Source organism: Terrapene carolina, unplaced genomic scaffold, assembly GCF_002925995.2.
Source record: "Terrapene carolina triunguis isolate 2854851 unplaced genomic scaffold, T_m_triunguis-2.0 Scaffold194, whole genome shotgun sequence".
In the NCBI taxonomy this organism is placed as follows: domain Eukaryota; kingdom Metazoa; phylum Chordata; order Testudines; family Emydidae; genus Terrapene; species Terrapene triunguis.
Window position 1 is genome coordinate 288,728 of NW_020664545.1, and position 71,759 is coordinate 360,486.

The 71,759-nt window shown below is 43.3% G+C and overlaps 3 protein-coding genes and 1 long non-coding RNA gene across 6 annotated transcripts in view; 1 reads left to right on the forward strand and 3 right to left on the reverse strand.

Annotated features, from left to right (window-relative positions):
• CHERP (calcium homeostasis endoplasmic reticulum protein) overlaps positions 1–13,521 on the reverse strand; it is a 19,447-nt gene extending 5,926 nt beyond the window's left edge. For all 3 annotated transcript variants that reach the window (XM_026654896.1, XM_026654894.1, XM_026654895.1), the window contains exons 1-16: positions 13,408–13,521; positions 12,981–13,154; positions 12,008–12,189; positions 11,135–11,272; positions 10,191–10,342; positions 9,467–9,578; positions 9,213–9,302; positions 8,306–8,540; positions 6,420–6,598; positions 5,472–5,868; positions 3,683–3,921; positions 2,733–2,866; positions 2,381–2,467; positions 1,914–2,063; positions 1,169–1,285; positions 525–619 (exon numbers count right to left, since the gene is read on the reverse strand). In XM_026654896.1, coding sequence (XP_026510681.1) covers positions 525–619; positions 1,169–1,285; positions 1,914–2,063; positions 2,381–2,467; positions 2,733–2,866; positions 3,683–3,921; positions 5,472–5,868; positions 6,420–6,598; positions 8,306–8,540; positions 9,213–9,302; positions 9,467–9,578; positions 10,191–10,342; positions 11,135–11,272; positions 12,008–12,189; positions 12,981–13,154; positions 13,408–13,432 — 2,506 coding nt within the window. In that variant the 5' untranslated portion in view covers positions 13,433–13,521. The remainder of the gene's footprint in view (positions 1–524; positions 620–1,168; positions 1,286–1,913; positions 2,064–2,380; positions 2,468–2,732; positions 2,867–3,682; positions 3,922–5,471; positions 5,869–6,419; positions 6,599–8,305; positions 8,541–9,212; positions 9,303–9,466; positions 9,579–10,190; positions 10,343–11,134; positions 11,273–12,007; positions 12,190–12,980; positions 13,155–13,407) is intronic.
• Positions 13,522–21,091: 7,570 nt separating this feature from the next.
• SLC35E1 (solute carrier family 35 member E1) lies at positions 21,092–28,512 on the reverse strand. The gene is made up of 6 exons (XM_024194266.2): positions 28,125–28,512; positions 27,204–27,274; positions 26,673–26,810; positions 25,801–25,926; positions 24,504–24,749; positions 21,092–23,608 (listed from the first exon to the last, which is right to left on the reverse strand). Exons 1-6 carry the CDS (start codon positions 28,510–28,512, stop codon positions 23,375–23,377), a joined length of 1,203 nt encoding a protein of 400 aa, XP_024050034.1. The 3' UTR covers positions 21,092–23,374.
• A 4,673-nt stretch (positions 28,513–33,185) lies between these two features.
• Positions 33,186–38,461, reverse strand: MED26 (mediator complex subunit 26). The gene is made up of 2 exons (XM_024194262.3): positions 37,920–38,461; positions 33,186–36,682 (listed from the first exon to the last, which is right to left on the reverse strand). Exons 1-2 carry the CDS (start codon positions 38,016–38,018, stop codon positions 34,994–34,996), a joined length of 1,788 nt encoding a protein of 595 aa, XP_024050030.1. The 5' UTR covers positions 38,019–38,461; the 3' UTR covers positions 33,186–34,993.
• A 25,326-nt stretch (positions 38,462–63,787) lies between these two features.
• Positions 63,788–67,362, forward strand: LOC112102809. Its single transcript, XR_003899861.1, has 3 exons — positions 63,788–64,391; positions 64,918–65,123; positions 66,382–67,362. It is a non-coding gene; the product is annotated as an uncharacterized LOC112102809 (long non-coding RNA).
• The last annotated feature ends 4,397 nt before the right edge of the window (positions 67,363–71,759 follow it).

The following is a 71,759-nucleotide window of genomic DNA, read 5'->3' on the forward strand; positions in this document are numbered from 1 at the left end:
TGCCACCACACAACAGTCTGCTCAGAACACACATCTAGTAGACCCGTGTCTTGGTGTTCAGTGTTAGTTTCCTGTCATCTCACATTTATCTGTTGTCTGAATGTGGTAGCTGCCTTTCTAATGTGACAATTAAGCTTGTCATCTAGAGAAGTTATCCAATACAGTTGATCCTAGACAGCAGAATGTGTGCACAACTTTAACAGGGGGATCAGAACCAGTTTGGCCCACGTATTTATGAATGCAACATGGCTTTATCTCTGAAGTCTACACTCTTTAGGAGCATGACTTAAATTATCTTTAGGCAGAAGAGTCCAAGCCAAGGATCACCATAAAAATTACATCATAGCCTCTCACCCATACAGTACGTGAAACCCTGGAGAGCAAGGACCTTCTGGAGTAAGGTGTAAAACACACAGTGTCCTAAAGTCAGAAGGCTGATTTTTTCCCCCCTCTCTGCTTTGTGAAAGGTTCTATCTGGGGGAGGAACCAGGATGATTGTTTCAATCAAAGACAATAAATCTTACCCATTTTCACTAACATTTGATGCCCTTTATTTTCTTCTCCAAGTCTTGAATCAGGTATAGGAGGCCCAGAGTTAGAGCCCAAACCAGCAGCAGAGCTAAGAGAAAATACAAGTTATAATTTAGCATTAGAATGTTAACATATTCAATATGTTTTAACACAGTGAAATAAGTTATTTTTTATGCATATGTATTGTTTAAACTTCTATAACCAACATAACTAGCCAGACAAACCTTTGGAAAGGCAAGACACAAGGAGTCCTGTTGCAGCACATTCTATGTATCTCTGCCACCCCAACAGCGGATATCAAGGATATCAGATACCAAGGTTTTCCCAAGAGTAAAGTGCAAACATGGCCAGAGAACTCCTTTTCCTTTCCACGTTATGTACCTAAGGTTTTTTTATGCAATGTTTTAAAACACAAGATTTAGTCATCACCAGGAACTACGAAGTAATTTTATCCTCTCTCCATGTATATATGACATGACTGTGCAGTTTGTTCAAGTTATGGTTTGATCAGCTTAGAATCCTGCCCTTTTCTACCCAATTAAGTGTTTAATATACAGAAACTATCAGAAACGTCCTAGGCCAACCTCAGCAAGCTCAGAGAGTACATCACCAAACTCAATCCAATGGAAAGTCTTACGGAGGAGTGGGACTGCGAGATCGGGACCGGTGCCGCCTTCCCGGGGAATAAGATTTAGATCTTGATCTTGACCTTGACCGTGACCGACTACGGGAAGAGTGGGACCTGCTTCTGCTTCTGGAAAGTAAGAGTGTGTGAAGTCAGTTACCTTTCTCTATTGCACAGGATTATAGCAATATATAGCTTTTCATTGGTTCCCTAGCTTGTGTAATTCACCTCTGACATTAATAAAATAGTATTTTTAAAAAGGTATCTAAGATCTGGAGAATTTATGGACAGAAATGCTGATATACCATTTCATGTACACAGCTTCCAGTGTGGTGCATTCTGTATATTCATCTCCCTGAACAAAACCTTGTGACCTTTGGTGCCTTAAACTAATTAAGGTTTCATGAAGAAAGCAAAAAACCTAGAGCTAAGTTTCAGAATCTTCCATTTTCTGGAAGAAAAAACCATGCATTCTCAACCTACGAAAGATTTGTTGAATATGCAAAGGGAGCACGGTCTAAAGTAACAGGGTCAGGAGTCAGGAACTTCTGAGTTCAACTAACACCTCTGCCACTAACTCATTGCATTGCCTTGGACAACTCATTTCACCACTCTCTCATTTTCCTCATCAGTAATATTGGGAATATTTACTGCCCTACCACCAAAGGGCTGTTGTGAAGGATCATATTGGCACACCTCCAGCATTTTAGGCGATATAGCTAGCCATAATCCCTAATGAGCTCTTGCTTCACCCTACCTGGACTGCGATCGTGAATAGGATCGTGATCGGGAGCAGGATCGTGATCGGGATCTTGAATAGGAGCCAGATGACTTTGAAGATCTTGAATTGGATCGTGAGGAGGAGCGACCTCTGCTTTTTGACCTACTGCGAGATCGAGATGGCCCACTGCATAGGGATAACAAAATACCAAGAAACCCGAGTAAGATTCATGTGAGCCGCATGAAAAGCAAACATGTATTTTCTTTTAAACTACAATTTAAACATGCTGAAATTTTGCTGACAACCAAGTGAAGCTAAAGCCTGCCAGGGTGGCAAGTATGCCGTCTTCTATATGTTAAATAAATCAAGCTCCAGAAAGTTAAGACATAATTATTGCCCCAGCACATTGTCAACAAGATTTTCACTATATGTCTATTTAAGGCAGCAGTAGCACAGTCTAAATGAATGGCAAATGTCAGAAGGCACTGCAAGGGAACTCTTACCTATTTCTCTTCTCCTGACCTTTCCTCCGTCTAGCTCTCATTTTAGCTCTGAAGAACTCGTACAGCCCATTCTGCTCCCAGCCTTCACTGCAAGATATCAACCACACACAGAATTTATATATGGGAAGAGCTCACTTTTGTCAAATAGATGAGTTCAGGATTTTTAGAAAATAGGAGGCTTGGGGAAAGCGGTCTCATGTGCTCTCAGTAAGAGACCAGACATCACACTGGAGTGGATGAAGTTCAAAATGTAACTTCGAGTACTTATTTCAGCATTAGCAGAACCAAGTTAAAGGCCCTGAGAGCTTCTCAGGGCACGGCATTTTCCTTACCATATTGCTAGCATTCTTACCTGTTTCTAGGCCTGTCATGAGATGGTGGACTATAAAATGCTTCAACTGCAGCCAACAATCTCTCACTCGGGGGCATTGGAGGTGGAAGACGTATATCTTTAGGATCCAAAGGCTTATATTCATGATCTTCAAGCTGTCAGAAACAAAACAGATGGCTTTCAAGTCACGGGGTGACTACCTAAAGAGATAAATATGCCTAGAAAGTCTAACTGCTTAGAGACCTTGAACTTCATTACTGAGTTTAAAATGGTCTAAAAATAAGGCTTTGGCAGGTACCACAAACAAGCACTGGGTCATCTAGTATAAAACAAAACTCTAGTGACATTTGCAGCATTAAACTTGGCAGAAAGTTAACTGGGATTCCTAGGTGTATAAGATGTAGTTGTAGTCTATACAGCCCCATGATATCCAAGCTTCTGGCACAAGACTTGGGAAACAGTGATGAGCACTGGGAATAACAGAATTTAGACACAGAATAGACCTATTAATTCATCTAGAATACTATATAAATTATACCAATTTAACCCATCCCACAGCAGCCAATATATTCCCTACAGTCTATTTTCTGGTGTTTTGTTCACTTGTATTAGATCAGAATTACAAAAGTCTTCACAGAAAAGAGTTTAAGACCAGCTAACAAACATGGCTGGCCAGCAACTGGGACTCTCTCCACACTACTATAAATCACTATGTGCTACTGATTTTAAAATTATGGGTAAAATTTAAAATCGATGGGACTTAACATTTTGACAAGTATCTTCTGTCTTCATAGTCTAGCTAGCTGCTTTTCTAAAATGTCCCCTGTGCCAATCCTGATTGATGGGTACGATGTGGAAAGCACACTACTTTGAAGTAATAAATAACTCATTAATTTTAAACTATCCCTAAAATTGATTATGGGAGTTTGATCTTTTAACCCTTCTGCTCAGCTTCCATTTCAGCAACTTACTTTCACAAGTGGAGCCATAAGTCCAGCAGGAAGATCAAAGTAGGGGACATTTGGCACCAGGCTGGGATCATCATGGTTTACGTGAGGGGGGCCTTGTCTCCGCATGTGAGGAGGCTGCCCATTAAATCCATGTGGAGGAGGCCCAAAATCAGGGTGCTGTGGCCCACCCCAAGGAGGATGCTCACCAATTCCAGGATGAGGCAATCTATGCCCAGGATGATGATGAGGTGGTCCAATTTCTGCAGAGAAGGACAAGAAAGCCTTATTTGGTTTTAGAGAGGGGAAGACAGGAAGGAGGACAACTAATTGAGACGCCTCCAACCACATACATTTATTCTAAGAGAAAAAAATATCCTACTACAAGGAAAGCTCATTAACCACTACAGGGAAGAGAAGGCACTGGGTACAGGTCTGTGCTCATGAAGCACCTACAGTCTCTCTCCCTCCCTAGCATAACATCCACCCACATCTTCAATAGCAAATTTCAAAAACTAAGCCCCTGTTGCTTTGTGGTACCTTGAGTTTGGAAAGTGCTACAATTAAAGTTTCTATTCTCAAAACCAATTTACCTTGCATTCAACAAAGGAGGCACCCATGTGATATACTTCTAAAGACTCAAAATACAATTGCAGTCCATCTCCAAAGCAGTAGACTTGCAAGTTCTATCAACATGCATAGACAAACAGATGGGAGTGGTTTCACAGAAGGACATGACATGCAAGTGCTTTGTTAGAAGGGCATTCCGAAAGGTAGGAGAGAAAATGTTTCTGTTAAAATAAGGCAATGAATGATCTCAGCATGACCCCTAGTGGGCAAAAATACTGGCTGTGTGTACCAGGATTGATACAGCACACAACTGGGCCATTGTGAAATACGCTGACAGTGCTGCATGGGAGATCCAGCCTGGAACAGAAGAGGATGCTGCAGGGCAAAAATGAGCAGACAGACAGACGCAGGAGGGAGAAGCCTGCACTATGACTAACCCAACTCTAGCCAGTGCTGGTAGTCTCTCACTTTCATTAGAAGCAGAATACTATTAAACATGAAGTAAAAAAATGTGTGTCTACCATATCCAGGCTCTCTCCCCTGTTTACATTTAATAAGAAAAGTCTCTCCAGTTCCCTGCTAAAATCCAGAAGATGGAGCAACTTGTCTGGGTTTAGCTCTCTATTCTCTCCTATTGCTTGGGCTACTCTCCCTACTCACACATGATGTTGGCTCCATCCAATACATTTCAAAGAAATTTTAGCATTGTGGTGAATTCTCAATCACTGGAAGTTTTTAAATCAACAATGAATGTTTTTCTAAAAGATATGCTCTCATTCAATCACAGCAATTTGACTTGAAGCAAGCGTTAATTCAAGGCAATCCTGAGTTATGTAGGTGGTCAGACTAGATGATCACAGTGGACCCTTGCAAGTCTATCCTGCTGTCAACTGAATTGTCGTTAGACTGATCTTACACTTGGTAAGGCAACTCACATCTTTTCATGTATTTATACCTGCTCCTGTATTTTCCACTCCATGCATCTGATGAAGTGGGTTCTAGCCCACGAAAGCTTATGCCCAAATAAATTTGTTAGTCTCTAAGGTGCCACAAGGACTCCTTGTTGTTCCTTCTGGCTTTGGAAATCTACAACTCTAAAACTAAGGTGTATAGCAGCAGGTGGTGAGGGGTGCGAGCTTTCCAGGAAGGGCTACCCCATTCCTTTGATGTTGAGCTCTCATCACAAGGATGTAATTAATTTTAAAACAACAATCAGCATCAGCATCCTCAGTACCCACTTTACCTTGAGGAAAGTCCCCTTGGGGGTAGTCAAAACGATGAGGATAAGGCGGCCTTTCAAAGGGATGGCGAGGTGGGAAGTCATCCTGCATGAAGCGAGGTGGGAAGCGGTTGAAATTATGTGGATGTGGGGGCTGATTGAACTGGGGATGTTGCTGATGTGGAGGGAACGGGCCTCTGAAGTGAGGTGGCCGCTGCATTCGAAATGGAGGTTCCCTTTGGCCCCCTCCCCATGGAGGCTGCTCGTGCTGGTTGTTCCATGGTGCTTCAAATTGGTTGTTCCAAGAAGGATCTGGCTGGTTATTCCAAGGGGTCTCCCGCTGGTTATTCCATCCTGAGTCTCTCTGTTCATTCCACATTCCTTCATGGTTGTTATTCCATGGAGGACAGTGTGGAGGTCCCTGGTGGTGAGGGTAAGGAGGTTGGTCATAAGGCTATAAAAATGAAGAATGTAATAAAAACAGTCTATTTCTAAATTATTACCTAGAGTGCTACATGTGCACAGAGGAGGGGGAAACAAACATCTGTGTACAGAGTCTGCTTTGCAAGCAAAAGTTAGGACAAACTGAAAAGGAGAATTTTGGAGGAAAAGCTAAACTGTTCTTCTCAATCCTGTCATTAACTGTAAGAAAAGATCTGTCATTGATCAGCATATCTACACCAGGATTTCTGTCCTTAACACAACAAAAGAGTAATGGCCCAAACAGCTTTGTGCCCCAGAGGGAGCCCCAGCGTGCTCATAAAGGAAAAGCAGTAGAAGGACAACTGTGAAATATGATTAATGATTTGCTATTTCGCTTTCTTTTGACTAAGAAAACTCCAGATATTTTAAAATCTGGACTTTAACATTTCCAGCTTTTCACCAAGGTCCTACTTGTGTGATGATTTTTACAATCTGACAATTATTGGACTCCCCAGTGCTTTACCATAGCTACATTTACATGTTTGATACCTGTTGTTGACCCCAAGGTGCAACAGGATGAGGCTGGTCAAACCAGGGTGGTTTATTTGGAGGAATCTGATCATGAGGCCCAGGGCCACGCGGTCCAGCAGCTGCAGGATCTTGCACCCCAGCCCCTGTTGCATCATACTCTGCAGAACCAGCCAGAGGAAGTTGAGATTTGCCATCATCTGAAATAAATTGGAGACTCTTGTAAGAACTGCCCTTTGTTGCACGTGACTACTTCCAAACATTGGTTTGCTCTACAAACCTAGTCCATTTCAATTCCACTGGGTTCAATGAGAATTCTGTGGGAGTCTCCTGACCTCAACTTAAACCACATCATTCAGTTTCCTATTTAAATTTATACCAGTTTCTGAAGAGACAATTAATACTTCATATAGTACTGGAAGTTCCTCTGTTATAAAACAATTTGATTATTATTTTTTCCTCCTTCAGTCCCCCTAAATCTTCCCCTTGCTCAAAACAGCCACCATGTTCTAGACCAAGAGCCTGCTCAATCCCTACTAATTAGGATCCTAAATAAGGGAGCAGGAAGCAAAAAACTCCAGAATCACCTAGTCCCCAATTCCCTACAGCAAGAAGAATTTAATAAAAATTTTCCAATGACCGGTCTGATCTCAACTTGACCTACTTGCCAGTGTTCTGGAATTACCCTAACAGAAAAATTTGTCCCCTGGGCCCAGGTCCTCCAATTATTGGTTTCTTAATTTCAATACAGTTGAAAGCACTTACCACATGTGTAACAACTTCAGTATCTCAAAACAGTTTTAAAGTGACACCAACTTCAAATCTAATCCTTTTTAATAAAGGAATTTCAGGCCCTATGTCCACCCCCGAGACCCTTACCAATTTTTTTTCCATCTTTCTCTGTTGTTGTTTTTTAAACAAACAGTTCTCTCTATACACATAGTGCTGTCAAATGCACAGGGGAAACAAGCTTTAAAAACAGTTTTCTCCAATATCTTTCAGTTATAGTGATCTTAGGTTTTGCTCAAAACTGGTCAAAATATTCAAATAAATGCAATTCAAGTTAACTGTATCCTTTTAAAAAGGTCTTATTTGATATGCTTTACTTTGGCAAAATTCTGAGGTTAAAAATGTAAAACCTGTGTTCCTAAAGTTAGGTCTTTAAGTAGGCGCTTCAGCATCCTAATGTACGTGTCCTTATTTTCAAAGGTGCTGAACGCCTGCAACTTCAATGCATTTAATGGTATTTGTGAATGCCCAGCTCCTCTAAGAAGAATCAGGCTGCACATTTGACAAAAGACAAACAAGAATCACATACTACCAAGTACAGCCCCATGAACATTTTTACAGCCACACTGTAAACTCCTGAATAGAAATGGTTTTAGTTATAGAATGACATAACACCACAAGACTAAAGAAGATGGAGAAAATCGCTTCAGGTCAATAATAAGGTATTCAGCCTAATTAAAAAAAAAAGTTATTCAAATTTTATATTGCAGTAGTGCCTAAAAGCCACAACCAGAATGAGCCCTGTGATGTTAAGCACCGTAAAAACAAAAACAGACAGTATTTGCCCAAACAACTTATAAGTGGATGGGCAAGTCAGTCTAAATACACCTCTACCCCGATATAACGCGACCCGATATAACACGAATTCGGATATAACGTGGTAAAGCAGCGCTCCGGGGGGGGGGGGAAGAGGGGGGGGTGCGCACTCTGGTGGATCAAAGCAAGTTCGATATAACGCGGTTTCACTTATAACGCGGTAATATTTTTTTTTGGCTCCCGAGGACAGCGTTATATCGGGGTAGAGGTGTAGCAGCCCATTATCAAGACCAGTGGTAAACTCTCAGGAGAGCTGCCAGTCATTAGCCTGTAACACACAAGTCCTGAGAACGCAACCATACCTGCTTGACTGACTGGAGCAGCAGGCGGTGCTGCAGCAGGTGTCGGAGCCGGAGCCGGGGGTGTCGATTTTACCTCACTCTCCAGTGGTGGTATTTGTATTTGTTGCTGCTGCTGTGGCTGCTGTGTTAAACTATTGACAAACTCTTCATGTTGTGTTTTCAAGTTTTGTATCTGCTGCTGGAAGGCCACTTGCACAGGCTGCACTACTGATGCATATTCTGTGATCAAAGTTGCCTGACGGGACGAGACACAAATTAAGATCAGCATTTTCAAGAAGTTACTGTGCAGCCATAATAGACACCATCCCTGCTCATACAAGCTTCCCCAGATAATGAATCCACCTCTTCCTAGAGGGATTCAGAGATTGAAGCTACTCAGAGGACAAACCCTCATTACGATTTACTAGATGCTATATGGAAAATCCCTCCTGTATTTCCCTTTACCTTATTTAAAAGCTGGCAATTAGCAGCATTCATTTTGGGTGACTGAAAGGGTTAACCACAGATGCATACGGTACTATAAAAAACTTTAACAATAGCCAGAGAAAGAAGAAAATGAGAAGAGGAAGAAGTAAGCAAAGAGCCAGGGTGGGCGTAAAGACAAACAGACACGCCAAGAGAGCAGAATCAGGGCCAGAGATGAGGAAGCTGATGGGGTGAAGGGATGAAGAAACTAGGCCTAATCAGAACAGTATAATTATATGCTATATTTTAAATGGCCCCCAGTATTTAACTTTAGAACAATGTATTACATTATTTTTGTACTCCGGCAGAATATAAGTTTATAACAAAGAGACAGCTACTATTTACATCTCACAAAAGAGGAGTTACTGCATTCAGCACTTAAAATATGTCCGCAATCTATTATGCAATTATAAAGAGGGGCCAACTTTCTCTCATGGCTAACCTGGTACTGGCCAAGTCCAAGAGCCGGGCTCTGTAACTGCTGAATAATTGATTCATCAAAGTAGCCATTTTTCTCCCACAGCTGAAGGAGCTGTATAAACCCAGGGGAAAAAAAAATACTGTTAAGCGCATGACAGCAGTGACAGAATAAAATTAGGGTACAGTAAGCTACATCTTTATAAACTAGTCACAAGGGCTTCTCCAGCATTGAAAATAGAAACATAAGGCTCAAGCTAACCTAAAACAGGTACTCACTCTGGCAATTTTCTGTTGCTTATCCTCTTCCACAGCTAAAAAGCTAGTACAATATATAGGGACAACCACCTTCTGTAAAGCGGCCAGAAGATCTCGTGCTTGCTTCCGCTGGCTATAAAAGGGAAGGGGGGAAAAAAGTATCAGCCTTTTACTATAATGTTACATGAGCTGCAATACCCACCCACGTGTCTCATCCAAATACAGACATATATGGTTAGTAACTCATTTGTATATAATGAATAGGATACTTTATATTTTTTAACCACACAGTGTCAGCTGGAAACAATGTATAACAATGACAAAGTTAATTCAGTTCTTACTCTATCACCACTTTGCTTGCACCAATTATACACATCATGCTACAGTCACTAAACATGATGAGAATATGTAGATTAAAAATATAAAAAAACCTGTGCCAAATCAAAGTACAAATTTTCTAGCAGGGAGACCCCTGACTATCAATTAAACCAGGGGTTCTCAAACTGGGGGTTGGGACCCCTCAGGGGGTCACAAGGCTATTACATTCTGATAGCCTCTACCCCAAACCCCACTTTGCCTCCAGCATTTATAATGGTGTTAAATATATTAAAACGTGTTTTTAATTTATAAGGCGGGTTGCACTCAGAGGCTTGCTATGTGAAAGAGGTCACCAGTAAAAAAGTTTGAGTACCACTGAATTAAACTCATGGGAATAACAAGTTGAAGAACGCATTTTAATCCTTACCAGTGATGCAATACATCATTGATTAGATAGATTAAGTGTAACCGAAGCTCAAAGTGTGCCCCTTCTGCCGTTATGCGATTTCGCAGATGTCCAGCCATCAGCTCACAGTGTTGAGGAGACTTTGCATTACTAAACATCCAGTTTTTGCCAGCCTTTGAAAACCAATTTAAAATATTTTAAATTAATCTGACTTGTTCACATTGCATGGATTTCATAAAGCAATAGATCACTAGTCTGCAAGTAACTACAAGGAAGGGAATTCCCATGTAACAGCTGTTATTGAGTATACTGTACAACTAAGCAAAGAAGCAGCTAACTAAAACTGTATACAATACAATTAGAGGTCACAAACCATGTTCAGACTAGCAATGACATTTAACAGCTGTTTTGGGTTAAGAAGATGTTGGTCACTGAATTTTGTCCAGCAGACTTAATTCCTCTCACCCAACTTTTTGGGCTTTGTCCATCCCATTTTGCTTTTGCTCACTGACTAAGACCAAATGATTTGTTACTTTTGGCTTCTCTCTTCCCTCTGTGGAGATCTTTATCAGACTTCCAAACCATTAGAGTTATAAATGAGCTGCCCCAATGGTACTGTGAATTGGGAACTGATCTAGTCTCCCTGTGTAGGGTGGTTCAGCCCCCATCTCTTGCACCAACACCCCAAGCAGAGTCCCACTCGCTCCTGACTGTGAACTGCCTTCATGTACTGAACAGCAGTCAACAAACTCTGATGAGTTGTTCATAAGCAGACAGGAAACATATGGAATCACTCGCAACTAACAGAGAGGATGACATTCACAGCTGGAACAGCACCTGTCTGATCTATTTACATGCAATCACACCCTCCTAAAACTGCATGTCACTGCACATGTTACACACACAAGTATATTACCTGCAAAGGCAGGAACAGAACATATGGGTGAGCTGAGACATTTACTTACTGAGATTGCATCTTTTGTACATGTGTCAATTATCGGCTGCAGCAAGTTATCAAATTCATTCATGTCTAGCTGGGTTTCCTCCAAGACTTTCTGCATTTGTTGTTCAACTGCAAGGGCTACCGCTGATGTAACTTGTTCCTAAAAAAGACTGTTTTAGTATAGGCAATATCCTTTTGATACAAAACTCAGCAAATAAGTCTGAGGTGCTGCTAGTCATAGGAAGCCCTCTACAGAGACCAAGATTCTCTACTCCTACTGACACAGGCACAGCTATGTTTCAGCTGGCTGTCACTAACCCCTTGTCTACCTGCTTCCCTATGACAAATCCTGTATCTGTCAGTATCTAGCAGAAACCAAGCAAGGACCTCAAAGAACTAAAACTCAGCACATAATCCAGGTCCACACCCAGAGAACTCTACAATGTGATGCAACACATATTTAATACTATCCTGTGGCCCATGAAAACCACTGTTTCCAGCATGCAATGTTTCACCCTGATCCAAGAAACCACCGTTCAGATAAAAAATGGATCGCTGCACGCTTAAAGCCTCTGCAAGTCACAGCTGCAACCTGTTCAATTTTATGCAAGATGAGTGTAGCCTTCACTCTCCTAGTAAGTTACAAATGTGGTCCTTGGTTGAACAAAGGTTATGTGTGTCTGCTCTAAACAGGTTATCATTTCTGTTCTGCAGGAGATACTATATGCAAAGTGATGCCGGGTCATGTCTCCTCCCATGCACTACCCTAAATTATCCACTATCTAGAAGCAAGATGCTCAAGATTCCCTTCAATCCCAATCTTTTTGGGCACACAATGGACTGCTGCCACTGGCAGTCCAATGTATGTAAAGCTAATACTTGATCTTGAGCCTACCTGTCGCATAGCAAGGAGATGCTGCTCCTGCTGCTGGAGATTCCATTGGCTCTGTTGGATAAGTTCCTCTACAGAGGGAGCACCTTGAGGAGCTGGGATAGCTGCAGCTGGCGGAAGAGAGGGCTGTGACAATGGCTGGATCTGTGCAGTGGCCTCTATGTCTTGAGTCTGTTTGCACAGCACTACCAGAAAAATATATTCACGGTAAGAGTCATAAGAAGTGGTCCGTTTGTTTACACCAATATCCTAAACAATCTATGCACCCTGTTAACTCCAGAAACCAAACTCACCCTCTTTCTTACATAATTTTATAATATAAAACCATCAATTAAACTGACACACACTCCTGGGTACTTAGCCAAAATCTGAAGCTCCATTATGTTATAGTTCAACATGATTTTTAACATGTATTTAACAATGGGACTACGGACATCCCAAGTTGGATCTGTTGCAAATGCCTAGTTCTCATTCACATTCTAAGAATACCATTAAAATATGCCAGATCAGCTTTTCCATAATGACTGGCTTAATTTTTCTACAATTACAATATAAAAAGTACGAGTGACTGCATGCACAAGACTAAATCAACTGCTTGAGCACCAACCACAAAAAAAGATTAGAAAAAAAAATTCTAGCCAAGCTTTGTCTGGGTCAGGACAAAACACTAGACAAGAGAGTCTGGGCTGAGCTACATAATATATAAAATTCACAATTTTTTCACCAAAATCAAAAGCTTACTTTCAAAGCAGCTTAAAATACACTATTCTTCACTGGAAGTGTGGAGGGCGGGAGTCAAGACTCCTAGAGTCTATTCCCAGCTATACAAGGGGAGTGGTTGAATCAGGAGGCTGGGAATCAGGGCTGCTGGGGTCTAGTCCAGCTATGAAGTCTTTATCAATCCCTTCTCTGAAAGCGGATGGTTAAAATACATTTGTTCTTGTCCGCCAAGGGCTTTGGCGGCAACAACACTCACATTGCTGCTGCTCCAGCGCCAGTTTGTACTTGTAGTAGCCATAAAACTCGCCCCCAAACAGGAACGAGAACTTGGGATTCTCCTTCTGCTTCTCCATCGTCATCTTCTCGAACTCGGGCCCATTCCGCGCCACAAACTGCGCCAACTTGTCAATGACGTTCCGCAGCTCCTGGTCTGGGGGGGGGAGGGGGAAAACGTCACAGCCCTACTCAGGCCCCCATCCCTCCCTGAGGCCATGCACCCCCCACCCCAATTCCCTGGGCCTCCGCGAGGCCGCACACCCTCCCCAGTTCCCCGTGCTAAGGGCGTTACAGCCCCGCTCTCCCCTACTCCTACCAGGCCCCAACCCCGCCACAGCCCCCCGGCGAAGGAACCCCCAGTGCCTCTGGGGCCGTGGCGACAAGTCTAGCCCCCTGGCCAGTCTCACCATCGGGCGGCAGCGGCATCTCCATGGTTGCGGGAGAACGAGGTTCCTCGCCTTCTCCAGACCCAATACTAGGGTAGGCCAGGCCTGCCCTAGGCCCAGCCGGCCGGAAGTGCCGCAAGAAGAGCCTTTACGGCACTGACGCAGCCGCGCTTTACGGGTCCGTCACCATAGAAACAAGCGGGAGGGAGGAGGGGTTACTCGCAGCGGCTTCGCCTGCCCACTTTGGAGTCCTCTTCGCGCCACTCGTCGCCTCACGTTCCAGCGAGCGAGTCCGTTGCTCCGCGAGAGCCCGCGGCTGAGGTGAGGGGGCGGGCAGCGCTGGGTCAGGGGCCGCCTCTCTTCCTCTCCCCGCAGCATGGCTCACCAGGGCAGGGATTAGCGCCCTCGCTCTCCCCCGGACCCCGTGTATGACGCACCCTGGGCCGGGCAGGCGCCGTGCGGGGCTGTACCGCTGGACCGGGGGGTTGCGGAGCGCCCTTGAATCGAGCTGTCAACCCTGTCTAGTATGGAAACCGCTTCAGGCCAGCACCGCTGTCCCGTGCGCTGCGCCCACGCCCCGGCTGTAACCTTCCACCCCATTACGTGTTTGGCCCGTGAGCATCCCGCCCGGGGCGGGGGAGAGGCCCCGGCCCCGGCCCCGGCCCCAGGGCAGTCGCTTCTTTCAGGAAGGGCAGTTCAATCCGATCTGCACTCCAGAGGGCAGCCTCCCTTGTAAAAGCACAAGAGCGAGCTCGGACTCCTGAATTTCTGGAGCCAAGTCTGAAGGGCTGTTCTAGCCCCATTTTTTAACTGCTTTAACTAGAGTAGTTATGGGGAATATGCCGGCATACCAGTCCACACCATGGATTTGTCCCCTTTTAACTATAATCTGTTTCTGAACAGATGTTTATAGCACTACAAGGCAACCTGTGTTTATACCAGCCCTAACTCTTCATTGAGCTCACTGCATGGTGTTGCGCAACCTCACCTCAGTTTCCATTTTTATAAATTGGGAATAACAGTCCTTACCTGTCCTGGACAGCAGAAGCAGAATGGGAGACTTAATTCACTAATGATTGTATAAAGTGCTCAGCAAACATGTGATGGAAACAGTTACAGGAATATAATAGTCCCAGTAATTAGGGCTGGTTTTATTGAATCAGAAAATTCTCAAAACAGAGTGGTATCTTTTAATTAAAAAAAATAATCAGTTGCATCACTCCATTTGTTTCGCAAGGCCTCCTGTACTGATCTGTTCCTGGTCCTGCCCCATCCTTCCTTCACCAGTTTCCTTGAAGGGAAGCTGTAACAGCGTCACTAACAGCCTACATGGGGCAGGTAGGTTCTTCTATCAAGACAGATTAAATGGGGTCTGGATTTTGATTACTGGAGTAGAGTTGCATGGGTCAGATCACAAGGCTGTAACAGAGGCCGGATCAAGGCCAGGTACAGTTGTCTCTATGAAGGTTAATTCAGCAAGCACTTACTGTACGATAGGATTTCCTCCCACTCTTCAATACTTGCTGCCCTAAGGAACACTAGTATTGTCCACTTGTCCCTACAAGAGCAGAATTATTTTTTAGTCCCAGTTCACTTAGAGATATGTTCACTGTATACTCACTTTGTTTTTTCCTCCATGGAAAAAGTAGAGACAAAAAGTGGTCTCTCTAAGTTTCCTTGTTCATCCCTGTAAGACTGAAAACCACATGAAGCACTGCATCAGCTAGGGAATCCTAGAGAGACAACTTTTTCATCTCACTACTTTTTCCATGGAGCAAAAACAAAGTCTGTATGAGTAGACAGTAAACAAATCTCTGGGAGAGGGAACTAAGCAGAAATAATTTTGCTTTTGCAGGCTGAATAATAAAGGAAACTTCCCGTTCTTGTGCATATGATAAAAAACACAAGTGGACAATTCTAGTGTTCCTTTGGGTGGCAAGTACTGAAGAGTGGGGTTTAAGACTCATCTTCCATTAATTTTAGTGAAGGATGTCTAAGGAGAAGATTTTCAAGTGGGAGTTAAGAACCTAACTGCGCTTTATGCCTTTGTAAGAGTCCCCTACACGGCATTGAAAAAGTCAGCTACGACTGTTGAAGACTGGAAATGTGAGTCTACTAGCTGATAGGCTGTACTAAACTATCTAGATGAAAACCATGGGATAATGTACAACAAGTCACTGGAACCAAACTTATCAAAATGCTAAAAGAGGGGGTTTTATATTGCTGGCATTGTAGTTTATTTTATATTTCTGCTCTTAGTCCAAACTGCAAAAAATTAACAGGACCTAATTGGGATAAAAATATTGACGCTAACCACATGACACCCGCCCACCCTCATTATGCTATCTGAGCATCTGGAAGATCTGTAACTAGAAGGTAGTTACTCTTACTCTTGAATGCAAGGAAAAAAACCTATGCCCTTGGTTAAACAGGTAATATGTTAGAGAAGCCACTTACTGCAACATGTTACAAGTTTAACAGGTTAAGTCCTTTGGTCATTAATAAGGCCCTACCAAATTCATGGTCCATTTTGATCAATTTCACAGTCATGAAATTTCAGATTTTTAAATATCTGAAATTCACAGTGTTGTAACTGTAGGAGTCCAGACCCAACTCTGAAGGCAGGAGCGCAGAAGTAAGAGTGCCATGGTATGGTACTGCCACCTTTACTTCTGCGCTGCTGGTGGTGGGACACTGCCTTCAGAGCTGGACGCTTGGCCAGCAGCTGCCACTTTGTGGCCACCCAGTGCTGAAGGCAGCACAGAAGTAAGGGTGGCAATCCCCCTACAGTAATCTTGCAGATGCCCCACACACAACCCTCTTTTGGGTCAGGACCCCCAGTTTGAGAAATGCTAGTCTCTCCTGGGAAATCTGTATAATATAGGGTAAAAGTACACAAAAGACCAGATTTCATGGTCTGTGATGTGTTTTTCACAGCCATGAATTTGGCAGGGCCCTAGTCATTAAATAAATTGTCCCATAGCCCAACTGCAGACTAGCTAATCTTGTTACAACCCAAGGGTGACAAGAATTAGCCAGCTTCTCCACAATTCTAACCATAAATAACTCCAGTTGGCAGGAACTGATTTTGCAGAATTCATCTTTATTTACATTTTCAATATTTAAAAAGTATAATTACACCACTTTTTCTCAACTTTAAAGTTCATAAGCTAAAAATTCATAATTACTGTACATAAAAAATAAAACTTGAAATAAATTCACTTTAGATTTGGAAGAGAGATACATATCACAATTAAATATTCCTTCCCTGGAAATATTCTGTTTGCATTCCAAGAAGAGAAGTGTTCAGAGAACAGGAGGGGAATACACTTTTCCATATTAACATAAATGAACCAATTCTATTGGATATGCAACTAAAAAGTTCACATTTATGAAGTAACTGGAACGTATTTAAGAACTCTACCACAGGGTTCAGATTTTAGATACTAAGTTTAACCATTTAGAGAGTGTCATGAATTTGTCTTTCCAAGTTGAGGCCTTTTCCACAGATCAGAAAAAAATTCCTACTCCTCTAAGAACAAGCTGTTTTAATACTTATCTGTGCAATAAGAGCCGGTCTGTTTCTTCTCCCCCTCCTTATCCAAAAACTTTTGCAAATCTTTTTGGACTATTCCCCCATTTCAGCATCCTCATAAAGGAACAAACACCTCATTTGCGTACATATTAGGATTGTTAGTGTAACCACAGCATTTGGACCTTGGCTCAACTCTTACAGAAATGCTATAATTTGAACACAGAGAGAGTGCTTTTGTGACTTAACACCAGTCCACACCAGCAGCACTTACACTACACAGGAATTTTATTACACGATGTCAGGATGTCAAGAACCCGGGCATGCAGGAAACCTACTACAGAGCCAATTAAACTTAAGTACATGCATAATTGTTACAGAGAAAGAAAATGCAGATTCTGTAAAGGGACACTGTCATGCCATATTTAAGAAGAAGCCTTGTGTTATTTTAAATTATTTAATTAAAAATATAGCTTTTCACCATTTACACTTCACTTTTTGCATTTCAGCTTGTACAATAAAATTATACTGATGTTTCATTTTATGATTCTCATATGTTTACAAAATCTTTTTGTACTTGAGTTTCCAACTCTGCAGGTGAGTATTTCATTCTCTTCCAAAACTGAAGTTTAAAAAATTAAACATTTATATTTGAGTTGGGTTTTGAAAAATCCTTTTAAAAACTATCATCACTGACTTGCCATCTTGCTTCGCACTTCAGTTGAGCAGATTTTCTCCCTGGTCATCAACTCTTATTTCTCTCTCTCTCCACTCCCTCTGCTTCACTAAGTAATTCTCAAAAGCATTTTGGGATATAGTTTATATGAGAACTACAGAACAAGACCATAAAAATCTAAATGTGGGACCTAAATTATTAGGAAAGAAAAACTCAACTTCTAAAACTCTACCTGGTCATTTGTTTTTATAAGAGCTAATGAGGACTTGATCCAAGAGTTTTTTTCCACCTCTTTATCTGGGACATACAGTTGCAGACACCTCCCACAGTTTAATACACATTTAAAAAAAAAAAACAAAAAACCTACATTTCAGCAGTATATTTCCAGTTTCACAAAATACCAGTTCATAGACACACAAAAGAAAAAAGGTGAACTCCCCCAACACAACTATATCACAAGACCAACCCACCTCCACTGAAACTGACTTTACACCAAACAATAGGAAGAGTCTGGTCACCATTTCTCCATCACTCTGCACTCCTGAGTGTTCCACAGAACACTGCAGGATCATATTAAGAATTTTAGTTGTGGCTTCACCTACCAAGAAACTTTTCAATCAAGACTAAGAACACCACACACCTCCACTTGCCACTCTCTACAAGATTCTAGTGTTCCAAGCCCTTACAATCACTGTCCAGTCTACCATATCCCCAGCATGCTGCAACACTATTCAACCTTCTTGGTAACCACAAGGTACCCAGAGGGCTACAACCACCACCACTGGGTATTCAAGAAAGAATCTCCAGGGCAGGCCTCAAAAGTCCATCTAACCTACCCAATTAGATAGCAGATAAATCCCCACAGATTCCCCAACACTCAAAAGCCACCAGTGCAATTTCTCCTTCTCCTTATCAGCCTCTCACCTATGTGGACCACCAATGATGGTATGTGCAATGTGCAGAGTAGCAGAGGGGAATCCTCCGCTAAGGCAGACAAAACAGACATACTAAGTTACATACTGAGTAGTACAGAGTAATGCAGTAGAAATAAGAACCACACACATTTTACAGCAATTCATACTCTTCTCTGTTTTAAGTGCCAGATTCCATACGCATCAAATTTTATCCTGTGATAGGTAAAAAAAAACTAAACACAAAAAATTCATCCAAAAAGTATCAGCATGGGAAAAAACACAGAATGGGGAAGGTTTTTACGTGCTACCCATACAGCTGCTCTTAAATATTTACATATAAATATTTGTATGTAAGTAAGATCACAATCAATCATTTACTTTAAAAACTGCTCTTACCAGCACCAAGTTAACCTCTCAGCTTATAACATGGTTAAGAACTGGAAGCCCTGGAAAATTAACGGCTCTATTTATAAATAAAGGGCAATACAAACAGCTTTATAGCAGAAATTTTTACTGTTACACTGAAGACAGAGAGGTGGGTTAGGACATTACTGAAAGATGGGACCTTTTCTGACCAGCAACTCTCTTAGTAAAAAGAACAGGAGTACTTGTGGCACCTTAGAGACTAACAAATTTATTAGAGCATAAGCTTTCGTGGGCATGCATCCGAAGAAGTGGGCTGTAGCCCACGAAAGCTTATGCTCTAATAAATTTGTTAGTCTCTAAGGTGCCACAAGTACTCCTGTACTTTTTGCGGATACAGACTAACACGGCTGCTACTCTGAAAACTCTTAGTGTTGACCTGAAGTTACTAACGTCATTTTCACAAGAGCCTTGCACTCCTATATATTGAACTGTCTCAGAATTTAATTCATCAATGTTTAGCTATTTCAGATAACTGCATAAGACACCTGAATGTTTCATTGACCGAAATAAGGACACGGCTAGTCATCATTTGGTCCATAAGGGAAAGGTTTTCACAACATCTTCTAGCAGCACCAAGTTATTTGATAGACTCAGTGCAAAAACCCACATGAAGGGGTAGCTGAAAGAAGTGCCTGGGTTCTTTGCGCACACTTATTTTTAGTAATACCCAGTATTTTTGGATAGGATTCCTCAGTTTTGCATCAATATAATGTCTGAGTTCCACAGTCTATCTGTAATATACAATTTAAAAAAGCTGCAGTAGCTAATGTCTGAATCTTAGACACTAATTACAGAGCCCCAGCTTTTTTTTTATTCTATGTAAACATCTGAAACCAACATATTACACACAATAAAACATTGACAAAAATTAATCTGATCCCCCAATTGGCTAATATTTTTACTGATTTATGGCACTCCCTCAAGTTGTACAGCAAGCCAAAAAGGGGGGGGGGGGTAAAAAGTATTTTCTTCCCCTATTTTAATAGCAGGGTCATTAAACATGATTGTCTAGATATGCCCTTTTTATTCCTGTGTTTTCATATTTTCTATAGACTTATGTACAGTTAAATATGCCATTAACTTACAAACCATGTTAAAACTAGACAAATGTTTCACCTCACCAAACAAAATCTCACAATGTCTAGTAAGATTACAATACAAGTTCCAACAATATCAGAAACTTCCTTTACCTGAATGCAGGCAGTAATTGCTTTGGAACTTTGGTTCAGGTATTCAAGGAAATAATTTACTGTAGCATGATTCACCTAAAGATTCTATTGTACAAAATAATCCCCACTGACTATACAGCCTGAACTACCAAAGCATGACCACAGGTCATGTAACCTCTAGGAGAAAAGCCTACAAAGTCATCTTCAGAGCCCTAAGTGGACTATGGCCTAGCTCTCAGAGTGAACCCCCTATTGCATTGCACTGCACCGCATTACAGCAATTGTGTTTATGGGGGACACTGAGGCTGCCAGATCTCAAATTAGAATTTGAGAAACAAGGACAAGGCATTCTCAGCAGGGGACTCTCATTTGTGATTACAATCCTGACAGATGAGATTGAGCCCAAGTCCTGCTAGTTTAGGAGGGTGCAATACAAGCCTTCTAAGGGAGAAGTTGTGAAACAGACCTGGTTGCAATCTCTAGGACAAGGGTTCTCAAACTGGGGGTCAGAACCTCTCAGGGGGTCACAAGGTTATTACATGGGGGGTCGCGAGCTGTCAACCTCCCCCCCAAAGCCTGCTTGCCTCCAGCATTTATAATGGTGTTAAATATATATATATAAAAAAAGTGTGTTAATTTATTGGGGGGGAGGGGGGTGGTCACACTTAGAGGCTTGCTGTGTGAAAGGGGTCACCAGTAAAAAAAAGTTTGAGACCCACTGCTCTAGGAAATAAGCCACCTAAATATGATTAAGCAAACATCTACTTAGGAAAAAAGGAGAAGGGAGCTGTGTTCCTTTTCCTTGAGGGGATGATTCAAATGGTACCATGATATTACGGTGGTAGGCACACTAGAAAAGCACAGATCAGAGGGATTTCAACGCCTTTTTATGGCCTTCATCACTGCAGTAACCCAGAACAGCACCCCTATGAGGTATGGAAGAATTATCTCCATTTTACAGATAGGGAACTGAGGCACCAAGATCAAGGTTGAGATTTTCAGACAGGTTTATGGGAGTTAGGCACTCAGCTCCCATTGAAAGTAATTGAATTGGGCATCTAACTCCCTTAACGTCCTCTGAAAATTTCAGGCTAAGTGATTTGTCCAAGATCACATAGGAAGTCTACGGCAGAACCAGGAACAGAACCGCAGTTCCAGTCCAGAGTATTAAACCACAAATCCTTCCTTCCGCATTTATGCAATGGTACTCAGATATTAAAAAGGGTGCCTTAGAAATACATTACATCAGTCTTTCCACTGGCTGTATTTTTCCCTTTTGCACATTAATATGAAATAACAGTTGTAAAGAAATGAAGCCCAGAGTCTATGAAAGCAGTTCTAGTTTAACAGTTGTGTGGGAAGGGTCTCCAGAATGATTTCTGAACCATGAGTTTTCCAGACTAAACATCCAAGTCCAAATTTCCTACTAGCATGAACACACTCACTTCCACGGACATCAGTGGAGTTCTGCTCATACACCATGACTGAATTTGGCTCAGCCTGCAGAGATTCAGGTGCACCATTATCTCCTTTGACACACATCAACGAAGCTATTACACTGGGAATTTCTACAAGCATCTAACAGACTGGGAATAGATTTAGCTTTGCACTCACAGGAAAAAAAAAAGTGTGTAAATAATTAATCAAGAAGGGAGCCACAAAATGATCTTGCTTCTAAAAGGCAATCATCTTTCATGAAAAGAATACATGGGGAGGGAGTATTTTGTATAATACCCACCACTACTAAAGTCAGTCACTGGTGTTTGTCCAATGATCAATCAGCAAGAATGCGCCAAGCACTTCTCCTGCCAGAATCTCAGCCCACTATATGATGGGCTCCTCCTCCAAGAGACAAGGCCTGAAGATCATCTTCTTTGCCAAAAATAGTTTTCTATACTCCAAAGCTCAGATGACTTCACTTTTATCTCACACACAGTATCTGACATAACTCATTAACAAAACTTCATGTTTTGTTAAAGCACTTTCATTTATGCAAAAAGTGCAAAGCAGAAAATTCAATACACATTCTTCACAATTTTACATATCCACTCTTGACTTAAGAACAATTTCTCATAATAATTCATTATTCAAGCCAGGGGCACTACAGGAAGAAAGAAGGGTATAAGCGTTAACTTCCATAACTCATCTGAACATACAAGTCAGGCAGAACATACTTAGTGCTACTAGAACTATAGTGGAAGAGAAACAAAATAATTGGGGGCCAAGAAATAGATTTCGTAGACAATTAGACGGGATGTGATACATCCAAATCCACATTCATGAAACATATGATGGAGGATAATTCTCCCAATTAAAAAAGTGAGAAAGAAAAAACAATCCTTAAGTGTCTCCCAACTCAGCATGACAACAAGCTAGCTTTACAAAAACAAGTGCAGAGAGGTCACAGGAGAACAGCCTTGTTCCAAATACTAATTTTTATTTGGCAAGGTGTTTTCTATTGTCAGATAAAGAGTAACTACTGATGAAGTTGTGTAACTATTTCAATCAAAGAATGTGAAAACTCTCCATCACAGTTGCTATTGATAACTAATGTCACATTATTTTAAGAGACAAATCAGTTCTCTATGCCTAAACAGTTTTACTTCAAGATTATTGAACGGAACAAGAACTCAATACTAGCTTAGAAACCCTGTTTGATCATCATTGTAAATTGAAGCTAGAGATACACAGGTACTTAATATCAACATGAAGTTTTAAACCTGTGCAACTGAAATTCAAATCTACACATCTGCTTTTAGACACACAAATCAACTCTCCTCCAACTGACAAGCCCTGCTAACACCAATTAGGAGCATACACAGTTTCCAAATGCAATTTATGAAACTTTTGAAGAAAGTGAAAGTAATGAGTCATGTAGCATTAAAATAAAATTAAAACACAAGTTAAAGATCAAGTTGTTAGCATGGAAAGGAAATACTGGCCACATTTTTACTGCCAAAATGGCAGTCAGTTGACAGGTTCTGAAAACAAATATGACAGCAAATATTTACGCTGGAGTTTTACACTTGCATTTCACCAGAATCTCTGTACAAGAATTCTACTGTACACTCCTTTCCAGTGTCTGTCTAATTGCTTCATGTTTAGAGACCTGCTTTGCTGAAGATGAAAGTCTGTACCACTTTTGATACACATGCATCTTCCCCTCTGAAGAACCTATACAATCTACAGCTTTACATTCAAGGGCATGCCAGAAGTTTCTGATAATGCTGGGGAAAACTTTGTGTTACAGTCTATACTGCTGATCAGAATCCTATACATCATATCGATTTAAGTTGTATGTGGTTGGATAGTTTTGCCTGTTATACTGGAAGTGATCTGTTAAGACATTGGCTCGGCCATACTGATAATCTCCATGTTGTGCGAATGCCATGAGTCCATTCTGAGACTTTTCAGGAGTGTTCCGGTGACGTTCCAGATTCACAAGGTCTCCAGTTGTAACTGGAAGTAGCTGCTTCTTTGCTTCCTGATTCGCATCATATTTTGTCTGTGGAACAAAGAATTAATTAACTATTTCTTTCAGACAACAGCAAACAAAGATCAGACACCTATCCCACACGGAAACTAGTCACATTAGACTGCAGTGGTTCTAAACCTGCGGCCCAATCAGCACAGAGCTGCAGCCCATGTGACATCCTCAGCGCCATACAGGTAGTATTGGATGCGGCCCACATAATATATACGGCTCACATATGCGGCCCACAATGGTAAACAGGTTGAGAACCACTGCCTTAGAGGCTATGCTTACTAATGTTTTAAATCCACAATTACTCCTAATGCAAATCTTTCTCCTTCAGCATTCCTAATTAGCAAGAGTCCTGATTTTGCTCAAAAGCCTTGAGCCACTAGTGAAACACAAAGTCAATCTAGGTTAGAACAGTGATCACAAGAAATCTTTTGTTATGTTCACCAGAACTCCCAAACAAACAAGTTAGTGGCACATGTATTTGTGTGCTTGTAGAAGCTGAAAAAGAGCAAGAGCACCACTGTATACATTTGTAAGAATGAATTTAAGTGGTGGTGAAAGATGCTATGTTTACAGCTCTGGAGATAAGTCCACTGATGCCACAACTGTCACGGTAAGGCAGCGGCAAAGCAAGCTTCCCCTTATGCACTGCTCCCTACTTCCAACGTCAATGTGTCTCAATCCCACGTAAGGTTCAGGGGAGCTCATTAACCAAGGCCCATTCATTTCTTGGTCTTCCCAGAGCCTGACAACTTGGGCCATTTGTGATTTTTGTTTGTTTGGGTTTTTTTGATACACAATTACCTGTTTTGGTCTGCTTATGGACAACTCATTTTATAAAGGCTATTTTACAGTCAGTAGATAGTAACAGCTTTCAGCCACTACTGACTGGCATAGGTTCACAATAGAGATTTACCTTGTTATACAAGAATACTCCTAAGATTGCAGTCAGCATCCCAAGAACGTTGGTGCTGGTGACTGGATTTCGAAGCATTATAAGGGAAACTGTAATGACCATGATCCTTTTTGTGGCATTTGCAACAGAGTAACTTAATGGGCTGATTAAGTTAAGGATACTGAAGGCAATGACATTCTGGGCAAAGTTACAAAATCCACTGATTATGAGCAGCATTAAAGTCCAGGACCAGTGAGATACTGTACTCTATGGAAAAAAACAAAGTAAAAAAATGTTAAGCTTCAGTTTCAGAGAAGAAATAGAGAACTTCATAAAGAGAAGAGGATGCAGTTCACAATAGCTTCTCAGGGCAGGTCTACACTTACTTCCTGGTCCGGCCGTAAGCAATCGATCTTCCGGGATCGATTTATTGCGTCTTGTCTAGACGCAATAAATCGATCCCGGAAGTGCTCGCCGTCGACACCGGTACTCCAGCTCGGCGAGAGGAGTACGCGGCATCGACGGGGGAGCCTGCCTGCCGCGTCTGGACCCGCGGTAAGTTCGAACTAAGGTACTTCGAATTCAGCTACGTTATTAACGTAGCTGAATTTGCGTACCTTAGGCCTGGTCCACACTACCCCCCCACTTCGGACTAAGGTACGCAAATTCAGCTACGTTAATAACGTAGCTGAATTCGAAGTACCTTAGTCCGAACTTACCGCGGGTCCAGACGCGGCAGGAAGGCTCCCCCGTCGATGCCGCGTACTCCTCTCGCCGAGCTGGAGTACCGGCGTCGTCGGCGAGCACTTCCGGGATCGATTTATCGCATCTAGACAAGACGCGATAAATCGATCCCAGAACATCGATTGCCTGCCGTCGGACCCAGAGGTAAGTGTAGACGTACCCTTAGTTCGAAGTGGGGGGTTAGTGTGGACCAGGCCTCAAACAAGTCACTTGTTATTGGCATTTTGGTAGGGAGGGCTAAGTAAAAAGGCACACCCCATATTATCTCCCCTCTCAAATTAACTGTTTTGTCCATTTGTACAGACAACCTCACAACTTATGTTTTAGGCTCATCACAATCTGCTCTTCGGGGCTCTTGCCTCAAGGTGCTAGTGCCAAATACCAGACAAGTTACTTGTTTTGCCTAATGACCCTGTAATGAGCCCTTACCATAACCTCAGAGCCTGCTTTTTCTCCACTGTTTAGTGGCACATGGTGGCAGTTACAATACCTCGTCTTAGATATGGGTAAATCTTTAAAAAGCAGGAGAAATGTCCAAGCAAATGCCCTACCTTGAAGTTTGCCAAAAACTTACCAAGTCATTTTCTACTAGAAAGGAAGAAAGATCCACCAAAACCCATGTTGGGATCATGAAGAACACAGCATGACACCCGAGTATGTTTAGCAGCCGAAGATGATGTATTCTGGAATCTCTCAACACCTGATAAAGACATCAGAAATCACCCTTTCTCCAAGTACTGACCACCCTCACTCAAAGGATGGGGAATTGTTTCAGCAAGTACAATTCCAAATATTTGACTTATTGGTGTAGCGTTTGATCAAACAACAACAATACATCACTTTCACAGAACCTACAACTCACTTTATGCCACGTGATTAAAGATAACTTGCAACCTACCTGAAGGCAATGATGTACTGCCTAGTTGACTTGAATGCTGGAAGGGTCAACAGCCAAGTCTTTATTCTATATAATGGCATCAGTCACATACTAAGAAGTGCTAAATATTCTGTTTGGTCTTAAGAAGTCTGACTTTTGTTCTCAAGTTCGATTTACATGTTTTGAATTTAGATTACAGTTCTACTGCAGGACTTGGAGTAATGGCACTTCAGTCTGGAGAGAGGGGCTGACTCTGTGTTAAAGGTGCCATCCTTCAAATATGTTATTAGACATGAGAGCCTCTCAATGATTGCTGATGGAAGCTAAAGATTCCATGGCATGGAACAAAGCCAAGGATAAACTCTGGGTCATGGCCAACTTTCCTTCATTCAACATAACAGCGAACTTCCAAGGCTTTGTGAACTATTGCTGGACATCTAATAGATGCACGAAGCACCATATAAGAATACAAACCCAGTTCTACATTGGGAAATACATTTCTGCCCTCTGAAAGGTGATGCCACATATTTAAGAGTCCCATCTAGCAGAACGAATAACAGAACTATTACCTTTTTAGAAAAGATGTTCTGAAGCGAGAAACAGAGTGTAGCAGCAAGAGCACTGATGAGTCCCCACATATCAAAAGAGAGTTCAGTGACTGTAGCCAGCAGAACACCACTGATTATAGGGATCAGTGATAAATACACCTGGAAAAGGAAGCAGATGACAACAGCATGCATCTTCCAGGAACTTTCAAGTCAACAACGTTCATGCACATTTTTAGAGGGACAACAAGATCTTGGGGTTCAGCTTTCACCTTGTTGCAGCTTGAGAAAACTAAGCCGTGCCAGATACATGGGAGGAGTCTGCCTACAGATAGCCAAGAATCAGCTTGCTCTTCATATTTGGAAGGATTTCTTTACAATCGTAAGGACTAGAAGCTTATATGTGTAAAATGAATGTTTACTCTCTGCAATCTTACAGTACTCAGGAAAGATTTCCACTAGCCTCATGTGAGTGAATTTTTCAATCCCCGTCATTAAATTCAGCATGGATTAGCAATGGAAAGGAAGATGAGGAATCACCAGTAACTTCCTTACCTTTGTAGTCTGTTTTTCTTTCATTATAATTCTTGACAGCAGAACCACCCATATTGGCATTGTTGCCTTTACTGAAAGCAGAAGGGAAGTTTAAATAAGGGTACTAAAATCAAACTAATCCCAACAGAAAAACATGAATGGGGAAAGTGCACAGAAGTCTAGAAAATGACATATCCAAAGCCTAGCACTGAGGAAGAGTTGATCAATGTCACAACAAATTACAAAAATAAAACAAAGATTAAGATCAACTTTTGTCACGTGGAATAAGTGTCACAAAATTGTTAGAAACTCAAAGAGTCCTGTGGCACCTTATAGACTAACAGAAATATCGGAGCATAAGCTTTCGTGGGTGAATACCCACATGTGTCTGACAAAGTGGGTATTCACCCACAAAAGCTTATGCTCCAATACTTCTGTTAGTCTATAAGGTGCCATAGGACTCTGTCACTTTTTACAGATCCAGACCAACACAGCTACCCCTCGGATACTTTTCCTTTAAAACATCATTTATTTAGACTGGTTGAGCCTTACATTGATCATACATTTTGAGGGGTGGAGTCCTTAGCTCAGGCTGACACAAAGAGCCAGATTAAGATTCTATGGAAAATAGCAAACAGAATGGGTAGCTCAAAAAGGGAAGTGGCAGGAATATAATAGGCCACAAGGGGCAAACGTTACTTGTACTTGGGCTGGGAAAGACTCTACAGGAACCAGGGCAGGGGTAACTGTTTCGAGGGAAGGGAAGCACAAGGGGCCGAGCCAGGAACAGGTCAGAGAAATGGCACCCCTCCCGATCAAAGGCGCCACGGCCCGGGTCAGACACGGAATAAGGCAGGGGGCTCCCTGGGGACGGCTGAACTAGGATCTGCGGTGGCTGCAAGGAAGGGCTCAGCTCTCCCCAACTCCGGGCACCTCCCTCACCTGTGTGCGCGTAGGACACCGGCACCCGCCAGAGCGAGACGTGCGCCGACACGGAGGCGAAGTACTTGCCGAAGGCGAGCGGCAGGATGTAGCGGGGGTAGGCGCGGGGCGGTAGCTGCGCGGGCCCGGCCGGAGGGACGCGCCAGGCGCGCAGCAGCGGCGGCAGGAGGCCGCAGAGCCCCAGGATGTGGAAGAGCGAGACGGTGACTGGCCGCGGGAAGCCGCCCAGCAGCAGCTTGTTCACCACGTTCCCGCCCGCGCTCAGCCCGTACCAGGCCAGGCAGAGCGCGGACACCCGGGCGCCCTCCCGCAGCGCCGGTCCGCGAGCCGCGCCCGCCGCCGCGGAGCCGGAGCCGCCGCCGCTCGGAGCCGCCAGTGCGGCCGCCATCGCTACCTACGGGCCCCGGCAGACCGCGGCGCAACGTCAGCGCCGCCAGCGCGTCACTTCCTGGGGTGGCCCCTCCCCGTCGTCCCACAAGGCTCGAGGTGGGGGCCTTGCACATGGCGTCACTTCCGCTCGCCTGGCTCCGCCTCCGTCCCGGCCGTGAGGAGCCGGAACGGGCCCCGTGAGTCCGCGCTTGCGCAAAGCATCGTCTCCTCGCGGGACCGAACCCCGGGGCGGGGGGTCACACGCCTCTACCCCCGCTAGGCGAGGCGGGGTCCGTGCCCGGGGCAGAGCGACCCCTCCTCGCCGGGCCAGTGTTGTGGAGCGACGTGAGGCTTGACGAGGCCGCGCGGTGTCGTTGGCGGGAGGCAGCGCCGCTACCGAGGTAACGGACTCTGTGGCGGGCGCGGGCGAGGTCCCGCTTGAGACGAGGAGGAGGAGGGCGGTGATGTCTTTTATTGGACCCACCTCTGTAAGCGGGACTGCTTCTCCCCCCCCCCCCCCGAAGTGGGTGCAATCAAAGCCATTATCGCCCCCTCCTTGGCTGTCTCATAGCCTAGGACCCGGACTCCGCTTCAGGCACATGGGCAGAGGTGCCGGGCGGGGGCTGCCACACCCCTGCCTTGAAGTGGTTTCCATCATATAGAGGGTTTATCATGTGGTTTAAGGGCTCTCTGCGCACCCACACAAACTGGTGGTTGGTGCTAAGCTGAAGAGAAACCTGGCTTTGATTTCAGCTCCTGAGGTAGTTATCACCTCTCGACCAGCCGCCTCTCACATGTAGCCACACAAGAGCAGCAGAACCATCCAGGCATGCAGCAACTACTACAACAATTCTCTGACCACCCTTTTCTTCTCTAACAATTCAAACATGGCTATTGCAACTTAAAAACTCCGCTGTAGTTCTGAAAGATCCCCTGTTAAATCAGCTGTCAAGTCACCATGAGCACACACCAGCTGTAAAATAATAAAGGGCTAGAGAGGATAGTGATACAATTTCAGAAGAGGGACATGACTTAACTAACAGATTCCAGCTTCTCCATAGTATTAACTTAGGTAGAACTGCCCCATACCTAACTTGCTCATGAATTGTGACAGGAATATTAAACTCAGAAGCAGTCTACATTAGCAAGTGTTGATGGATTGGTTAGTCAGGGTCAGTGCAGTTCTATAGGTGGTCATAGGAGGCAGCTTGCCTCCATTTAATAATAGTGACAGAGCTTTTTTGCATTATTTTTGTGAATGACCTAAAAAACAGATGCTAATAACCATACACTGGAGATGTGCTCTCTACTGTCTAAGGCATATCATTAATAAAGAGCAGGAAGGCTCAGGGTACGTCTACACTTACCGGAGGGTCCGGCAGCAGGCAGTCGATGTTCTGGGATCGATTTATCGCGTCTGGTTTAGACGCGATAAATCGATCCCGGAAGTGCTCGCCATCGACGCCGGTACTCCAGCTCGGCGAGAGGAGTACACGGCATTGACGGGGGAGCCTGCCTGCCGCGTCTGGACCCGCGGTAAGTTCGGAGTAAGGTACTTCGAATTCAGCTACATTATTAACGTAGCTGAATTTGCGTACCTTAGTCCGAAGTGGGGGCTTAGTGGGGACCAGGCCTCGGAAAAGCATTTATCCAAGAGGCAGATCTGACCAAATCCCACTCTACTCTAAACTGCCCTATGTCTGCAACAGAGCATGCCTGTCCTTAGAGCAAGGTACACATGTATATTTTGCCACTTGGCAATGGTCACATTGTGGGAATGTAGCGATTACTGTCTATGATGCAATCTACCAGTGCTATTGTTTCTCTGTACGCCCCTCTGCCTCGAGCCAGATGTTAGGTTCTAAACTCTTTAGAGGGAAGGAGTGTATTTTTGTTGTGTACAGGACCTAGTATATGACTAGAGCTCCTAGATACTAGCAGATAAAACCAATAGTGTGGGGGGGCAGGAAGCATAAAAGGCACCTTTCCCCTTAAGCTAGTATAGTTACAAAGAAAGCACTTCATTTAGGTAAAAGCACAAGAACTTATTTACGTGAAGTAAAAAGGGTACAGAACAATAAAGCTGACTAGTTTTTTTTTTAGTTTTGTAATTTTTTCTCATGGAATAGGTGGACAGGAGTCTTGGGACCTCCTCTGTATCTGAGGTTTAAGCTGTGTGGGACTGAAGGCCTGAGTCCAGCACTCCCAGGGCATCATTTTCTTGGTAACAGAATTTTTCCACTTGCAATCTGTGGTAAACAAATGAGGTATCCCTCTCCTTCAGGCTTCAGCTGTTCACAGAGTGAGGTGAGGGCAGCTCACTGTGTACACCACTGTTTCCTTCCCTGCAAACGGAAAAAAATCAGACCTCATTTCACATCTTGTGATTTCTTGTCAAACTCCTACATTTCCAAACATGTTTTTTAATGTGAGACACACCCACCTCCCTCTTCCCCTCTCACCAATTTTAAAATTCAGGGGAAAATAGCTAACTCTCCATCCATCTACCCAACATTTAAATGAGTGCTGAATTTAGTACTAGTGAAAGACATTACAACCCAGAGTCCTGGGAAATGAACTCCACAAAACAGCATAGGAAGCAGTTTCCTCGCTTACACAATTCATTCATGAACTGGAGGGGTCATCTGTAGGACAATACAGGTAACAGACTATTACTAATTCAGATAATTGGCCTTCCACCTATACTGTCAGTAAAGATCCCAACTGGGACACTTGTTTTAAAAGTGTGCTAGAATAAGACCAACTAATTTTATAGTTAGCATCTCATGGGTGTTCACTCAAAATCCATGCACACCAGATTTGGACCAGGGAGCGAGAACAGCATAAAGATACCGTCAGTCCTCCATGCTAGCCACTCTTGAACATTAATTTTAATAAGTGCTTCAATAGTGCTTAAACTTATAGATAGGGATGGTTATAGATGTAATTGCTTTCATGAAGGGATCCCCTCATAAGTGAAGGGAGAAACAGTTTTGTTTTTTTTTAAAATTAGATTTGCAGTGACAGTGGTAGTCAGTGGCAAGATTAACACCGACTCAGGTGGGATAATGACAATCCTGAAAAGTTTGAGGTAGTAGCATTAGCAAGGGTAATTGTTATGTCTGGCTTTTTCCCTAAGTGCATTGAGCACAAAAGGAAAATACTAATAGCCTGCTGGGAACCTCCTCTCTAACCCTTCACGTAACTGTTACAATGAAGCAGCAGACATCTTGTTAAGGCCACTGTTTCCATACAGTCGTCCTCCTAGAGATGGGAGTTCCTACTCTGTTACCACCAATACCGATAAAACTCCTCTTTGTGCTTGTTAAAAATCTACAACCATTTAAGGGAAATGATTACGTGATGCTGCTCAAACACGCAAAGTGTTTATAGTAAACTAAGGCTAATTAAACATAGAATGTGAGACACACTGAATGGTTCCCGGATAGGTAAATATAAATTGTTTGTACTGCTTATTTCTTCTATGCATCCTTTCAAAAATAAAGGAATTTAAGTAATATCTCAGCCCACCTAATATATAGGCACCCACACAGGAATGGGGCCATATCAGAACCTAGATTCTCATATGGGAGCCTTTCCATGCCACGGTGGAAGGAGATGTCTGTTCTACACTTGTTAGATTGTAAGTGTTAGGACAAGGACAGTGCATTTTGGAAAGCACCTAGAGAACAAGCAACTAGCTAAGAAACAGTCCATGCAAAAATATGAAAATACACAACAGGTAAACATGTACAAGGTAAACTTCATTTGAACTGGTTTACAAAATTGACAAGACCACTTTGTAAACATCTTCAACATTTGCTGGAGCTGATAGAACGTCACTGTTTACACTAATAGAACATGCTGAAATATAAAAGTCTTTGAACTCATTTCTGACCTTGGATTACTTCCAACTTGGTTGACCACCTAGTGTAGAACCGTGAAAACTAGTCACACAAAAGAAATTTAAAAGCACACAGTAATCAGTGGAATGTCTGGTCAGTTTGTACTGCTGTGGGCAAGAGCTGGGTCTGATACCTTAGACTCCTGCCCTACAAAATGGATGAAATTAAGATCATCACAGTGGTTAGTCAGCATCTGGGCACTGTGGCAGGTTGCTTGCAAATGCCAGTGACAGTTTAGAGTATGATATTCCTCTATAGACCCCTGTAGTGCAGCCAGAAGTTCAGAAGAAATAGAGTAAACAGGAAAGAAAATCATGGCCAAAAATTATGAGGTGGATCAGAGCCCAACCATTCCCTCCTGAGAGTAGCCCTAAATTCAGAGGCCCCAGGATGGACAGGTTAATGACCAAGGTCTTCCAGGGAAAGGGGAAAAAGAACAGACTCCCTTAGGTGCAGAAATATTTGTTTGTTTGGGGGGCGGGGGTGTTTTATAGTGTGTAAATTTTCTAAATAAATAAAGGTCAAGCATTTTCCAGGATCATCTTTTCCACCCATCCCACCCTTCCAAGACACAAGGTGATACTACCTTCCCCAGCTCCAAACAGCTTGGGTAGTCTATCACTGCAGAAGGGTAAAAATGGAAGTAAACTGAAAATATACTTGGAAACATTTTTATGGTGGCTGGTTTTTCCAGCTGAGAAGCCTTTCTAATTCTGAAGTCCTAGAGAAAAGGGAACAACTAGGCACTGAGGAAAGATTTTGAAATACCCATATACAGCAGGTTTCAATATGTCACAAGCCAGGCAAATCACAGAAGCATTCAGTCTGAATGGGAAAGGTTAGATTTTAAAAGCTTTTCTCATTGTATTCCATGGAACAAGCCAATGCTCACCTCGTGAGTAACATCCATTATAAAAAGTAGATTTTGTTTGAGAATTAAGAGCCTGATCCTGCTCTCACTAAAATCAGTGGGACTTTTACTAGGGACCTCAGTGGAAGCAGAATCCAGTCCTAATGGTGTATCTAATGTTACTGCAGTGGCAGTAATCCTGATTCTTTTTTTTTAAAGCACCAGCAGGACAGAAGCCCAATACCAGATACTGTAAAAGTAAATTGTTCCAATTGCTAATATATTAACAGGAGCGGCACATGTTTTGCCTAAATTGAATATAAAAACATTACTGAATCAGGCTGTGATCAGAGGTGAAATACAGACATTTTACAATTATTATTACTACATACAAAAGTGGACTGAAGAGAAAGCTGAACAATTAGCTCAACTTGTGAGGTATAGTAACAATAACTTGGAGGACTCTCTCCGAACCAAGCACATTCTCCCTGGATTTAACCATAGTTAAAATTATCCAGTATATATTAGTAAATATTGCCAGCACACTTGGAAGACTAAGAAAAGCTAGACAGTACATCTTGTATGACTAACCACCTTTAACTGGTTTAGAAAGTGAACTAACAGGATGCAGGTTTAATCACACTGCTGGCAATATGTACTTAGCTTCAACTTGGCTTTTCTGAACTGACCAAACTTTGAAAGTAACCAGTTTAATTATAAATAATTCACAAACTTTTTTGTGCAAATTTTTTTATTTCCACATTTATATCACAATGTGTCCACTTAAAGGACCAAATAGCAAAGTTGCTCCCTTCTGCATCCCAAGAACACAGAAGTCTAGTTACTGTACATTCACTAAGGCTCTTTGTTTTTGCAAATTGCGTTTATGATGGATATCCATAAGGCAAACAATATCTAAAGGAATGGTAACAAGTATATTTCCAGCATATAAACAGGCTTCCTTTTTCCCCTCACAGAACAGTTACAAACTTGTAGCACCCTCATTACTTTTGGATTCTAGAAAAGGTGAATTTTTCTAGAAGTATGCAGGAAGGGAAAAGGAGAAAAATGATTTGGCTGGTGGTGGAAGAAAAAATGTTTAAAAAAATCCCTAGTTTTTGCAGCATTTCTCAGAGACTGGATTTTAACTGAAACCAGACTAAAATATGTGGATGCCTATGGAATGTTGAGCTGAAGCCAGATCGCCAACCTGCAGTGCAACACCTGCTGTTTAAAACCCAATCTTTGCACCACATAAACTTGAAAAGAACACAATCATGTTCAGAGATCTGATGCAATCAAAACTAGATTTTTTGCACATTGTCTCGGACATCTCACTGCCAAGTAAACTCAAATTAAATCAAATAAATAGATGCATATTTTGTTAAGGTAATTTCTACAATTTTATCTGTACCTGCCTGTAATAAGATTCCGGCATTCACAAAGTGCTGGAAATCATCTTCACTTCTTGGGGACTAACACTTTTTTATAGCTGGCTTGCTATAGAGTTTTGAACTCAATTTATCAACCTTCGTATGCCTTCCTTTGCAATTTTGTTAGTAAACTGGTAGCAGCATTTCACAAAAGGAGAATTTAAAGGAAAGAGCTGTAAACAACCAGCTCCTTCATACCCTCTGCTCGTTGGCCCTGTTTGTCCAGGCAGGAGGCTCTCTCCATGTTTAAGTGGCACAGTGTCTGCCATTTTTTCTAACTGCCGATGTGAGAGCATTTTAGCAAAACTGTACTCAGTCTAGGCAGACATAAGGCAAGATGTTCAATCTACCATCATCCCCATGTGGATCTAAAGATATGCACTGCGTCCAATTATACCAGTTACCCTGTGTATCATAACAGCCATTCACGCCTGGCCAGTGATGTTCACGTATTCTGTTGAGGTCATCGCTTGTGACCTCTCTTGTGACCCCAGGCAAGTCTGTGGGTTTGCTGTTAGGAGCTAGAACATGAGTCTTTCTAGCTTCTCTTCTAGTGCTTTCCTCCTGCTTTAAATATTCAGACATGAAGTAGTGAGCTCCTGGGGTTTGTACTCCTGATGAAGACAGCAAGCTACTTTGTCGGTTTAAATACGATTGAATTATTTCATTTCTGGATAACTCTTTCCAGTTCGTTTGTTCAAAAGGACTTTGCAGGTTGGGTTTTTGCTCCTGCTTGTCTGTTTCTGTCCTGTGCTGTTCAGCGACTGCAGGGATTTCTGCCTGCAAAGAATCTTTTTGTGTTAAAGGTTTTATCTGTCCTGTCATGGGATCAAACGTGAGCTTTCTTTCTTTTAATCTCACAGGTTTCACACCCCCTTCTACAACCTGCCCATCCAAATTGACTGTATGGTCTCTGGGTCTGTACCTTTTCTTCTTCTTACTATCTGAACCTGAAGCAGCATCATCACTGTCCATTTTTGAAGTGTCTGGTGAAAACCCAACATGTGACGTCAGAGATTCCCCAGGGTGCAAGTTAGTTTTGCAGCTAGGAGATGTGTGCTGAAGTGTCCCTGCTGTGTGCCTGTACTGGCTTTCAGAAGATGCCTGCTCCTGCCAATGTTGAGATACCTCAGTTCCTGATTGCTGAGAAACCTCCAGTCTTTTTGCTGGCATTGGAGGTGTTGATGGTTGCATCAAGGAAGGGGGTGGTGGTGATGGCACCTGTGCAGTATCTAAGAACTGGGACCTTTGAGATGGACTAGGTATCGAACCCTTTGGTGAGTATGTGATATGCTGTCGAGCAAATGTGTCATGCCTAATATTCCCAGGATTAAACGAGGAACAGCGGGGACTCTTAGGTTGGTGCTGGCCTGTGGTTTCTTCCAATTTATCATGCTGCTGAAGCACTGCAGTCTTTAATAATGAGGAAGTGCTTGAAGGTTTTACAAGTCCTGGAGAACTGGTGTGAGGTTTTACAGCATTTACTGGGATCTTAATGTGTTTGTCGTTTTCACTATGTTCTGTCCTGCTGCTTTCAGGCCCTGTTTGCAGGTTTACATCTACAGGACTGGGGAAACTTTCAGGGCTCCCCGCAATCCCGTTAGTTGGTGGAGGAGAAGAGTTTTGTAATACTTCATGACTACCTTTGGAAACTTTAGGAGGGGGGCCCTGATGCCCATCCCTATGTTCGCCTTTTCTTTTCCGATTTCCCAGTTTTTCTGTTTTCGGGGAGTTTAGCTTTTGGATATCATTCCTGCTTTTCAATTCATTGATGGGCTTTGATCCAGTTACTACAGCAGGTGGCACTTCTGGTTTACAGTTGTGTGCACCACCGTTTGCTGATCCAGGTGGATTCGGCAATCCTCTTGGAACGGATTCATTCTGGGTTACAGGTTCTATCAGTTTTTGCCAATTCCGTAGCAATTTCTTGGCACGTTTGGCAAGTTCCTCGTTGGACGTCTTCTTTCTTACATCATTGATGAGTTTCCCTAATCTTGTTTCCTATAAAAAGTGAGAAGAGTTGTTTTACAAAAAATTAATTCTGAAAACATAGAACGTAAGTCAAATCATAAGATGCATTTTCACTTGTCAATGCATACCGTTCTGCCAAATACCACACCAAAAATTCACAAAGAATGTAGGAGCTAAATAATATTAATCCATTAGTCTTTTTGGAAGGGATTGATTCAGCTAACCCCATGCTCCACCATTCAGGGAACCTACTGAAGTTTGATTATTCCTCTCTTCTCTTTCTCCACCGGCTGAAGTGCCATGGGAGCCATCTGGGGAGTGTGGTGGGGAAGGAGTCCCTCACTCAATATGAACCTCTTGCAGGTGACCAAGGAGCATGCTCAAGTTCTGGGGAAAGATGTGCGCAACCCCCAACCAGACAAGGTGTGTGTTCACCACCACAGGCATGTAGAAAGAGGGACAAAAATTCACAGACCCTTAGAGCTGATCATCACTCTTGGCTTATTGTCACATCCTACTCCACCCTCCAGAGTCAGATGGAATTTTCCCCAAGTGCTGGGGGAAGGATTTATGGGGCCAATTTAAATAAAGTTCCCGGGGTGCCTAAACATGGAAGTCGTAATCTGGTTGTTCCCTCAGTAAGCCCTTTCGTATAACCAAATCTCACAGCCTTTGGCATAAGAATGCTTCAGAGTGAAAAGTGAATTGAACAATAAACCCAATGTGTATGAGTCAGTGTTCTCTAGCTATACAGTATTCTCATAGGGGGAACTAACCTCACAGCCAATCAGGGATTGGCATTGAATTGGGCATATTTCAAACTAATGTTATGGCTCTATAAAGTGATGTTATTCATGGTAGGTTATTAAAGAGAATTAGAATTTGAGCAAGAGAATAAGAAAGTGACCAGTCATAAGACACGGAAGTGATGCTGGCTGAATCAGACAAGGAATTAACCAGTGGCAAGTAGGGACTGTTCTGGTCCCTTATGTGAACAGAAATTGGATTGCATCGTACACCAATATAGTTACTCCTCTGCTGGTATATGATTCCAGAAAGACAACTCATTCCATCATGTACTGAGGTGCCAGAGGAAGCAGTGGGGGACCAATTACTATATCTTTGCCTTAAATTTGTAATCTTTGTGGTTTATTTATGTTTTTGTGAAAGAGCTGGAATACATTAAAGGGAATTCAAAAGATATTGTATAGAAGCAATCTGTTTTCATATATAAGCATGTGTGGATTTTACATGTAAGGAGACATACCTCAAGTGCCTCTTTGGTTATGGGGTATTTCTCCAAGCTGGAGATCACTTCCAGCACTGCCACCATGTTATGGATCTGCAACAAGGAAGAGAAAGTCATTTAAATTTTCATATATACATTTTAGTTCTCAAATAATGCCACATTTAAAACATGTTATGTTATATAATTACAAGAAGAACTGAGCCCAAAATTGCCACCACATCTCCTGGCTTTAGGGAGCTGCCTGTCTGCAATAAGAGGGAAAGGGACACTCCTACAGCCTACTTGGAAATTGAAGGAGTTGTTACAATCTTGCTCTTACACAAAGCTAAATTCAACACACACTGTCAGAGCACATTGCCAGCTGCAGTGCTTGATTTTAAGTGAATACCCATGATAGTACATACCTATTTTCATTCATAAAGATGTGAACAGTTTAAGCGCAAGGTACATTCACTATACGTTAAAATAAGGTGAGATTGGCAAGTATAAAGAGAAAACCACCCAGTTTCCACTCCTCCAGGTAAAATCCTGAATGAGCAGACTTGTGCTGTGTCCCAAGTGTCAGACTAATTCTGTCAGATCAACAAGGAAAGCAAATTCCAGAGCACAAGACAGAGAATGCCCATCAGTGCCCAAAGCACATCAGTGCCCAGAGTTCAAATCTAGGGTCTGTTAGCTAGGATGGCCACACTGGTCAACTGTCAGCATAGTACTATGGGAAAGAACCCAGGATCCAAACCACAGACAGCTTATTAGGGTTACATAATATTGTGTATATTCAACAGTGGTGGCATAGATTAAATGTTAAATTAAAATATTTAATCTTGTTCAGTCTATTAATGTACTGTACTTTTGAGAATCACTCAAATTGCTCACATGATGGCACGTAACAAATGCTCACATACTGGACTGGCCCAATATTTTATAGCATTCTTGAAAAAAGTCTGCTGTAAAGCCAGACTGGTGAAAGCTATGTTCTTGATCGACAAATACAGTACCACCATATGCAATAGGGGTTAAACCCTGACATTCATATCTGTCCCTGTATCCCAAAAATCAGTGAAAATGAAAATTTAACAATACTTTTTCTCCCGCACGAAGCCATAGCTTTAAGGGTTTCATGAAAACATGGGGCTTAACCTGCAGTTGAGCATTACTACTACTGAAGCGTTATGCAGTGTGTTTAGTGCTGTAAGAGACAGGAAGAGAGAAAATCCCTGCTCCAACAAACTTACAACATAAACAGAGAAAACAAGACAAAGGCAGGAGATGCCCCAGAGGATTGTTCAGTCTGTGCTCAGATAGGTGGCTTACCATGTAAAGGAATCTGCTCCATCGAAGGCTATCATCACAGGCATTCTGCCTACAGTTTACCACACAGAAAAACTAGAAGCTGACAAAGAGTTCCAGTTTGAAATCAGAGTCTTGTGCAGAGAAAAACAACAACAGAACCAATATAAATGGTTTTCATGGAGCCGCAACGCATGTCTAACCTGAATTGTGGGATTAATGATCAGGGCCAATCTTAAATACAGGCCTGATCCAGAATCAGCCGTAGTTCATGGAGTCTGTTGATTCCAGTGGAGTCTATCCAGCACAAGCTGAGCAAGCAACCACTTTAGATCCCCCATCCCATTATACCAGTACATCTCAGGGGTGGTCCCCATCTACCTCTTCATCAATAGGGCTGGGGGGAAGGGGGGGAAGAGAAGGGTGCTGAGGAGTCTGCTTGATGCTAGGACGCCCCCAACAGCATCCTTGACTGAACAGAAGATGAAGGGAACTCTGCCTTATTTCCTCTCCCTTCCAGAAACACGGGATTCCATAAATTGTAATGCTGGCCCTGTCAACGATAGATGTTTCAGATAAAGCCAGCCAAGTCCAAAGTACTGTTACTTTTCCTACACTCTACACAAGAAACTCCCAAACCACAGCCCATTGAGCACATGCGGATATGGAGAGCGGTCTGGTCACATGGTGCTGCCTCTCCTTGCTGAGAAAGCCATAACAGCTGGGAGGAGAGGTAAAATGAAGAGCAAGAGTAGTCAATCTGATTAACTTTCCAAGAAGAATACTCAACACAAGTAAAAATAAATATATACTTTCCTATCACTTTTCCTGTAAGGAATTAATGTTGCTGCCATAGGAATATTATGCAATTAAATGGGAATTAAGCTGGGACCCAAAAAATCTGAGCATTGAAGTGTTATTTATACTATGAAAGAGCTTGGGAACCGCTGGTTTGGAAAGACTTTTCTAACAGCAACAGTGAAAACATAATTTCAGAGTTATTTCTAAGCATCACTTCACTGAATGTGTTAGTTATACCAGAGATATACCTGGTTATACCTGTGTAAAACAGTAACTTCTCCGGTGTGCTTCCTGAATGAATTTTCATCAAACAATATTTTGAGAAAAATCTACATAACAGTGACTCATTTTCACAGAGGGGTAGATCCTGAGCAAAGTCTAAAAACCTCAACATAAACCACAGTAAAAGTTTAAAACCAGAAAGAGAAGCAAGAAACAGTATGCCCACTAGGTGTCCTCCAATTGTCACAGCGAGTAACACATCTCTGCTTTATGAGCTCTAAACTCAGTCTCAAACACTTGCTATTCTCAGCACCAATAATTCCAAAGCTATGCTACCTTACATATAGGATAGCAAGGAATTATTCCACAAATTTGTATCACATTAACACACTTGGTGCCATGTTTTCAAATGGGCCTCAGTGCAACCTTCATCTGTGCATATGCAGCTTTATGCATACACATCGCATCTGTACGCAAAACAATTTGTGGACACACTTAGCGTAAGTGAGATTGAAATGCTCAGGTGACAGTGTTCACAAACAAATGCACCACAAAACCAATAATATACTTGAGATATGTCAATGATATTTTCATCCTCTGGACAGACTAAAACTTCCTCAGATTTCTACCACAACTTCAACAGCCACTACCCATCTATTAGACTCACTCGAGAACACTCGCACACTAGCATTAACTTCCTGGACACCATGATCAACTTCAACAATGGAACCTTACAGACAACTATACACAAGAAACCCACAGATGGACACACCTATCTTCACAGATCCAGTAACCATCCCAAACACACCAAGAAATCTGCTATATAGAGCCTTCACTTAGACACCATAGAATATGCTCTGAGGAGAAAGTCTGGGATACACACCTTAAACACACTTAAAACCGCCTTCGCCAAACAAGGACACTCCACCAGAGAAGAAGATCACATCATGGAATAGGCCACCCAAATGCCTGGAGAGAATCTGCTTCAATACAGAAATAAAAACCCCTCTGACCGCACATTCCTAAATGTCACCTACCACCCCACATTGGAACTCATACAGGGTAACAAACAAACCAAGAGGTTACTTACATGTAACTGGTGATTCTTTGAGATGTGTGGTCCCTATTCTGTGTTCCATTGAGGGTTTATGCATGCACACCATGCTCCCGGAGTTGGAGAATTTGAAAGTAGTGTCTGTTGGTCCGAGCATGTGCCTTAGCTCACCTCATGCTTCCGCTCAAGGTGACAAAGGACAGGACAGATGACCACATCTCCAGTTCCTTCTCCACTGCAAATCAGACAGATCCATAGCAAAGGGGAAGGAGGGCAGGAAATGGAATACTCGTGGACTTTGAAATGGCAAAACCCACCACCTTCAAGGATAGAAGGTAGTCCGGAAGAAGGGGGATCCCCACTGATTCCATTAAAACTCCCTTTTGTTGGGCCCAGGAAGTGAAGCATTTCCACTTAGCCTGGTAACAGTGTTTAGTGGATTCTTTCCTGCTGCTGGAGAGGATATTTTTCAGCTGTGCAAGACAGGCCCATTCTAAAGCTAATGCCCATCCAAATACCATGCTCTGAGGTAGAGCACCTGTGGATTGGGATGTCTAATCTCATTGTTGAACTATGTCAGCAGGTTGGAGAAGGTAAGGATAAGATTTGGTGGACGGGTTAACATATGAAGGAGACTGGGAAACCAGATTTGTCTGGGCCATGACCATCACTCTCTCTCATCGGATCTTGTGGAGTACTCAAGGAGGAGCAGTAGAGGAGGAAAGGCATAGTTGATTTGGTCGGACCCTGAGAGTGGTGACAGAGACCTCCCCGGAGCGGTGTGTAGTGCATTTGAGGTTTATATGGGAGGCAAAGAGGTGTGTGGTCAGGTGAAGATATCTTGAACTACTGAATTGTGGAGTGCCCATTTCTGGTCAGTCACAAAATGTCTGCTGAGTGAATCAGTGAGCACATTCTGTGTCCCTGGAAGGTAGGCTGCAGACAGGAGGATCTGGTGAGTGGTGCACTAATTCCAGAGATTGACTGCTTTTGCGCATAAACCAGTCGATCTCGTGCCCCCATTTGTTGAAGAAGAAAATGGCAGTGGTGTTCTCTCATGTCAGACAACATGATGAGACCGGATGAATGAGAGAAAGGATTGACATGGTTTCATTACAGCTCAGAGTTCCAGGGTTTTGATGTGCATCCTGGATTCTCAAGACCACCATGTTCCCTGTGACATGTAATCGTCCACGTACTCATCCATGTGCACTCCCCAGCCTACGAGGGATGCATCGATGATTATCATCTTGTCTGAAGACGATGAAGGAAGGGAACCTCTCTGCATACATGATGTGGGTCTGTCCACCACTGAAAGTCCTCACCAGGGTACTGTCCACCTATCAGCATGAGGTCCATGATGTGACATTTTGGCAAGTAAACCATCTGGAGCACATCTGGAGGCAGTAAAGGTGGAGTCGAGCAAAGGCGGTCACCTATGTACACTAAGCCATGTGGCCAAGGAAGGATAGGCAAGTCCTGGCTGGTACGTGAGCACTCCTTACTGCTGTGAAGATTTCTGGCATAAGGCTTCATGAGCCACAGGATTAAGGGGTATGCTGAGTCTCCAAGGATCACTATGGGCATTTCCACACCCCCTATTGGAATCTTCTGGTCTGGAAAGAAAGTACCCGCTTGCAGCTTTCTATACAGGTCCGTGTTCCTGAAGATGCATGCGTCATGTACCTTCCCTGACCACCCCACGTTGATATCCGTGAAACGACCCCAGAGATTCACCAGTGCCTGGAGTACCATAGAGAAAAGAGCGTTACCTTTTCCGTAACTGTTCTTCGAAATATGTTGCTCATGTCCATTCCATATTAGGTGTGTGTGTTCCCCACATGCACTGGTGCCAGAAGTTTTTCCCCCAGCAGTATCCGTAGGGGGACCAGCTCTGGCCCCCTCTGGAATGGCGCCCACATGGCATGGTATAAGGGGCGCCGCTGGCTCCCCCCAGCCTCAGTTCCTTCTTGCCAGAAACTCCGACAGTGGGGAAAGGAGGGCGGGTTGTGGAATGGACATGAGCAACACATCTCAAAGAACACCAGTTATGGAAAAGGTAACTGTCTTTTCTTCTTTGAGTGCTTGTTCACGTCCATTCCATATTAGGTGACTCCAAAGCAGCACCCCTGGACTTGGGTAGGAGTTCACGGATGTGTAGATTGCAACACAGCTCTGCCGAACCCAACGTCGTCTCTGGCCTGTTGAGTGATGGAATAATGAGTGGTAAACATGTGAACAGAAGACTACATTGCAGCTCTACAGATGTCCTGGATAGGGATGTGTGCCAGGAAGACCACCGAAGATGCCTGCGCTCTGACAATCGGCAGCAGCGGAACCCCTGCCAGGTCATAACAGGACCTTATGCATGAGGTAATCCAATTGGAAATCCTCTGCAATTGACCCTTCCTCTGCGGGTGACCCTTCATCCTATCCACTTCCAGAGTGAGTGCTGACTCCATTAGGAGCGCTCTTAGATGGATATCATGCTCCTTCTTCATTCTAGGTTTGAAGGACTTACAGAAATGGCACTTGTCACTTATGTGCCCTTCGCCTAAACAGCTGGTATGTGGATCGCTGAGGGGCACAGGCCATTTGCAGCGATCGCAGGGCTTAAAGCCTGGGAACCAGGGCACGCCCTGACACCCCAATGGGTCCCATTCAGAACTAATGGAGAATTTGAGAACTACTACTAAGGGTAACTAAGAAAACTACTAACTATGTATAACTATTTTACAGGATTTCAAAGTTTGCAAGAACAGAGAAGGAATCAATGCTAGCCGAAGCAGCAGATATTCCAGCACCGTCACTGACAGCAAGAAGGAACTGAGGGTGGGGCGAGCCGGCAGCGCCCCTTATACCGCGCCATGCGGGCGCCACTCCAGAAGGTGCCAGAGTCAGTCCCCTACTGATACTGCTGGGGGAAAAAACTTCCAGCACCAGTGCATGTGGCGAGCACACACACCCCTAATGTGGAATGGACATAAGCGAGCACTCGAAGGAGTAGCCCTTTCTGTTGATGTACTCTGTCATAAGATGGGATATGCGTGCCATTGCCCTGTTACAGTTAGGGAATCCCATTGCAACAAAGCCATTCACTATTTCCTGCACATTGCCCAGAGTCACAGTCCTTCATAGCGGGAGGCAATTAATAGTCCTGCACACTTGCATCACCGCAACCCCGACTGTGGACTCCCAATTCCAAATGGATTTCAGTAGCAGTCTGGAGTTGCAAGCTGCCATACAGCAATCGCCACTTGCTTTTCCACCATGATGGCAGCTCTCATTTGGTGTCCTTGCTCTGCACACAGTTCCAGGAAGGTGGCTTTGCGCATCCAAATGTTCTGCTGCCACTGCCTGTCATACATACATGCATCACGATGAGATCCCACCACTCGGTGCTTGTTTCCCGAGCCCAGTACTGACAGTCCACCATGTGCAGCTGTTCTGTCAATGCCAACATCAGTCCTGAATTGTTTCTTTCCACAGCACACAGCAGGACAGGTATCACGGACTCATTATCAGATTCACAGCTCATGAAAAAACACGGCTGATCCTGCAGTATGTTCATAACGCTCATCACAAAACTGGAGAGTAGTGAAGGATGCATGCTTTCAGGCAGAGATGGCGGGCGAACAGTTTACAGAGGCTGCTGAAAAATGGAACAAAATGTAGCTGGAAGCCGATAGAATGATGGAACAGCGAAAACTGCATCATGGGACAGTGAGCCTGCCCCCATGATGCACTGCAATCCATTTCCAGAACTCCAAGCAGTAGAAGGTGGCAAGTTGCACAGTGGGATAACTACCCATGGTGCACTGCTCTCTCTGTCAGTGCTAGAGCACCAACTGTGAACATGCTCCGCCGACACAAGGAGCGTTGTGGAAACACGCACAAGCAATATAATTAGAGTGGTTTATGATTGTTGACTTAACTCTGTCGTGTAGACATAGCTTAAGCATCATTAATCACTGCTCCAGCTCTTTGTTAGGTCCCAGCAATGCCTCAGCAGATATCTCGTACATATCTAGCCCTACTTTCCAATCAGGTCCGGTCTAACTGCAAAATTTTGAGTCTGCAGCTTCAGACACTTTGGCACCCAATTTTCCTCAGTGTTCCAGTGCCTGTCCCAGCTACAGTTTTGGTGTCTGTGTTTCACTTCAATGGGCTGCTGTTTCTTGATGCTCTGGCACCTGGATTGCTCTCAGTGCCATGGTGCCCGAGATACAGCAGTTCAGCACCCACACAATTTTTTAGGCAGCCTTAAGGCTACTTGGTGCATTGGCACCTGCTCTACTATTTCAGCACCAGGTTTGTCAAGGTTCTTCTAAAATAAGATTAGTGCACTAGCTATTCCAAATCCACAATTCCAGGTCCCTGTTGACAGAATAATTCTGGGGAATTTCTAGACATCAAAATACACAAAGCATCTTTAGGCTTTGGAAAACTGGGTACCTTCCTTCCTAATAAGTTTTATCTGAAATGAGTCATATTGAGTAATTATGCTCAATGTGCCCTCCAGACCAACAATCTGAGTGACTGTTTTTACAATTACTGGTAATCCCCAAACATTACAAGTTTTAAGTGACTGTCAAACTGATGGAGAGAGTGGCCCTACACCTGTTAAAAAGTTAATACAAGGAGTCTGATAATGCAGGTGTGTACATGAAGCTGGCATAAAAGAGCACTTAGGGAATATCCAGTAGCAACTCTTTTTAATTAGAAAAAAAACCCAAAGAAAAAAATTCCAAAGAAATAAACACAGGCTACTTCGGGGATTCCACATACACTCTCACCTCCAGTGTTCTGAGAGAATAAAAGAAACCCTATTACAAAAATCTCCTAGAACCCATCAAAATATGTAAAAAAGCACTCTTGGATATGAGGCACCATTGCCACCAGCTCTATGCATGCCTTCCATATACTAAAGGCAGCAGGATGTGTTTCTTCTGCTTTGACCTACTTGAAAGCGTGTCTCTTCTGAAAGCACCCTTGGCCAGGTCCAACAGATTTTGTTTTTGTTAAGAACCATGAGAAAATTTCTTTCCACACCTTGTGGAACAACAGTTCACTGAGGACAACCACCATCTTATGGAACCTTTAATAAAACAATATTCACCTAATTCTAAGCTATAGTACGGAATGTGCAGCCTGCCTAGAAGTATCATCTCTACAGCAGGAAGTCCATCCTTTGATGGCAATGGCACATTAACACTGCATGACTTTTCACAATTAGAACATTGGTTTCAAAGGACTATATCAGACTTTAACATATCAAAGCATAAACCTTATAGCATATCAAAATTTTATACAATAAGATTTCCCCAGAAAATAAACATTGTAAGTAATGTCTAATGAGCACGTGGAGTACTAACTTTCACTTATGAGAACTCAGATTTGTTTCAAAATTCCACATGCACAATTAATTCACTCTGAAGTCTCCCCATTTGCCAAAATTTACATTAAAGTGAATCATGTTTCTATTAGTTGTAAAAACTAAATTAAAAATGTAGAAATCAGAAATCCCAGTTTAGGAAGAAGTATTTAATTCTCAGTCTTAACAGGAACTAAATTCCAAGGCTTAATAAAATGTAAACAGTTGTTAAACCCCTGAACACAGGGCTATTACTAGAGACACCAAAACACCACAGCTACCACCATGCACTGCTGGCCTAAGAGTTCATATTAGTCTCCCATAGTTAAAAACTTGCTCAGATTGTTAGATGAAAAGGTTTTGCTAACTTCAGCCATATACATTGACATGCCATGAGAAACTGTTCTAGTTTGAAAAACAGCAGCCCAGATAAGTCTGCTGTTCAGAATGCTCTATTAGTGTCTACATACTAGATAAGACAAAGTAAAATAAAATGAACTGGCAAGGGAGGAGTTTAGCAATCTGGGTCTCTGTAGCAACTGCAAGAGTATACAGTTGCATAATTCAGCTGCCTCAAGAACTTACAAGTGGTTTTATTGCCTATTTGCCTCAGTCTATGACTGCCACTTTCCCTCCCTGCCAAAACTCCTCCCATTTACATAGCCAGCTCCTCTTCCGCAAAGCTAAAGAACTTGCACTGCTTGTCCTCATCCTGCGCTTTGAAGTTTGATAGCCATGTGGATCATGCATACAAAAGTTTATTGGAAGAGGAGAACATTTGTGTTGAGCCACTTTCAACAACCCATTCAATACCAATCCATGGACTATGACAGAATGCAAATCCTATCTATTTATTCCATAATATCAGTCTCCGGCAATTAACCTCATTAATCACACTTCTGAATTTAGTGTTGGTTTCCTAGGATCTCTTCCAAATTAAGCAACATCTCTTTCCATTCTAGCTTTAAACTAGAATATGACTGTTACTCAACCCTGTGGGACAAAACCTCAAGCAGCTCAGTTTCTCAATGGCTTTTTGTTGCTTTAAAAGTATTCTACTTTTATAAAGTAAGAGTCCAACTGAATCTTTAATTTAAGGATGGTCTTTAATATGGCAGTTATTCCACACACAAAAATCTATTGAATATTATTAAATTACGGTAACACCCAAAGGCCACAATCAGGATTGTGTTAGGTGCTGTACAAACAATCCCTCCCTCAGAGTTTACAATTTAATTATAGATTAGATGCAAATGTAAAACAATAAGAAGCAGGAAGAGTGGATAAAATTAACAAGATCTGGTTACACAGGCTGCCTGCTACATGCATAACTTGATCATTCCAAATCATTTTAACTTAAACCTTCACTATACATTTTAGGGGGGTTATTTGTTTTATTACACCAGCCCAAACTCCCTGGGTTCTTTTAAATCCACTCCTCCCCAAGTGACAACTGACTCACTACACGTTTTTAATGTTTTCTCTCTCTTTTACATAGATTATCCCCTGGTATCCCTGCCTAGCATCTCTCACATCTTCAGATAATGGCCCCTCTTCCTCTACACAAATTGATTGGAATATTAATATACTTACATTTCACTGTATGAAATTTTAGTTTGTGCTGACTTCACTAGTGCTTTTTATGTAGCCTGTTGTAAAACTAGGCAAATATCTAGATGAGTTGACATACACCCTGGAAGACCTCTGCGTAGCCGATTGAGAACCACTGAACTAGAAGACCTCTCAAGGTCCCTTCCAGTCCTATGATTCTATGTCAGGAAGCACTAACACAGTGCATGCACTTAAGTTGACCATTCTCCCCCTACCCACCCAACAGACGGGAAACAATTGTAACAGAAACATATAATTTCAGTCATTTAAGTACAGCAGAAATCATGTTCCCACAAACAACGAGCAAACGTGCTTAATTGGGACAGATGCCAGAGATGTTTTTCCATGACTAAGCCATGAGAACGACAAGCCTAGTCTGTCCAGGCAAAGCTAAGCACTGTCATTTAAAATGCATCTTCTAGTTTTAATTTTTTTGTTTTAGAATAGGATTAAAGCAATAAAGTAACTATACACCTGTATGTTTTCTTATGAGCCTCAGACAACTGGGCCTAGTTGGCACATCACAGTCACAAAGTTGCCAATTAAGAGGCTCTCATTCTACTGAACTCTAGTAAGAGAAATTACTATGTTAAGGCCAATCAGCAATAAGGACTTTAACTTGGTGGCAAAATCTGCTGGTCTCAACTTTTGTTTAAGAACTTTTAGAGAGGGAATCTAATAGGGCAGGTTCCTTTATTCTAGTGCTGGTTTAAGTCTGGAGTACCTGAGCTCCAAAATTGCACTGAAACCATTTTGCCTCCCATGGCACAAACAGAATCTTTGACTTGCAGAGACATGAATAAAGCCATCTATTACTTTTAACAGAAAAAATGTGAATGCAACAGAAGCCAGAATGTATTTGTAACTGGTTAATATAATTGTTTGTGGATAAAGATATTGGATGAAGAGATGTAAGTATTATTAACATTCAATATTTAGTGTTGCAAGTCTCTTCCTCCAACAAGCAAAAAATTTTAGTCTGAGTGCTTTGAAGAGGACTGTACTAAAAGGAGGCTTACAGTTACACTTCAGAACATATTGGCTTTTCAGGAGTAGAACCCCAGTTTATTTCCACACATACACTCTAAATAATAAATTCCTTGTTGGCCCCTATCAGGATTGGTGATTTCCCTGGAAAAACTAGTTTAGGACAGGGTACTGGGTAAATACTGGCTTAAATCTGGTTTTAACTAGGAAACTGGGGGGAAAAATTCCATCAGTGTCCAAGCATAGAACAAGTCTTCAAACTTGGATACATCCGTTCAAAACTGAGGAATAGGTTTGGTCTATCCACTAACTCAAAGTTGGTTTTCTGCTACAGAACGTTGCATGGCCGAATGGACCTGGACTGGTCATCTGCAGTTCTGCATGCTTCCGATTGCTTAATGCTTGAAGCCTATAACTCTGCATTACTCATGTTTTCATATAATCAAATGTTTTTGAATTTTGTTTATACAATATTGAAAACTGAACAAGTCATGACATGTATAACTTCCTCGAGAAAATACCAAACCAAAACATATACAGACATTCCAATAGTCAGTATTATTAAATATATTAGTATTATGTCCACTGCAGTTGTACTTAATATTTGTACAATCCTAAATTAATCTATATACTGTTATATATCCACAATTTGAATAAGTAACTAAAACTAAGTGTAATATGGTGTGAATTAATGAAGCAGTTTTTAAAATAGAAAATGCCTTAAACTGGGACTAACTAGTTTTTCCGGGGTGATAAAAATCATGATTTTACCTGGTAAAAACTACTACTGCTAAATACCATGCCATCCCTGGCCCCAGTACTAATACCTAGCATTTTTATGGCACTTTCCCATCCCTAGATCTCAGCACAATTTTACAGAGATAAGTAAATAGCATCATCCATGTTTACAGATGGGGAAACTGAGGCAGAGGAAGTGACTTGTCCAAGGTCCCACAGCAAGTCAATGGATGTGTGAATAGAAACCAGGTGTCTTGACTCCCAATCTGGTGTTCCATCCACTGGACAACACTGTCTAGACAGGTTTCCTATGCTAATGTTGTCTAAAAATGACCAGTGGCGATTACACTAATTGCTCATTCTTCATTTCCTCCTACTGTAGCTGCTATGTTTTTATCGGAACGATGGCAGCATTCCATTGATCGGTAATAGAATTGTTGTGTACAACACCCAGATCCATGGGGATGAAGACATAAATGTCAGGGATTATTAGCAGCCTAACTTTGCAGGAATAACTGGATTTGAGGTCAGTTACTAAAACTTGTCATTAGAATGATAGCAATGCTATTTACCTTCTTGATTTTGAGGTTTTAAAATTGTGTTCTGCACACACTCATTTGATCAAAGGGAACAGAATATTCACCCCCATTTATAGATGCTTTAGAGTTTCTACTGTGTGACAACATCAGATGCCACCCCGTGATGTTGTGCAACAGGAGAAAAATCTCTGAGCTAATTTTCATTTATACAAGAATCTGAAAAATGCAATAAAAAAGTATTAAGTAGAAAAAAAGCCTTCCTATACAATACGTTTTAATATACTCACTAAAGAGAAAAGTAATATAGTAACTTAGTGTTTGTGTAGCACTGTGAAATATGAAGCATTAAGTATCAAGACCATTTACAACAGGTTAGGAGGTTTAACAATGCATACAATGAACGTGCAGAGTAAACTGGAATGTCACCTATAGCGCATACCAAATAGGTAAGTTAGCAAGTTGGCAACATGATTTTGGCATTTAAATCAGTTGCAAGGGCACTGATCTATTAACAATTCCCCTTTCCGCCCACTATCACGAAGTTGTCTAAAGATAGGGTATGCACAAGAAACTATTCATAGGAATAGAATGTCAGTAAGATGATCATGTACTACACTACTCAATTTATGAAGTTTTACTTCTTACAGGGTTTTTTTGGTTTGTTTTTCGGGGGGGGGGGCCCTCAATCTTGTGGTGGAGTTCAAATCATCAGTATAGAAAGATACCCTTAAAAAGCCTGAATCAGCTACTCCAATACCAACAGACAGGAAGTTGTAAAACTAAATAGTCAGCTCATTACTAGGGCCCTACCAAATTTAGGGTCCATTTTCGTCAATTTCAGTCATAGGATTTTAAAAATCATAAATTTCATTATTTCATATATTTAAATCTGAAATTTCACGGTGTTTTCATTGTAGGGGTCCTGACCCAAAAGGGTGTGTGGGGGGGTTGCAAGGTTATTGTAGGGGGGGTCTCAATATTGCCACCCTTACTTCTGTGCCCCTGCTGGTGGCAGTGCTGCCTTCAGAGTTGGGTGGCTGCAGAGCAGCAGCTGCTGGCCAGGAGCCCAGCTCTGAACACCGCCAACAGCAGTGCAGAAGTAAGGATGGCAAGGTATGGTATTGCCACCCTTACTTCTGCGCTACTACTGGCAGGGTGCTGCCTTCAGAGCTGGGCACCTGGCCAGCAGCCACTGCACTCCAGCCACATAGCTCTGAAGGCAGCACAGAAGTAAAGGTGGCAATACCATGACCCCCCCTACAATATCCTTGCAACCCCCTGCAACCCTCTTTTGGGTCAGGACCTCCCATTTGAGAAATGCTGGTTTTCCCCATGAAATCTGTATAGTATAGGGTAAAAGTACACAAAAGACCAGATTTCACGGTCCGTGACGCATTTTTCCCCGGACATGAATTTGGTAGGGCCCTACCTATTACCTTTGAATTGAGAGTTAATTTAAACATTACGTTTGAAAGTTATCCACTAGTAGTATCTTCCACGGCTAAGTGTTTAATAAGAGGACAGGGACCTTCCATCCAACAGTAGTTTGGTGCACTACATGAAACGTATTGGGGAGCTCAAAGTTCCTAGTGGTGCAGGTGTCCACGGTGCATGACCACAACAACAAATGATACCTTTGTTTGCTCTGTCAGCAGAGGGTCGAAGGAACGAATAGGCACAGAAACTACTGTATTTATCCCTAGAATTAAACCCTACATGTTAAAATCACATGGAGGAGTAAGTTTGTACAGATTCTGTTTGTGCTCTGCTGCTCTATAGTGAGACATGGTAACATTCTCCAGAGTTGACATATATGGCACTGTAATGGGGTCAGCACCTGCCTCTCGCGAGCACTCTTTCTCTGGCTGATAGTGCCTGCAATCTCTCAGTTATTTTCAGCAGGGTGGCACCCACCTCTCACAAGCACCCACCTCTAGCTGAGAGATGTCTCGGCAGGTCTTCAGCGACTCAGTCCTCTGGCTGAGCCGCCTACACTGTCCCTGTAGCCCTCCCCAGGCTCCAGTCCTCAAAAGTCTGACCAACAGGGACTCTCTCAATACCCTAGTTGACCAACTTACATGTGAAGGTTCCTGCTCTGGGGTGGAGAAGCACTTCCAGGGCTTCCTCCCTGGAGGCTCTTCGCCTGCCCTTTAGTCCTCTGACCCCGGCTCTCCAGCTGGGTCAGTCTAGATCAGCCACCTTCCAAGAGGGGGTTAACAGTTCCATGTACAGTCCCTTCCCTGGGCCTGTCCTAAGTGAGTCCTGGCAGCCAGACAGAAGCTATTCCCTTGCTTTCCTGGTCCCTGCCAGCAACTACCTGCCTTTACCCTTGCAACCAGCCAGGAACACCTGTTACTCCCCCGGTCCCTGCTAGCACACTGCACTCACTCTGGCCCTGCAGCTCCTTTTATAGGAGCCTGCTGGACCCTCACTGGCTACTCCCTGCAGCCTCTCTGATAGGCTGCTTCCTCTGCAGCCACTCTAGCCTGCTTGGAGGACCTCTCCACTTTTCTTGTCCTGGGATGGGTATGGCAGGACCCTGAGGCCTCCAGCAGCAGGCCTTTGGGCCTAGTCCACCCCATCACAGGCACCTTTCAAGATTAGTACAGAAAATATACTTCCCAAACAGTAGGAACACCATGAAAAAGCACTAAGTTATTTATACTAAATTAGATCAGATTCAAGCAAAAAAGACTGCATCATCACTGAAGATGCTTTGGACATTTAATTAGAGACTATGACAGATTAAATGATTGAAGGGTTAACTCTTCCAATATTTACACAAATTTAGATGTCTTCTCAATAGATACCCCTCTAATCACCAAGCACTAGAAACAAGAGTGGCCATGGTAGTGTATTTCTATCTATTCCCAACCAGAAAAAGTCTACTCAGTACAGCATTTCTTGTTCTAAATTAGATCTCATCATAGAGATACAGTCTGGCTTGGATAATTGCTTGTATGTATTATAAAAGCCTGCAGACAATGAAAACTAAGAAACCTTGATAAAAATATTTTGTTCCTAGCACAGAGCTCTGAAGGAGAAAAAAGTTCAAACCCATTCTGGTATGTAAAGTTAAGGCAGTAAAAAATCTACTAGATGGTGACAAAAGTAGCTTTTTTGAAGGGGGCTGAGAAGGATTATGGAGATAGAAAATTATTTCAAAATTGTAAGCAGGACACCCTGATCCTCTTGCTATAAATTGACTATTCAGCTGTAAAAATGATGATCATGAAGGCAAGAGACTAAGGCTATACTGTACATCTTACAGTGGCACAGCTGCGCCACTGTGAGGTATGCAGCATATCTGCTCTTTGTCAGCAGGAGAGAGCTCTAGTCGAAAAATAAAACCACCCCCAATGAGGGGTGGTACCTTTGTTGACAGGACAAAGCGCTGTCTGCACCGGCACTTTTTTTTCCCCCCACGCCCCTGACTGACAAAAGTTTTACCGACAAAAGTGCTGTGTAAACATTGCCTAAGTGCCGGCATAGATAGGTTCTTCACTGAAGCGCTAAAGTGGCACAGCTGCAGCAGTATAGCTGTAGAGTGTGTGTGTACATACACAAGCCCTAATAGTGCAGCAAACTACGCTAGTTTTAGTGATAGAATCATAGGACTGGAAGTCACCTCAAGAGGTTATCTAGTCCAGTCCCCTGCACTCAATGCAGGATTAAGTATTATCTAGACCAGCCCTGATAGGTGTTTGTCTAACCTGCTCTTAAAAATCTCCAATAATGGAGATTCCACAACCGCCCTAAGCAATTTATTCCAGTGTTTAATCACCCTGACAGGATGTTCTTCCTAATGTCCAACCTTAACCTCCCTTGCTGCAATTTAAGCCCATTGCTTCTTGTCCTATCCTCAGAGGTTAAGAACAATAATTTTTCTCCCTCCTCCTTGTAACAACCTTTTATGTACTTGAAAACTTATGTTCCCTCTCAGTCTTCTCTTTTCCAGACTAAACAAACCCATTTTTTCAATCTTCTCTCATAGGTCATGTTTTCTAGACCTTAATCATTTTTGTTGCTCTTCTCTGGACTTTTTCCAAATTGTCCACATCTTTCCTGAAATGTGGCGCCCAGAACTGGACACAATACTCCAGTTGAGGCCTAATCAGCACAGAGTAGAGCGGAAGAATTACTTCTCGTGTCTTGTTTACAACACTCCTGCTAATACTACATCCCAGAATTATGTTCACTTTTTTTCCCCAACAGTGTTACACTGTTGACTCATATTTAGCTTGTCATCCACTCTGACCCCCAGATCCCTTTCCGTAGTACTCCTTCCTAGGTAGTCATTTCCCATTTTGTACGTAACCTATGAAGTGTGCTCACTTTGTGTTAGACACCATATGTATAAATATCATCAATATTCACCAATTAAACCTGAACACAGATGGCTACACATTCTATTAAGTTTATATTTTCAACTCAGTTCAGCTATATATCATTACAAGTGTAGTAACTCCAAGTACCGTGTTCATCTAATTCAGGGGTGGGCAAACTATGGCCCACGGGCTGCATCCAGCCCGTCAGACCTTTTAATACAGCCCTCGAGCTCCAGCTGGGGAGTGAGGTCAGGGGCTTTCCCCGCTCTGGCGCTCCAGCTGGGTAAAGAGGCTTGCCCCACGCGGCTCCCAGAAGCACCAGCAATGTCCCCCCTCCAGCTCCTACACATAGGGAGGCCAGGGGGCTCCGCACACTGCCCCTGCCCCAAGTGCAGGCTCTGCAGCTCTCACTGGCTGGGAACCACGGCCAATGGGAGCTGCGGAGGTGGCACCTGCGGACAGGGCAGTGTGCAGAGCCACCTGGAGCCTGCACCCTGACCTCTTCCCGCGCCCCAACACCCTGACCCAGCCCTGATCCCCCTCCCACGCTCCGAACCCCTTGGTCCCAGCCCGGAGCATCCTCCTGCACCCCAAACCCCTCGTTCCCAGCCACACCCCAGAGCCCACACCCCCAGCCGGAGCTGTCACTGCCCCCCACACACCCCAACCCCATGCCCCAGCCCAGAGCCCCCTCCTGGACTCCAAACCCCTCGGCTCCAGCCCAGAGACCCCTTCCCCGCACCCCAACCTTGTGTCCCAGCCCGGAGCTCCCTCCCGCACCCTGAACCCCTCATTTCTGGCTCCACCCTGGAACTCACACCTCCAGCCCAGAGCCCGTACCCCCTCCCACACCTGAACCCTCTGCCTCAGCCCAGAGCCCCCTCCCATACTCTGAACCCTTCTGCTTCACCTGCAGCCCACAGCCCCCTCCTGCAGCCCAAGCCCGCCATCCCTGGCCCCACCCCAGAGCCTGCACCTCCAGCCTGAGCCCTCACCCCCTCCTACACTCCAGCCCCCAATTTTGTGAGCATTCATGGCCCACCATACAATTTCGATACCCAGATGTGGCCCTCAGGCCAAAAAGTTTGCCCACCCCGATATAATTAATCCAAATCGCCTTCTGGGAGACCAAATCCTAGGAAAGACTAGCTCGAAATGGAGAGTGTCCAATTTACAACTCTTGGATGGATCAGAGTTTTTGGCACATGAATTGCCATTTTCACTGCCAGGACCAGGCAGATGGGTACAGTAGAGTAAAATGCCAGCCACGTACTAGTTAAACCACCCACAAACTCAGGCTGACTGAACAGCAGCAATTGCACAGGGTAAATTTCACATGCTTCTGTTGAATATATTTGGAGTCTCTCACAATAAGGAAATGTATTTAAAAGAATAAGCATGACATCTAGAATTCTGATATATCAAGACTGTAATCCAAACATTATCTAAAAATTAACACATGTCCAATCTTTGAGACCTCTAAATAAGATTTGTTCTTGGGTAAGTTATTAAATTCACAGGGATGAACAACTCAATTTCATCAATATAAGAAAATGTGTTCCAAATTAAATGTTATTAAAAGTAAAAGCCCAACTGACGTACAGAAATACAAGAAACCTGAAGTTAATTCCTTTTGATTTGCTATGGTCTCAGTGCTGTTTACAGTAAAAGGAAATTACTTGTCCTGTGTGGGTATTCTGTCTATCAGAAGTCTATAGTTAAGTCTCATTATGGGAATCACTATCATGAGTAATTGCAATCTGTTTGAATCCCTTCTCCAGCTTCAACAGTTGATAGCTGACAAGCACTGTTTTCTCTGTTGAGAGCAAAATATCCCAAAGTGACAGCATTCCATTTCATCTGATCAGCAAAGAAATCACTGACAATTCAGTCATTTTCTGCCTCTACTACTACAAAAGCAAAGCCACACTCTGTTAGCCAGGCTGTGTGTGAGAATGACAGTTAGAAACACCAACTAGAGAGAATCATGTTGGAATCATTTGCTTAACCCTAATGAACCCTAGGGAGTTATGAGAGATTTAAAATTATGCAAGCTTGCATTTAAGGATTTGATGGCTCCTACAGTTCTCTAAGGCTCTCAAGAATCTAATTCAGTCCTTTTTATGCAATTCACTGTATTTCTATTGAGTGCTGTCCATTTGAGCTACAACTACTAGAGTTATGTCCCTCCATATCAAAGAGTTCAACTAATGTCACCTAGATTAGGGATGTAAATATCGCTTTAAAAATTACTTGTTTAAACTATTAAAATTATATTGGTTAACCGTTTAATCGGTAACAAGTTCACAATCTACCCCGGCTTTGGGGAGGAGGGAGAACATGAGAACATAAGAACGGCTGTACTGGGTCAGACCAAAGGTCCATCTAGCCCAGTATCCTGTCTACCGACAGTGGCCAATGCCAGGTGCCCCAGAGGGAGTGGGCCTAACAGGCTATGATCAAGTGATCTCTCTCCTGCCATCCATCTCCACCCTCTGACAAACAGAGTCTAGGGACACCATTCCTTACCCATCCTGGCTAATAGCCATTAATGGACTTAACCTCCATGAATTTATCCAGTTCTCTTTTAAACGCTGTTATAGTCCTAGCCTTCACAACCTCCTCAGGTAAGGAGTTCCACAAGTTGACTGTGCGCTGTGTGAAGAACTTCCTTTTGTTTGTTTTAAACCTGCTGCCTATTAATTTCATTTTGTGACCCCTAGTTCTTGTATTATGGGAATAAGTAAATAACTTTTCCTTATCTACTTTCTCCACAGACACCCTTGCTGTCTCTCCTCTGAGGTGAAGCAGAGTGGGCTGGGGGATTGTTTACGTATGCATGGCTGGGCACTGCGCGCCTTGCACTGATCCCACCCCTCACTCTCCCAGTTACTAGATGCTGCCTAGTGCAGCTAGTTCGGCAGATCGCTGCCAGGAAAGATCCAACTGTTCCAGCAGATCCAGTGGTTCTTGGGCACACCGACTGCTGCAGCCAACTGCAAGAGAAGCAGAGCAGGGAGGTGGGGGGATATGCTAGGCTGCCCCCAGCCGTACCCTCTCTGCCGGGCACAGGCTGATCCAGCAGTGCCCCAAGCTGCGAGAGCATAGCAAACTCCAACACCCCCCCCCGGGTATTGCTATGGTGTTTTTAATGTGCACATTAGGTATTACGTCACTAAATTATTTTACAAATCTGTTTTAAACATTAACTACAATATATTAATAGTAAGACTAATACTTATCGGTTAACCGTTTAATATTTTACATCCTTAATCTAGATGTAGTAGAGTTCTTATTTCTGTCCACAATATCCAATGGTACAGAATGTACAAGCAGTCACACAGAGAGCTTACTTGTCCAAGTACACGCTTGGCTATTCCAGACTGTCCCTTTTCTCTACTGCTCAAGTTCATCCCTCACTAGAGCCACACAATGCAAGAGCCTGTTATCCTGACAGAGCTAGTTATCCATTAGATCTGTCTGCTTTTTGGATGTTCTATTTTCAAATTAGTTCCTTAAGAAGAGCAAGACTAGGAATAGTTAAGTCTCAAAAGACTTGATGATCAAGTGGGGCTACATTACTGGCCCCAATACCTACGACTGGGCAGATAACCTCAAAATATGAGGCATCTCCTGCAATGCCAGCTGTTTGAGTGTGTTTAAGAGTAGGTTAGATAAATGTCTATCAGGGATGGTCTAGACAGTATTTGGTCCTGCCATGAGGCCAGGGGACTGGACTCAATGACCTCTCAAGGTCCCTTCCAGTCCTAGAATCTATGAATGCTGTTCCAGAGACCTGGCAGAGTGCAATGATCACAGGCAATGATCACAAATGTGGCAGGAAGCAGTAGGAGGACATGACAAGAACCACAGAAGTCTTGTAATCTCTATGAAAGCAGCATCAGAGTAACAGGAAACAAGTTTACTATATACTACTGCTGACACCCTATCACAGCGTTCTTCATTGCAAGGCCCGCAAGCCAGTGGCCGTGCCCATCAACCCCAAGTGCGACTCCCTAAGTTCCCTCTAAGCTGCACGGCCACACAGCAGGCTATAAATAGCCGCGCAGCAGCTCTAAAGGGCCACACATCAGAGACCTGGAGAGGAGAAAGGTAGGGGGTGGGCAGGAACTGGGGAGGGGAGCAAGTTGGGGCTTGCAGGCCTGCTGTGGGTCTCTCCCCTGGCCCCGGAGCTCCATGCTGCCTGCCGGCAGGGGGAGAGAAGGCTCCTTCCTCTAGCTCTGTGCTGCCTGCCAGCAGGGGGGAGAAAGGACCCCTTCCCCAGAACTAGCTGGGGGGAGTCCTCTGGTCCCAGCCAGGGGCAGCCTGCCTGCACCTCAAACTCCTCATTCCCGGCCTCACCCAGAACCCTCACCCCACCCCACCCACATCCCAACCCTCTGCCCCAGCCTTGAGCCCCCTCCTGCACCCTGAACCCCTCACCCCACCCTCTGCTCTACCCTAGGCCACCTCTCACACTCGGAACACCCTCGGCTCCATCCCATGTAGCTCTCACATTGAAGGTTTTTTGCCAAAGTGGCCCCCACTTCAAAAATAGTGAAGAGCACTGCCCTATCATCTCAAAGGCATGGTCTACACTAAAGGGGGTGGGGGGAGGGGAGATCCATCTAAGTTACACAACTTCAGCTACGTGAAGAATGTAGCTGAAGCCGACGTACTTAGACCTACTCACCGTGGTGAGCTGACTGCTGCCGCTCCCCCGTCGACTCCGCCTGCACCTCTCGCAGCGGTGGAGTACAGGAGTCGACGGGAGAGCGCTCGGGGATTGATTTATCGCGTCTAGACTAGACACGATAAATCGACCCCTGCTGGATCGAACGCTGCCCAACGATCCGGTGGGTAGTGTAGACGTACCCAAAGAGTGATCAGGCAGTAACATGCTGTGGCCGGTTACCCTTGCTCCTCAGAAACAACTACCCTCTTGTCTGGAGGGAGGGAAGAGGTATTTGTTTATAAGTGAGACATGAAAGAGATAAGGTGTGTGAGGTAATATCTTCTATTGGATCAACTTCTGTTGGTGAGAGAGCATGCCCAAGCACTGAATGACTCCTCCAATACAGATTTGTAATATATGGCTCCAACACAAGTCTAACTCTCCTACAGAATCAAAATGTTTGCATGCGAGTATAAATAGTTTGACATTAAAAAAAACCACTCTGGAAACCATGCGCAAATGCCCTCAACTGGTATTCTGTGGCACTGCAATGAACTGAATGTGACTAATCGATAGTCAACTGTAAGCAAAAATAATTTTAAGATGGTATGAAGTTATCTCAGATCTTCAGCATGCCACCTAAGACAGGATACTGAGTAATGGCAACGATGCTCAAACAATAGGATTCTGTATCATAAGCCTCAGTGTGTAGCAGGGCAATTTTCAAACTGCCCCATAACATTAAAAACAGGTATCAATAAAGTGTCTAAATACTAATGACAGTACTTAGGTATTGCATGGTTAAGGGATTTAACAGCAGTAAGATACTGACTCTCACGGCAAAGTCCCTGGTTTGGTTTACTGGTACTACCATCTAATAGCAGTTCAGTGACCTATTGTGCAATAAGTTGGTGATCTCTCAATAGAGCTGGTGGTAGGCTTGTGTCACCTGACTATGTCCCTCATTCCACTAACGAGCATCAGACAAAGAAAGAGAATGGAAAGTTCCTCTGTTAAAGCTAGTGCATTAGAGTAAGAGAGGGGGGTCACTGCTGGAGCATTTGTGGGAAAGTGTCTCTCTCAAGGATGGTCCAGTAGTAAGAACACTAGCTAAGGACTTGAGAGACCCAAGTTCAATTCCCTAATCCACCAGACTTCCTGTGTGACCCTGGGCAAGTCACTTGGCTTCTGTGCCTCATCTGTAAAATGGGAATAATAGTCCTGCCTCACTCGGGTGTTTTGAGAGGATGAATACATTAAAGATTATGAGACACTCCACTACAATGGTGATGAAGCAATCTATTTTAGGTACTTGTATATGAACTACAAATTCAAGAAAGGAAGCAAAACTGGTGGGCTACAGAACTTCAGAAGAAAAATTCAAAGTCTTGTCCTTGCCTCCAAGGCTCTGCTTCTCCTTGCTTGCCACTTAATGGTACTCAGTTATACCTCATTCGTGAGGAAATGGAGATTGAACAACAAGGCCAAGAACAAACCTTAAGTCCACATTATCTTACTCCATACCCATGTTGGTGAATCTGGCCACTTTCTGTAGCAGGTTCTCTTGACAGATACTGACCGAATGACGAAGTCACATTCAATAGGGGACAACTACAAAATTACAGAGTCAAGATACACACCAGAGTTGCAGAAAAAATGAATTCCACTGCTCTTAATGAGTATATCAAATATATTCCTTCCCAGATATCAATGTTCTTTTAACATTTATCAGAGCATTTTTCCTGAAATCTGCCAAAACAACTAAAAGTTAGAAAGATCTTCAGAGTTATGGGCATAATTTGGGAGGCAGAGGGAAATGGACCATTGTATCCAGCCGCTTTGACTTGCTCCAACTCCCCTAACCTCAGGTAACCTTCACTAGACCAAGCTGCTCCCTCAACACCTCCTGACCATGCTGCAGGTAAATCCATCTCTCCGCCCACCGACCCTCTGCTTGAGCCTGCCGCTGCCTGCCCTGCAGCACCAGGAGCCAAGTCAGAGTGGGGGATGGAATTACAGTGGGAGAATCAGAGCTACTTAGCAGAGCTAAGTATTATCTGGACCATCCCTGACAGAAGAGAGCTTGCGCTCTATAGCTTGTGTTCTAGCTACAGATTTGCTAAAAGTCTTTCTTTTTTTCCTTTTCGAGAAGTTACTTTCATCCTCACTTAAGTATGGGTTGTTTCTTCCTCAGCATCCCACCTACTCAAATACTGTGTTTTCTCAAAACAGTACCTCATTATTTTAAACTGTTCCATCTGGTTTGGGTTATTTCTCCCTCCCCTACAAGTAAGCACAATTATTCCATGGATAGCCAGCTACTGTCAAGGCCATTCAGTAATATAGCCATTAACAGGTTCTTGAGAACAAAATGAGTTCTTCCCCCAACCTCTTTACCAAGAAAAATATCATTCCTTGGAGGGTTGTAAACCCAACCCTTCCCCTCAGCAGCGTACTGCCACCAGACTGGTTTACTTTATTTACCAGCAAGTTTCACTACAGCAAAGCTGTCATCCAATGCAATTACAACAGGACAGAGTGCCATAAAGGATAAAAGATAAAAAACATACACCTTTCAAAGTTGGAGCTTGGTGTGTACCTGGTTAAAAAAAAAAATCAATTATCTCAAATCAGAATACGTATTCAGTGTAATCTAATGCCAAACACAAAGTGACAATTGCCACTTTGGAAAGTCCCGGATGTCATAAAATATCAGGAGACTAACACCACCACCTGGCTCTTATATAGCACTTTTCATCAGTAGATCTCAAAGTGTTTTACAAAGGAGGTCAATATCATCCCCATTTCAAGATAGGGAAACTGAGGTACAGGGAGGTTAAGTGACTTGCCCAAATTCACTCATTAAGACCAGTGGCAGAGCTTGGAACAGATTCCAGGTCTCCTGAAAGTTTGTCTCTGTGGACTAAATATTATGCCAATTCAAAAAACAATTAAGTCAGAATTTAAAAGCCTGAATGTCTACCACTAGCATTAACGTGAGAATAGCCTATTTACATGAATTATCCTCCATGCAGGGATAGCCATACAACCTGAAAGTATTTTTTTAAATTAATTTTCTACCCATCCCAATTTCATTTGAAAGAACAAGAAACTCCTGTTTTCTTTTCCACTATCCTCTTCACAAGAGAGGAAAACTGCAGTTTCCCTAAGCAAGAGTATTGGGACAAGTTATGAATACACCTCTACCCCGATATAACGCAACCAGATATAACATTAATTCGGATATAATGCGCTCGGGGGGGGGGGGCGTGCTCCGGCGGATCAAAGCAAGTTCGATATAACACGGTTTCACCTATAACGCGGTAAGATTTTTTGGCTCCCGAGGACAGCGTTATATGGGGTAGAGGTGTATTACTGGGAGATCTAGCACAGTGACTACAAAGAAAGCCAAATGTGATAAAACCCTTAACATCCAATATATTTTTACATAAACATGTTCCCACTTGACCTGGAATTACCCCACAGAATCTTATATTCCCACAATGCCAGGCACCTCTCTGCTATGCACCTTGTACAAGATCTCTCTGGTCAAGCAACTGCTCAGCTAGGGAGATTATTTATGGTAGTTGGAGCTGCAGGTAGAGTTTGTTCACCGTAGGCAGTTAAATTAACATGATGTTGTGTGTTACCTACAGCAAATGAAACAAAAATAAACAATGTTGAGAGTGAGATCAGGAGGACTTAGCCCTACAATAGAACCATAATGTTCTGCAAGTCTCAATTCTAGATGGATTTCATAATATGCTAAAGGAGTTCCACAAAAGCATTAGCCACAACATATACAGGCAAGAGATTTTACTCACAAGCACCTTCAACACTACAAAACCTCAAAAGAAATACACCAAATGGAAGTGAACTTATTGCTGGAAACAATACAAATAGATTTGTACCCCTACTATAGTCCTAGAACAAACCTCTTGTAAATGGAATATAAAGAGAAGAATAGAAATCTGCTAGATAGGACATATGTACAACTTACCGGAAGAATAGCGTTTCTAAAGGAATATAGTATTTTGTTTTGCAGTTATTTCATAAGAATGTATAAGATACATGCAAAGTGACACTATTTAATCCTGTTTGATGAAAGTGGCAAAAAAAGTGTGCTGGATCAGAAACACACAGAGCTGAAACCTTACACTCCTAAACTGTTTTCTGGGTTCAGATATTTAATTGTCAGATGTGGTGTTAATCATACTTCCCAAAAGAATTCATAGCTTAACTTTTTTTTGCTAAACTTTTGTTTCAGTTCACAAAGGCCACTGCTGTGGACTAGACCTTCAATACTAACTCAGTGAGAAGATCCACCTGGAACAAACTGGTGTTCAACCACTACCTTCCTCAAAGAACACAATATAAACGCATCAAGTTTTGCCTCCACTGGCTCTTCAGTGGAAAATTCTATCACCAGCTGTTTTTCTACATGTTAAAATTGAATAATCTGAGACTAAAACCAGTCAAGCAACTCCTCCAGTTTTAAGCATGCATTACTCTCCTGTCACAACCATGCCACAGAAACTGATGAAATACTGTGGTATTAAACAGACTGTACCTCAAATGAGCAATTTTCTAGTACAATAAAGGTGTAAGTACACCAGGTTCAGTTTAAGTACAATTATGTTTCATTATTCAATAAGGGTTTTATTATTTGTATTGTAGTGCCTACGGATGCTAATCGAGGTCCAGAGCCCTACTGCACCAGATGCTATGCAGACTGAGTAAGAAGACAGTGTCTACCCCAAATAGCTCATCATGTCATGACAAAGACCCCCAAAAAAGGCAGATGAAAAGCAAATTGGGGGGGGGGGAAGAGGAAGAAAGAAAACGACACAACAAGAAAGGGTAACAGGCAAGTGAGTTATTGCACAAAAAAATTATCACCTTACTACAATATGCTTAAGCTCCCCATCATTTTCAAATTCCAAGTCTGATATTCCTGAATAACTATGCCCCAAAGAAAATGCTTCTGAATTAATGTTAACATTGACAAATAGATAATATATATAGATATTACATAACAAATACATTAAAAGAATAGTAAGGTTGCAAAGTAAAGCATTCTTAAGTTAGAAAATGCCAGGATTAAGGTTGCCCATGCATCCTCAACTCAGCCCCCTCACATTAAAATAGTCTTTAATCACATGATCACACACTATTTTTCTACAAAATATGCCAGTAAGTCTTTGAAGTATCCACAAAGATGCATAAGCCTTGCAAAATCATGCAACCTGCTCTCTACAGTTCACTCACTGAAGACTCCATCATCATGACATTTAGCCAATCTTAAAAATAATTTAAATGCAGATTTGGCTAGTTTTAGGAAGGTGTGGTTTATGTAGCAGGGATTCAGCAATATCTTCCTCTCAATGACCACTACAGACCCCGTTGCTGAAAATAGCATCCAGGTCCTGAGGATGTCCTGGTAAAAGACAGGCAGCGCGGAGATGTCTTGGGAAAGACCTCTTGGATGGAGAAGAAAAAGCTGCTGGTCATATCACAGCCCTTGGAGGTGGTGGAGGAAGGCATGCACTGGCACACTCCATGCCAGACTATGAGCACTGTATGAGTCTCTGCAGGGCCTGAAGGTGGCTGTGAATCTTTATCGTTTACCAAGTTTGTGTTACTGCAGTTTTTTCACTTGTTTTTTCCATATTGGCTCTTTCTATAAATGATCTTGATAACGGGTGTTCAGTTCCTTATATCATGACTTTCATACAAATGATACTAAGCATTTTACTTTCCAGTTCCCCTGGTTCCTCTTCACTATTTTTTCTGTTTATATAGTAGTTTAAGGTTTTATTCCAGACAGTCTGCATCAAGCTGTTTTTGTTCTAGTGACCCCTTTAGTGATACAGTCTGAGTATAATGTTTCAGGGTACTTTAATAGCAATTTCCTTCTCTATGCCTTCCTTGTCTTGAGATCCTCAAGAGCAGCCAGGATGCTGATTGCTCACCATGAGTCCTTGTTACGGAGAGTGCTGATAATTTATTCATTGCTGAATTTTGTTGTTAACCATCTTTCGCAATGGGTGAGAGATGGGCAATTTAGATTAGGGAATCATTTAAAAACAAAGGGAAAACAAATCTCCATGAGGCACTGCAGAAAGCATCAGTGGACATCTTGCTTTCACTGCAAAGTCAACTCAATTATGACTCAAGTTTGCCCTAATTTGAATCCCACACACAGCTCAACTGTGGTGGTGCTTTTAATTTAAGTTGGCTGGGCCATCAGCAAGCAGAGGCTAAAGCTAGAATTGCCAGCTGCTAACATGAGCATTCTGCATCCTGGATACAAGCTAGCTCCACTTGACTGACACTAGTTCATTATTTGTATTGCTATAGTGCCTAGAAGCTCTAGCAATAGACCAGGACCTCCCTGTGCTAGGCAATGTACAAACATTACAAAAAGAGACAGGCCCTGCCGCAAAGAACTTACAACCTCCAATGCCTTTGCAAAATTCCTCTCATATGCCCAGAACACACGGACAAGTTCTCCCACAATTAACTGGGAAAGAATTAATAGTTTTAGTGCCAGACATAAGTGAGTGCAGCACCAGTGTGGACGCAGCATCTTGGTGCTATTTAGCAGTGTGGGCACTCTCACTCAAGCTAGGCTCGCTCAAGAAAAACAAGCATAGAACATTTGAGCTAATTCAGTAGTGAAGACATACCTTGAATAAGTCCCCTCCCCTCCCCACTGAACACCAAGGGGGTGTGAGGTAGCTAAGAGCAAGAGATACCACCACCACCTCTTCAACATCTTCTTTCCCCAGACAAGGAAGGGGCAGTTGAACCACACCATTGCTTTGATCTCCTCCAACATACATCTCACTTTTTTGACAGCACCCAGACTTCCTTCAGCAGCCTCAGCCCCAATCCTAACCTGATTGAAGGATGGCTACTAACCCCAGCCCTGTGAGATTATGTCGGGCCACAAGCTACATGGTCTCTGCACCAATGGAACACCATAAGGCCTCAGTGGGAAAATGGAGGGAGTTCTATTTTTCCTACCAAAGAACCATGCAACAAGAGAACATATACAAGATGTACATGAAACATGTACAAGATAGACTGGAAAAATGGCACAATGGTATCGCCTGAGTTTCATCCAATATGGCCTCAGAAAATTTACTGTATTGACATGTGCCATAATATGTTCAAAACTATCAAGGAGGAGGTTTCTGGATAGTAGCAGCTCATACCAGTTACAACCTGGTACCTATGCAAGTATTACTGTGCCAACTACAGGCACCTTTTGGAAACAGTGGAAGCAAGACAACAGAGCTGCCAAAACTCAACATGCTATTTTGAATAGAGATAAACAAGAACACTGTGGGGCTGAATCCAGCTGACCCACTACACCTTTTCACAGGCAAGAAGCCAGTCAACCCACTATGCTAACGTTTCCACTTGACCCAGGTGACTTAACAGATAGCAACTCCAATTAGCTCAGTCCAGCTATTAAAGATATTAAAGCATCAAATGCAATGCTCCCCATTTATTAAAGTGGCTTTGAAAATTAAATTGTTTCAGATGAGATCGACTACAGTGGAACATATATATCAGTGCACCAAATCCTCCTCTGCAACCCAGATTGTGATGTGCTAATTCAAACGCTAAAAAGACTACCTTATTATTCCTGTTACTCTGCAGCCCCTCCATAACCATGCAGAGACACAGGTAAAACCTGAGAGACACAAGGCAGGTGACAGATAAAACCTTGTCAGCTGCTTTTGCATTCAAAGTATAATTTCAAACAGTGGTTCTTAACCTTTACTCCAGCCTGCACCCCCCTTTGGTTCTCAAAATACATTCTTGCACCCCTTAAACCTAGATATATTTTGCTTGTATATTACAGTAATCGTTAAAAAAATGTATAATGTTAATAAATACATAGGTTTGATGAAACAAAGTAGTTGTACTTACTGCCTGTGCTTAATTTGTGTTTTCGATGATTTACCTTCTAAAAAAATCTGGCATGTCTCGCACCTCCAGAATGGGCATCTTGCACCCCAAGTTAAGAGCCACTGATTTAGAATTTCAAGTTATTTGAAATAGAAAACTAAAGTACAAATTGTAAGTTTAATTCTTTACAATAACAAGTAAAATACACACTAGCTTCTATATACTCAGGCGGCATCCCTGAACTAAATAAACTTCTTAGTTCCTTGAAGAAAAGGTAATGTCTGTTTTACCTTCATTCGCACCTGAGACACTTTCCTGCACCTAAAGAAGTCACTAAGAAGGGAAGCAAGGGGCACTGTCCTCTTTCCCTTCTATTGCTTAGAAAATTAAGGGAGAAAACATTCTCCCATTATGCTTTTACTACATTTTTTTTTTTTTTTTTAATGTAAAAGGAGTGAATTTAGGGTGACCAGATGTCCAATTTTATAGGGACAGTCCTGATATTTGGGTTTTTTCCTATATAGGCATCTATTACCACCGTCATCCCAATTTTTCACATTTGCTATCTGGTCACCCTAAGTGAATTTCATATTGGTGAGATGCTATAACCCAGAGCTATGGAAGCTTAGCTGCACAACTCAAAAACCAACTGGAGGGAACTCCCCAGGCCAATACAGGTAGCCTTAAATCTTTTACTAATAATTCGGGTCCGTTCTGGGAGTCTAACCAGAGATGCCAACTATCATATGGTCTCCATGGCACCTTGACTTACAACCAAGTCACTGCACATAGTAAGTATCTTACGGGTGTTTACTCACCATCAATCCAGATCAGATTTGAACGAATGAGAGATGGTAACTGCAATAACACTTAATCCTCCAAGTCAAACTCCCTGTTTTACTAATTCATTTCTAGTGTTTAAACTCAGGGAGGGAATGTTATGTATTTACTCATTTTAGTACTGGGAATCCATCATTTTTCTGGGGTCTCATAAGAGGCCAGCGAAGGGGAAATAGCAGTTTAAAAGTTAGGCCTTGTCTACACTGGCAAGTTCCTGCTCAGTAAAGCAGCTTTATGCGGTGTAACTCCCAAGGTGTACACACTGCCAAGCCACTTAGTGCGCAGAAACTGCACAGTTGCAACACTGTAAAAGAACCACCCCGACGAGAGGCATACATATTTCTGCGCCAGGGCTTCAGCGCCGCGGTGCCAGTGTAGACACCCTGGTCGATTACAGCGCTGCAATTGGTCTCCGGGAGGTGTCCCACAATGCCTGTTCTCACCTCTCTGGTCATCGGCTTGAACTCTACTGCCCTGCCTTCAGGTGACCAACCGTGAGCCCCACCCCTTAAATTCCCTGGGAATTTTGAAAGTCCCCTTCCTGTTTGCTTGGTGATGCGTTCAGTGGTCTCAGCGTATCTTTCCAGGTGACCATGCCTGCTCCACACACCAGGCGATCCCCCGCTTGGAGTAATGCCAAGCTGCTGGACCTCATCAGCATTTGGGTTGAGGAGGCTGTCCAGTCCCAGCTGCGCTTCAGCCGTAGGAATTATGATACCTACAGACAGATTTCATGATGCAGGACAGAAAGGGGCCATGACCGGGACACACGGCAGTGCAGGGTCAAAGTGAAGGAAATATGGAACGCCTACCACAAGACACGGGAGACAAACCACCGCTCAGGTGCTGCGCCCACAAGCTGCCAGTTCTATGAAGAGCTGGACATGATACTTGGTGGCGACCCCACGTCCACTGTGAAGACCACTGTGGATACTTCAGTGGCTCGCATGCCAGTCGAGAGTGGACTGAGCCAGGAGGAGGAAATCTTGGACGAGGATGTGGAGGGGGACCCAGACGCAGAGATGCATGCAGCCAGGAGCTCTTCTCTACCCCAGAGGAGGCTAGCCAGTCACAGCTGTCGGAGCTTGGCAAAGCGCAAACAGGAGAGGAGGCCCCTGGTAAGTGGCTTTGATTTTGGGAATTGCTGAAGTGAGTTGTTGGGGGCAGGAGGGTTGCAGAAAGCAGGCTTGTGTCTGTATGACGCAGGTACCACCACATGCCTAGTCTGAGCGGAGGAACAGGGTGTTGATTGACTCCATCACTTCACAGGAATCTACCTCAGATCTCCATGAAACTCATGGAGATGTGGGCAATCTGCTGCCACAGGTTCTTTGGCAGAGTTGCTTTGTTTCTTGCCCCATTAAGGGTAACTACTTTCCCACGCCAACTCTGCCGTCACTGGGAGGGGGATGGGGGGCGGCGCACCATTGCTGCACAAAGGCGAGCCGCATAAGGGCCAGGGCGGAAGCCGCGGACTTGGAAAAGACCCTCCCTTGATTCCCTGCTCACCCTCAGAAGCGAGATACCTTCTATAATGAACACAGCCTGGGGAAAATGTGGGCACATTATAAAGCCCCCCCTACAGTGTTGGCTCTCCCCAAGAGCCACGTGCCCAGTGTACAGTACAGTCCTGGAACACTGATTTCCCCTGCGGTTACTCACCATTTTGGGGGTCTTGTGGCTTGTGTGTGCTTGCCTGGGGTCAGCCAGTTAGCGACAGGTATGGGAATAGGGGCTGTGTTTTAAATCACTGAATCAGTGGTCTCTGTGTTGCAAACAATATTGCTTCTGTAAAATGTTGCATTTTAGCTTCACAGATATGACCATGGGAGCCCAGCCTCCCTCTTTGTTATCGCTGTCTGAACGGCTGCACAGAATTAGAAAGCAACCACAAAGAACTTCTGTGTGATGTCATAATGCACTCCGCTGCCGAAAAACAAGAATTGAAGGAGTGGTGGGATAGCGAGAAGAGGGACCAAAAGGAGAACGCAGTGCACCAGAATGAATCCACGGAGCGGCTCTTAAATGTTACAAAGCGCCAAGCGGACACGCTCCAGGCGCTACTAGCACTGCAAACCAAGCAGCTTTGCGCCCGCCCTCCTCTGCAGCCACTGTCGCAAAACTCTTTCCCGTGCACCCCCCAGACACCACCAACACACTCTTATCAACCTCCTGGCTCCAGTCTGTACCCACTTCATTCCACTCCTGCTCCATCACAGTCTAGTCCTGAGGACTCTCAGAACCCACTGCAATCAACACCCGTCCCTCTGCAGTTTAGCCCTGCTGAAGTACAGTACCCGCTGCACTGTACTCCAAAGGACAAGGCTGCATATAATACCTGGACATACACAAATTTTTAACAGTCCCGGGACCCCAACTCCTCCTCCCTTCCCCATCCCCCACAGTGCTGGTGTGTTTTTTTGTTTGTCTCTCCCCTCCAGTTGTTGTTTTTTTAATAAAAGAATTGTTTTGGTTTGAAAGCAATCTTTATTCCATTAATTGAAAGCAAACAGAGCCCTGCAAAGCAACAGGCAATCATCTGCACCAATCACAATCACCTCCTGGCATTACAAGCTCACTTGGCTAATGCTTTGATATATAAACCTATGTAATGATTGTAGCTTTTTTGCTTCTCTTGAAAACACTATCAAATAACTGCTGTCATTCTGTATGAACACTTGAAGATAGGACTTCTTGGGAACCTGGAAACTTGTGTATTTATGTTACCTGCAAATCTGTTTCTAACAAACTGGAGGAAAACAGTCACATGAGTGATCTATGAAATACACCTTTATTCCTACAGCTATAAATAAATACATTAGTAAAAACAAAACAAAAATTACAAGCACTGCACTCCCGAGCATAGCAACATATATTAGTGGCTTTCAGCTTCAAATTGCTGCCTCAAGGCATCCCTGATCTTTACGGCCCCACGCTGTGCCCCTCTAATAGCCCTGGTCTCTGGCTGTTCAAACTCAGCCTCCAGGCACTGAGCCTCAGCGGTCCAGCCCTGAGTGAAGCTTTCACCCTTCCCTTCACAAATATTATGGAGCATACAGCACGCGGCTATAAGCATAGGAATATTGTCATTGGCCAGGTCCAGTCTCCCATACAAGCAACGCCTGCGGGCCTTTAAAAGGCCAAAAGCACACAACAGTCATTCTGGACTTGCTCAGCCTGTTGTTGAACCGCTCCTTGCTGCTGTCAAGGTGCCCCATGTATGGCTTCATAAGCCACAGCATCAAGGGGTAGGCAGGGTCTCCCAGGATCACAATGGGCATTTCGACTTCCCCTATGGTGAGCTTCTGGTCCGGAAAGAAAGTCCACTTGCAGCTTCCTGAACAGGCCAGTGTTCTGAAAGATGCGTGCATCATGCACCTTTCCGGACCAGCCTGTGTTAATGTCTGTGAAACGCCCACAGCGATTCTCAAGCGCCTGGAGAAGCATAGAGAAATATCCCTTCCAATTAATGTATT

What these genes read in the sequence shown, in the direction of transcription:
- SLC35E1 (XM_024194266.2), bottom strand. Translation starts at nt 28,512, where the DNA reads ATGGCGGCCGCACTGGCGGCTCCGAGCGGCGGCGGCTCCGGCTCCGCG. An exon ending in AAGAAAAACAGACTACAAAG is followed by an intron (nt 26,811 to 27,203) that starts GTAAGGAAGTTA and finishes TTCCTTTTCCAG; the next exon opens with GTGTATTTATCACTGATCCC. An exon ending in TTCTAGTAGAAAATGACTTG is followed by an intron (nt 24,750 to 25,800) that starts GTAAGTTTTTGG and finishes TTTTTTCCATAG; the next exon opens with AGTACAGTATCTCACTGGTC.
- MED26 (XM_024194262.3), bottom strand. Translation starts at nt 38,018, where the DNA reads ATGACTTTCTCTTCCTTGTTGCAGATCCATAACATGGTGGCAGTGCTG. An exon ending in TAACCAAAGAGGCACTTGAG is followed by an intron (nt 36,683 to 37,919) that starts GTATGTCTCCTT and finishes CACTTTTTATAG; the next exon opens with GAAACAAGATTAGGGAAACT.